This window comes from Lepidochelys kempii, chromosome 1 (assembly GCF_965140265.1).
Source record: "Lepidochelys kempii isolate rLepKem1 chromosome 1, rLepKem1.hap2, whole genome shotgun sequence".
In the NCBI taxonomy this organism is placed as follows: Eukaryota; Metazoa; Chordata; order Testudines; family Cheloniidae; genus Lepidochelys; species Lepidochelys kempii.
In genome coordinates, this window is record NC_133256.1 from 101,730,173 (window position 1) to 101,802,261 (window position 72,089).

Consider the following 72,089-nt stretch of genomic DNA (forward strand, 5'->3'; position numbering starts at 1 on the left):
CATTTACAATCTAAATAAGATAACTTTCAGAGACATGCATATGTGGCTCCACTGATATAATCGTGCCTTTTGGAAGAGATGGGAGGGGAAGATGACGATGGAAAAGATTCTGATATGTGGAGTCTTATAGATGCACTTAATGCCGTATCTTCTGTATTTGAAATTTATATACAAAGATGTACAATTATGTGCCTACATTTGCTTCTTGCAAATTGAACAGGTGAGTGTACAAATCTCTCAGGCGTTCAGTTTTTATAGTCAGTTGTAGTAATTGTGCATTCAAATTTAGACATGCAGTTGTACATGCATTTCACAAACAGACCTCTGCGTTAAATGTGACCCTGAATGTTTTGAAGAATACTTGGCTTTTGAATGATTTTTCCCCCCCTTTTAAATTTTTTTTTTTAATGACCTAGATAGTGACAGCCTTAGTAAATGCTTTCCTATTTTTATGAATTTGTCCAGATTACGCACTATTGGGTAAACCCCTTTGAAATCCCTCCTGGCCAGGGGAAAGCTCCTCTCACCTGTAAAGGGTTAAGAAGCTAAAGGTAACCTCGCTGGCACCTGACCAAAATGACCAATGAGGAGACGAGATACTTTCAAAAGCTGGGAGGAGGGAGAGAAACAAGGGGTCTGTGTGTCTGTCTATATTCTGTCTTTGCCGGGGATAGACCAGGAATGGAGTCTTAAACTTTTAGTAAGTAATCTAGCTAGGTACGTGTTAGATTATGATTTCTTTAAATGGCTGAGAAAAGAACTGTGCTGAATAGAATAACTATTTCTGTCTGTGTATCTTTTTTGTAACTTAAGGTTTTGCCTAGAGGGGTTCTCTGTTTTTGAATCTAATTACCCTGTAAGGTATCTACCATCCTGATTTTACAGGGGGAATTTCTTTATTTCTATTAACTTCTATTTTTATTAAAAGTCTTCTTGTAAGAAAACTGAATGCTTTTTCATTGTTCTCAGATCCAAGAGTTTGGGTCTGTGGTCACCTATGCAAATTGGTGAGGCTTTTTATCCAACATTTCCCAGGAAAGGGGGGGTGCAAGTGTTGGGAGGATTGTTCATTGTTCTTAAGATCCAAGGGTCTGGGTCTGTAGTCACCTAGGCAAATTGGTGAGGCTTTTTACCAAACCTTGTCCAGGAAGTGGGGTGCAAGGTTTTGGGAAGTATTTGGGGGGGAAAGACGCGTCCAAACAGCTCTTCCCCAGTAACCAGTATTAGTTTGGTGGTGGTTGCGGCCAATCCAAGGACAAAGGGTGGAATATTTTGTACCTTGGGGAAGTTTTGACCTAAGCTGGTAAAGATAAGCTTAGGAGGTTTTTCATGCAGGTCCCCACATCTGTACCCTAGAGTTCAGAGTGGGGGAGGAACCTTGACAAGACCTCTTGCAGTTATGAAATCTCCTCCTCCCTTATGTAAGAGTACCAAGTTCTCTGGGAAGCACTGCACTATATATGACCTCTTCCTGTTCAAGCTGCAGCTGTCAGGATTTATTAATGTCTTCTGGTGGGGGATTGTTGGCAGTATGTAACACACACTTTAGTGCATTTCTATCTGGGACTATTTGAGCTAATTGCAGGGGAAATCCAGTGGATAAATCTCTTTATATCTCCATCTTTATTGGAAGGCCAAGAAAAAGACTCAGGTATGTTGATAGATACAAGAAAATACAGGTTTTAGATGCCGGACAACATAGAAATTCTTACTGCCTCAATTTTCAGAATACATTCTAATTAATCTGAATTACTTTCACTGCTTATATTAAATAGTGCAGATTAGTCATTGAACTGATTAGTGCTGAAGTGCTTTTAGTTAATCATAGCAAGAGAGTATAAAATCTATTAAACATGCTATGAATTAACATTCAAAGTCTAGCAGGATGTTGTCTAGTTCAGTGCACATAATGGTGTATTACGGAGATGACCTTCAGAAGAAAATGTGTGGATGCTCTGAAGGGGAATGTTTTCGCAGTTTAGAACGGTTGTGTAGTGAAACAATATTGTCTGTCATGCAGAGTGCTAAAAGTCTGTTTAACAATATTCATTTCTCTGACAATCTGAAGAAAATGTATACATTCTACACTGTGGAAGTAGAGGACAAACTGATCAGTATAACATTTACTAACCTGTCCATTAGCTAATTGATTATTTTATGTTGTCCCTGTATGGGTTAACAATGATAGAGTACTATGGTGGTAGGGCAAATCTGTAGCTGTTGTGTGGATAAAATCATAGAATTTGAAGGCTGAACACACCACCAGCTCCCTAACAATGCAGAAATGTTTTTTATTTTACAATTTCTAGTCTAATTTTAAATACCCAAGCAAAAGGGTATTCACATCTCCCTGGAGGAAATTCTTCTACAGTCCAATAGATTTTACTGTCGGGAAGTTGTCCCTAATATTCAGCGTATATTTTCACTTTCATAACTTTATTCCTTTACTGCTGTTTATAGATCCTCTCACTTAATCCTCTCCCTGTTTGGTATTAAAATATTTATATAGTATTATCATATGCTGCCCACAATCATTCCTTAGCCACTCCAGCCATTTGTAGTTCTCCTAATCTATTATTCATAAATCTTGCTGCCCTGGATCATTTTTGTATTACTCTTCTCTGAACTCTCAATTTATCCATATTCATCTGATAATGAAGTGTCAAGGACTGAACACAATACTCAGATCAGTTGAACTAAATCCATACACAGAGGGACTATTAACCTCATTCTTTGCATGGATGCTTCTGTATATGCAGTCCAAAATTGCATTGCCTTTATTGCAAACTTTTGTGTAATATTTTTGTTGAGTATATGTGTTTTGAGTTCTTTGTGTGTGTGTGTGTGTTGCATTTTTTCAGGTAAGTGTTTTCTTGAATATTTGCAAGTTGAATCTCATTTTGTTGTTTTCCTCCTATGTTTCTAATCTTTCTAGATCTCTTTGTATTATTTCTGTGTTCCGAATGGCATTTGCAACTCCTGCTTCCTGCTTATCATGTATGAATTTAATTAATATGCTTTTTACACCTCCTTCCAGATAATTAACAAAGTTAAGCAAGGCCAGTTCTTATGGCAGTCTTTTTGATACTATGCTAGACAGTTTTCTCCTCCGCCATACATTTCTCATGAACTTTTTATGGTCTTTCAGCCGTATTCCTATCCAAGACAATTTGAATTAATTTTCAAGTAAGATTTAATAAAATAGTATTAAATCCTTCAGTAAAACCCCAAATTTCTATCATCTGCATTCCCTTAATCTATTTTTCTTTGAGAATAAAAAAATCAGATTTGCTTGAGAAGATTTATTCTTTGTTCCATGCTCCTTTAGATATTTAGTGATTTTTTTTTCTTGACATTCCATTATTTTACTAGTGATAGAAGTTATTTATAGGATTATAATTGCCAGGATCACTCTCTTCTTTACTTTTTTGAAAATCAGTACAATATTTGCGTGTCTACATCCTGCCAGTATCTCCCCAGTTCTTTAAGATTTTTCAGAAATAATTTCCATAGTTCAATAAATTCATTAGCTAATTTTCTTAATTGCCTAGGTAGCCATGTCATCTAGGTAAGCAAGTTTGTATATATCCAGGTTTTCCAAGTATTCCTTTATTTGTTTAATAATAATTTTTACAAGTGCTTCCTTTCTTTCTAATTGTTCATCCCTAGTTTTTATTTTATTTTATGTTGTTAATTGATTTATTTATTTATTTTGTTTAAAACATTTGAAACAAGTTCAGTATGTGATTCATTTGTGTCATTAATTGAATCACCGCAGTCGTTTGTGTCATTTCATTACTGGTCCCTACTTTGTCTCATACTGCCAGCCCGATGATATTTTTAAAACCCCATCTTAACCTTTGTAGGTAATAGCAACTCATTTTTTAAAACCACCTTTATATTTTCCCTGCAAATCTTAACTGTGTATTCCTCATTGTTTGCCTCAGCCATTTTTCCTAAGCAGAATTTTGGTTTCCAGCACCTTTTTACGCACAAAATTCTTTCTCTCACACATAATGTATATATTTAAATAAATAATATTCCATTTGATATTTTAATAAGTATATTTTCTGTCCAGTATTGTATCACATGAAATGGACATACCATCACAATGTAATCATCTGATATCGGCTGAATTAACAAGGAAACCAGAATACAAGGAAGGTAATTTATTTTTCTTATCTGCTTCATTTTCCTGTTATGCTTGAGAAGGTTGTTAAGTAGGAGGGAAAAGCGTTTTATCCAGGAGGTATTTTCATGTTCATTTCACTTAACGAACTGTGTTAACATTTACATAAAGATGCAATAGTGTTATTGCAGTGTTGTAGTGGAAATTTGTAATGTTATGCCATGGCAGCTCTCGCAAACCCTGGCAACTTCCCACCAGAGTTTAGAGCAGTGCCTCTGGTTGGTTCCAGTGAATGAAGTTGTTGCTATAGTTCAGGATATTAATGTCGAGTTTCTATGTGGGATGTCAATGAGCCCAAAATGAATTACTTACAAGCTCAATTTCAGTCTGGACTGCCTCCAACTTAATCCTGAGAGATCTTCACATAAAACTAGTAGCAGGATCAGGCTTTGCTCCCACAAAGCTTGTGGCTGCAGGCCCTGTGACTTTTTTTTTAAAGACCCTCAAACAGCGAAGTTAATCTCAGATTTTAGGTTTAAACAGATCAAAACTTTTGAGTACTGGCTGTGAAGGAAGTTTTCAGAATGTTAATTTATAGCGAAGACGGAAAGTTAGTCATGGTGAATGGATGGTGTGCACTTAATGAGCAGCTATTCAGTATTTGCTTTCTCCTCACTGTTCAGTGTGTGGTCTCATGCCTTTTTTTTATTGCACAAAATTCAAACCCTGCTTTAAAAACAATTATTAATGTCCTCATGTGTCTTTTCAGTTGTATTAATCACTACAGTATCTGCATGCTTCACAAACACTAACAAATTTATTTTCACGATACACACCTCCACACTGCCCCGTGAGATCAAGGAGTGGTATTATTCCCATTTTACTCAAGGGAAATTGAGGCACAGGGAGATTGAGGTCAAAAGTATCCACTAATTTTGGGTGCCCAATCTGAGATACTTAAATACTGTGAAAAATCAGGTCCTACCATTAAATAGCACTTTGAACATATAAAGCTCAGTGCCCATAGACATTTGTTGCTGCTATGAGTTTTCAGCACTTCTGTAAATCAGACCCCAGGGTACCTCAACTTAGGTAACCAGAAAAAGAGGAACACACAATTGTTAGAGGGTTTTCCCTTCACCCCCTCCCCTGGTTCTTGTCACACAGGAGACGAGAAGTCTGAAGTTCAGGCAATGCAATGTTTATTGGGGTTAGTTTCAAGCAAGCATATCCATAGCTCTCTACATGCTGGCAGAGTCTGTTTCCCAGTGTTCCGTTCCCAGCTCTGACGTTGCAGAGTCTTTACCCCATGTCTCCCTTCCCAGCAGTGACGCTGCAGAGCTTTTGCCTGTGTCACTGTTCCCCATTCCCACCTCTTCCTCCTTAGCAGGCCCAAATATGCCTAGTCCCACCCCTTACAACTTATGGTCATGTTCCATTTAGAAGGGTTGTGAGTCTGGGGTCTTCATCCCACCTCTTTTTGTATCCCATGAGAGGGGTAAGGAGCGAGGTTGTGCCCTGGACATGACCAGGCCTTTCTTTGGCTTTTAGTGTGTCTTATGCCTCCACTCCTAACTGGTTGCTTGATCCTCACTTGAGAGAGGAGCCAGGCAGCCTTCCAGTATATGCTCATATATTACACTTCCACCATACCCTGTAACACTTTTGACTCCATCTCTTCTCTTTTCACCCCATCTGCTTGTGGGCAGATGTAACAGTGTCTTTGTTCTTTGTTTTCACGCATTAGTAAGGATATCAGAGTTTCAAAAGTCAAACCCCAAATTCTATCCCAGGCTAACAAACAGGCCTATATACTAACAACAATTAGTAACCATCCATGAAAAATTTGATTTAAATGACTTGCCCAGCACGACATTGGAACTCTGTGGCAGAGGCAGAGAGAGAATCCAGTTCTCCAGGGTGGCATTCAATTGCCTTAACCATGAGACCATTCCCTCTCTTCCTGTAATCCCCTGCCTCATACACTACACACTTTCCAACTTCTGCAACAAGTGAAGCATGGGTCATACAGACAACATCGTTTTTCACATCACAGGCTAGCCCTTCTCCACCTGTAGAGCAGAGTGGAAAAAATAGCATGTAACCGTGTAATTAAAAAGACTGCATTGTAGTGCATACAATGAATTAAGATTATACAGGCAACCTTAATACTGGGGTTTTCTAATATTTGAGTGCCTGACCTTGCAACCTTAATGATCCTTTAACATCATTTTTTTTGGTGTGTGTAATTTCCTAGATTTTTTTAAACAAGCCAACTGAAAAAAGAACTTCTATCATGTGGCATCATATTTCATAGAATCATGGAATATCAGGGTTGGAAGGGACCTCAGGAGGTCATCTAGTCCAACCCCCTGCTCAAAGCAGGACCAATCCCTCGGCCCCCGCTGCTTCCCGCAGTCCCCATTGGCCTGGAACGACGAACCGTGGCCAGTGGGAGCTGCGATCAGCTGAACCTGCAGACACTGCAGGTAAACAAACCGTCCTGGACCGCCAGCAGATTTCCTTGATGGGCTGCGTGCCAAAGGTTGCCGATCCCTGCATTAGAAGCCGATGAGTTGTACTAACTCATGTAGTAGCCTATGACCCTGTCTGGCTAGCCAATTGAAGTTAAAAGGACCACCATGCTCCAGTGAAGTGTGGATGGGACTCAAGTTAGGAGCAAGACTCAAGTTAACTCTGCAGAAAAGAGAAACCCATATATGTTATATTTCCTTCCTCCCAACCCTGAGTTTGTGTCAGTTTAGATTGTAAGCTCTTTGGGGGCAGGGATTGTCTCTTGCTCTGTTTGTACAGTGCCTAACACAGTGGCATCTCAATCTTGGCTGGGCTCCATAGATGTTTGTGGTACAAATAATACATTGGGGGCGACAACTTACAAAAAGTTCAGCGTAACAAAAGAAAAGAGTAAGTGCTCTGCAGAACTCAGTGTAATAGTAATTAATTCAGAAAAGTAAGCAGGTGTCGGTCATTTCCTAACAAATTTCTTCAGACGTAATCAGTACTGATTGCGTCAAAGTACATTCATTCACTTGGGTAAAATACACTGTGTTTTGTTACAGAGTTGACTCATTAAATGATTAAGATTTTTGTTCTTTTCTAAATTTGGATGTTCATTTATATGAAGTGAGGGGGAAAAAAGGAGGAATGCAGCATTGGGGTGCTGGTTTTTGCATGTACAAAAGCATAGAATTGCAAAGTTCTGATATCCTACAACATCTGTCTCAGTCCTTCTGTGTTTAATAAAAACTACTTTTCTATAATCTACCTGTTAATAACTTAACTTGCTATGTATGGACTGTATTGTGCAAAGGGTGCAGGTCTGTGCCAGACCAGCTCCTGGAGGCAATTTGACTGATATGCCTCAGGAAGCCCACAGAAGTAGGATATGGATCGTTGCATCCTTTCAAAAGGTGTGTGCTCCTCCTGTGGCTGGCTCAACTCCTCTGACAAATGCATAGGAAGGGGCAAGGCTGTGGCTCCTTCTGAACTGGGTTTCTGCTCAGAGAGACCAGGGAGATAGACACACAGGGTCAGAGTCTAGAGGAGTAGGAGACTGAGATGGACTACAGGAGGTCTACATTTCCGTGGTCAGTTGCTCCTGCCACTATAAACAAAGACTGAAGCTTGACTTTTCCATGCTAATCTAAGACTGTATGCCAGCAGACTAATAAATGCTGGCTTGTTTTGAAAATGATGCCCTTCATTGCTGCAAATACTTACTGGTTACATTGCTCCCTAAATGAATACAGCTTTTACCAGGAGTCTTAACTCATTTGGACTCGCTGTAGAGACACATGGCAAGTACACAGATACCATACTCTGCAAGTTGAGTCTCAGAGTTGTGAGACTGCATGGTTTGCCCTTGCAAAAAGTTGTACCTGAGGCCTAGAAAATAATAGAAGTACACCCATAGAGACTATATAAAGGCTGGGGTATTAAACCACCCTGTACATCTATGACAAAAGACAGATTAGATGAGGAACTTGGAGAAACAGACTAGGACTGGGAGCCAGTGGGGACAGGGAAAATGGAGTGTCTGGATTGACTGAAGACTGTGGACAGAGAGACAGACAGATTGGGGACTTGGGCAAGGAACTGGGGCAGGAAACAGACAGACAGATCTAGTCTCCTGTCCCAGTTCCTGTCCCAGTTCTGTTTTGCCTACCTACACTTCCTTTGGAGTGTCCATCTGCTGTGGAGGTGTTCATCCTCTTCCTATGCTGTTGTCATTTGTTCCTCCCTAGAGATGGCTTTGTTTCAATGGTGAGCGAGGTGTCTTTTGCCTTACTGCATTAAGGTGGCGTGAGTAGTTTCATATCAGATATAAATGAATTAAAACACCTGGAAAACCTTTGCTTAAAATGTGCTTTGAAAATGCAAAGTATAATTAACTACCAGTTGGGGAAAATTGGTGGGGAGCAGATTACTGAGCTTTTTCTTATGCTGCTGGGGGTGCTAGCTCTGGTCCATCAGCAGCAGGGCAGGAGGGATCGAAATTCTGTCTGATTTCTGTACCAGGATACAAGGGGAGAGGATTACTCCCCTACTCTGGGCACCAGATCAGGGCTAGGCACAGTCTAGCTCACTAGATGCCATCTGTGCAAGGGTTATAGCTGCTATGGGAGTCATGCCTTTAAATGTCTACATCCGTGTGTATAAAGTTTCAAGCATTCTATTACATTGACATAGGGTCTCGAGTTGATTTTCATGGCGAATAAAGAAGTCCCACACCTAGAAATAAATACAGTGCAATTACTGTATTTCAGTGTCTTGTCTTCAAAATTAACACAGATGCATTTGATTATATATTTCCAGACATACCCTCCCTCTCCCCCTTTGCAGGTATTAATAGCAATAATACTGGTTTACCGGCAAGCCCTATAAAGGATAAAGCCAAAGAACTCGAGTCAAATAGTCTCTAGGTAAATTTATTCTATGGAAAAATATTTTGTTTCATATTCTTGGAAAGTAGCACATTACTCTTAACATGTGTTAAGTGGAGTGGAAGGATTTAGTGTTCTACACACTCTGATAATCACTGCTAGGTTGTCTAACAATTGCTATATTTAAGTAGTCTGCAAGGCTCTTCCTGAGGGCTCTTTCAAATCTGTCAAGGTCATGGTTAATGTTCTGTTTTATCTAGATTCTTATACTACATTCATCCCAGTAATATCATCTGAGCACCTTTCAGAAGTCCATTAAGCAGCGTAACTATCATCTGTCACATTATTTCTCTCATCTTCCCTCTGGGGGAGAGGGGTATTTGCAGTAGAGTGTTTGTTTTGGAATTTTTTAAAATTATAGGTGGGGCTGGTGGATGGGGAGTCTGGAAGGATGAGACTAGGAATGACTGGGATCAGAAACCTGAGGAGTGTAGTCTGAGACCGACTAGGTGAGGAGAATGGGATGGGATAAGGAGCCAGTGTTGAAGTAGAGAGAGGACTGGTGTACAGAGACAGAAGGGGTCAAGCTTGAGGGAAATGGGCAAAAGACTCTGGCCCTAAAGTACACTCCCCCTCAAGCCTGGAATGGAACCAAAAATCCCAGAGTCTAACCATTCCCCTGCTGCTTCCTTATCCCCCTTCTAGTGCTGGTCCACATGGGGGATAACAACTTGCTACTGGTATCAGTTACTTCTGTTAGCTCAAGTGGCAGAGGTCTATGAAGTTGGATCTAAAGGTTCCAACGTTGCCGATGATCTATTTGGGTGTCATTATGATGCTGTGTGATATTTTGTTTGTTTGTTTGCTTTTTTAAAAACCTGGGCAATTACACACAAAAATATGTTAAAAACATTGTTAAGGTTTCAAGTCAAGTATGCAAAAGTCATGAAATGCCACAATGAAGGTTGCCTGTGCAACCCTGATTTGGGCCCCTTGTGCACATGCATTATGATAGTCTTTAATTACATGAACATTTACTGGGGTTTTTTTGTGTGTACGTACACACACACACACACACACACACACACGTGCTTGTTAGAGAAGGTAGGTCAAAGAAATGTGCCTTGCACTTAGAGCAAGTGATGAGGTTTGTGATGGTCCTGGGCTCCTGGGGGAATATGTTCCACAGGCTTGGACCAGTCCTTCCTGAAGTTCTGTCTCCAGCATGGATGAACTTTCCATTTATGGTAGAGAGTTCTGTTGTACCTGAGGGGTGAAGTTGTAGAGTATGGTCCTCATCCTGGAGTGTTAGGCATTTTTAGATACCTTGGCCCCAGGCTGTGGAGCACCTTGAAGATAGGGACTGAGAACTTGAACTTGATTCAGTGTTCTACTGGAAGTGTAAAGAGCAGAGGACAGGTTTGAAGAGTTCATGGTAGCCTGTGTTTCTGAAGAGATGAGCTGTGGCATTCTGGATCAGTTGGAGTTTCCTAAGTACTGAAGGCTTCATGCCTAGGTGTATTGCATTGCTGCAGTCCAGCTGAGAGGTGACAAGGGTATGAATAATTGAGGATTCCCTCCCTTGTTTCTCAAAGACCCATAGGACTAGGTAAAGACAAGAAGATAAAGTGAAACAGGCACAAAGACTGTGGGACTCTGGGTCTCAGTCTTGCAGCCTTTGCATGTGTAAGGAGTTCCTTAGTGGTCATTGGCTTCAGTGGGACTTTTCACAAGAGTAAGGGGGTTGCAAGATCACGCCCCTTATCCTGAAAGGTGCTCATAGCTCAATGGGACTCCACTACTCTCAGGATTGGGCCCTAATCTGGATGGAAATAGAGACCTGCTGATAGTTTGAATCTCTTTGGTCTATAAATAATATCTGAAAAATGTGTTGTCATAAATATAAAGGGAAGGCTAACCACCTTTAGATCCCTCCTGGCCAGAGGAAAAACCCTTTCATCTGTAAAGGGTTAAGAAGCTAAGATAACCTCGCTGGCACCTGACCAAAATAACCAATGAGGAGACAAGATACTTTCAAAGCTGGGCGGGGGGGGGGGAACAAAGGGTCCTCTCTGTCTGTGTGATGCTTTTCCCGGGACCAGAGCTGGAATGCAGGTCAGAACTCCTGTAAAGAGATAGTAAGCAATCTAATTAGATATGCGTTAGATTCTGTTTTGTTTAAATGGCTGATAAAATAAGTTGTGCTGAATGGACTGTATATTCCTGTTTTTGTGCCTTTTTGTAACTTAAGGTTTTGCCTAGAGGGATTCTCTATGTGTTGAATCTGACTACTCTGTAAGGTATTTACCATCCTGATTTTACAGAGGTGATTCTTTTACTTTTTTCTTTAATTAAAATTCTCTTTTAAGAATCTGATTGCTTTTCATTGTTCTTAAGATCCAAGGGTTTGGGTCTGTGTTCACCTATGCAAATTGGTGAGGATTTTTATCAAGCCTTCCCCAGAAAAGGGGGTGTAGTACTTGTGGGGATATTTTGGGGGGGCGGGGGGGGGGAGGATTTCCAAGTGGGCACTTCCCCTGTTGTTTTTGTTGGACACTTTGGTGGTGGCAGCATAAAGGTTCAAGGACAAAAGATAAAAGTTTTAACCTAAGCTGGTAAGAATAAGCTTAGGGGGTCTTTCATGCAGGTCCCCACATATGTACCCTAGAGTTCAGAGTGGGGAAGGAACCTTGACATGTGTATTCAAAATGAATAATAGCTTTTGAGGATTACCCCTGACTGTTACTAAATGCTCCCTTGTGCTCTCCCCCCACCCTTTAGAATTGGGAGAGTTACTATTATTGGAAGTGAAAATAAAGAATAAATTACATAATTGCTTTAAGATGAAAGCACTATTGTCAGAAAACAATACTTTGCTAATGCAGTCCGCTAATTTCAAACCTCCAAAATGTTATTTCAAACCCAAATTCTTCAGACAAGCCAAAACAAAAAAACCATTCCCCACACTTATATGCAAAGTTGGAAATTTTTAAGGAAACCTGCTTTTGAGTTATCCAAACCCAAATTTCTTGACTGCTGAAAAATACTCTTTCCCACTGTGATAATTCAAAAATGGACATAAGAATTTATAGGAAACTTTCCACATGTGCACGTTGCTGCTTGGCTGCATCTCAACATGATAAATTTCAGCCCCCAAAATAAATTTATGAAAAGAAAATACTAACTTGGATTGCAAATTCCATCTCCGCCTAAACTCTTTAAATTGTTGCTACAGCACTGGTACAGCATATATTGGTAGCATTCATCCTTCAGTAGTTTGAGGGCAACATTGCCATCAAATTGAGTCCGAGAAAACCACAAAAGACATTAATACGCTTAAAATATAAAATGGAGCAAGTTTATTATGAAGTAATACTTAAATACAGCTAAATAATGGTGTTATCTTCACCTAAATTATGACTTTCAGAGCTCCGTTTTTAGGACAATTTGAGATACTTGAAAGGGAAGGGGCCTGGTTTTCAGAGGATGGATTCTCAGCACATTCTGAACATCAGGCCCATTTTAAATAGCTCAGATGGGGCACCCAAATTTGCTAGTTGCTTTTGAAATTTTAGGCCCATCTATCATAGAGCTTTTGTGGTATTGTTTAGGGCTCAACATGGGCTCTGATATTCAAAGTTTAGTCTGTGTGTTGAATTGGCTCATCATAAATATAACCATTAGAAACTGTGGTTCTACTGAGAGCCTCAAGTGTCTATATACTTGTATATTTTCATTTGAAATAGCACTTGCCCCAGAGAAAATGGCCATGTCACCAGTTTGTCTAGGTATTCGTGTCATGCTCTACAAACCTAAGATTGTAATGCTTGAAGGAACTGCTTGCAGTTCCAGAGCTGCACGCACTGATACATGATACTTAGAAGTACAGGGCTTGAATTAACTCTGTGGGTGAGAGAATACGTAGCTTCTGTAGCAGGTTGAATATGTTGTTGCAGAGCTGAACCTTGTCAGGTCACATCCTACATTGCAAATTGGAAGTCTTGGGTTTCTGTATTCATGTCAGCTGGAAAAGGTCTATCCAGCTGAGAGAGTTAAGGTCACAGCACAAGATGATATCACTTTAGGGTAAATAAGATTGCTGTCTGCCACATCAGACATCAAAAGTTAAGTAAGGTTAGGTTAGATCAACACTTAGAAGGGGTTATGGACTTTTTCCTGAGGAAGTGATGTTGGAGAGTCAGTGGGTGGTGCTCTTGCATCTGAATCAGTGCTGTACTAGTCTACCAGCAAAGTATACAGAGAATGCTTGGCTGCTGTATATGTGTCCCATGGATGAGACATAAAACTGCTATCTGTCTGCTGATAATCATTACAGATTCTGTATAGGCGGGGCATTTAATCCCATTGTGTTGGTCACATTCCAACTTGGAGACGGAACTTTTGCTTATTAACATTCCTCCTACAGTTTCAATTTAATTGTCCTCACTTCTTTTCCTCCACTTTATGTGCTGTTGAATGATGCCATGTTCCTTCCCCAAAATTGCTGCTTTTCAATAGTAGGTGAAGTGTCTGTGTCCTAACTCACAAAAGGATATGAATTTAATTAATGTTCATAAAGCATTTTATGATCTTCTGGATAAAGGTAGTCTATAAGTGCAAAATATTAACTACTACTTATTGGGGAGAATTCATTGATTGCAAGCAAAACTGGAGTGGGCACCTGATTACTGCACCAATGCCTTCACTACTCCAATACAACAGAGACATCTTGATCAGGCCTTGCAGCAAATTATCTGGTAATGAGGGGACGCTTTCTTAGCTAAGAATTTATTGAGGAAAGAAATTGCATGAATTCATCTTATCTCTTATAGCAGGGGTGGGCGAACTTTTTGGCCTCAGGGCCACATTGTGGTATGGAAATTGTATGGCGGGCCATGAATGCTCATGAAATTGGGAGTAGGGGTGCGGGATGGGGTGAGGGCTCCAGCTGGGGGTGCGTGCTCTGGGGTGGTGCCAGAAATGAGGCATTAAGGATGCAGGAGGGGGCTGCGAGCTGGGGCAGAGGGTTGGAGTGCGGGGAGTGGTGAGGGCTCTGGCTGGGGGTGTGGGGTTTGGGGTACAGGAGGGGGATCCAGGCTGGGACTGAGGGGTTTGGAGGGCAGGAGGGGGATCAGGGCTGGGGCACAGTAGGGTGAGGGCTCTGGCTGGGGGTGTGGGCTCTGGTTGGGCCGGGGCCGGGGGGTTTGAGGTACAAGAGGGGGCTCTGGGCTGGGATTAAGGGGTTTGAAGGGTGGGAGGGGGATCAGGGCTGTGGCAGGGGATTGGGGCATGGGGGAGGGGGCTCAGGGGTGCAGGCTCTGGGCAGCGCTTACCGCAAGCAGCTCTCAGAAGCATGTCCTTCCTCCGGCTCCTATGCAGAGGCACGGCCAGGCAGCTCTGCACGCTGCCCTGTCCACGGGTGCTGCCCCTGCAGCTCCCATTGGCAGGGAACTGTGGCCAATGGGAGCTGTGGGGGTGGTGCCTGTGGAAGGGGCAGGGCGCAGAGCTGCCTGGCCATGCCTCTGCATAGTGCGAAGGAGCCAGAGGGGGGTCATGCTGGCTGATTTCTGGGAGCCATGGAGAGCCGGGCAAGCCCCCGACCCCGCACTCTGGTGGGAACTGAGGGCCAGATCAAAAGGTCTGATGGACTGGATGTGGCCCGTGGGCTGTAGTTTGCCCACCCCTGTCTTACAGTATATCTAAAGTGTGCTAATAATTGAGGGATGGTACTCTACTCAATTTTAAGACTACTGCTTCCTGATTTAAACAATCTACTATTATTATTTAAAGTGTGTGGGTGCAAATTGGACAGTTCACAGAGTGTACCTACTTTTAAACAGAAGTGATAGGAATACTAAGTATGCACACTCCACATAGGTCTAATTTGCCCCATTCCAGGGATTTCCTTTATCGTTAACTTAAACAAAAAACAAACAATAAACTTTAGCACAACTTCTGAACTCAACTGTTTTTCGATGTTTTTTTCCTGCAGGACTCCTCTGTCTCTGCCCCTGGCTCCTTCTTCAGAGGGAAACTCGACCCCTTTTTTACTCCAGGTTTTGAGCTAATAAAAGTCACCGAATTTGACATTAGAATGATTGAAAAGAGCTCTGCCTCCCTGTGCAAGGTTTAATAATCGGTTACACTGTTCTATAACTAGCCCTCCACTAATTAACCAAGAAGCTCCAATGTTCCAGATGATTTACCATAAGAGCCCATTTTGAAATCTGTGTCCATAGTTCAGTGTAGAAAATGTTGCTAACTCCTGTGCCTTGTATGGTGGTTATATTTACATCAATTTTGCATGACAGTATGATTATAATGCAAGTCATGTGACAGTGTGTATCTAAATAAAATGTGTATATATAAATAGAATTAAAACATGCTATTGCATCATAATGCCACTGCAGCAGAGTGTGTGATGATGACCTAACTGAGGTTAGTTTTCTGCTCTACTAAACAAAAATTGACAGTGTAGTCTGCGATTGGGTTAGCTGTCCTAAATGTTCTTCACACAGCAGCAAGGAAGATATTTGGGTGATCTAGCCAACTGGAAAGAATCTATGTACAAAGGTATGGTGGGCTGCAGGGATATGCTTATCTGCCAGCAGCAGTGCTTTCTTCTCCTAGCTGTCATAATGTGTATTGCTAAGGTTTCTGTTTCACATGTTCGGTGACCGATTCAAGTTGGTATTTTAACTCCTTTTGTACATTGTCAAAGAGAATAGCACTCTTAGAAGCCATAAAAGGGCATAGGAAATAATAAATGAAAAATACACAAACAAAACTACATGAGAGTAAAGAGCATAGCAGCAGCAATTGAAAATACTTCCTATTGTGTTCTTTAAATTAAGAACAAGGTATTGTCACTTTTTTCTAACTTTATATTTTCTGTACCCAGCTGCATCAGCAACAAGGAGAAGAAATGCATTATGTGAGCTGTATAAATAGTTTTTAATTATATTCCAGGAGACTCCTCCTATGTTGTAGTTGTTAATAGTAGTATTACCATAGAGAGTAGGACCATATCATACCAAACAATTTATTGTAAAATGCATTTCCACTATCAGGTGTAAGCCAAATTGCAAGCTAGAGAGCTGCCTGTCTCTATAAACCAGTATCTTTGTGAGCAATCAATTCTGCTTCTATGTCACAGTTTTGTTACAACACTGTATAAGCTATATGATCTTTATTATTTTACTTCCAGGTAAAAATGAAGATGAACAGACCGCTGCAGAAATCATGAGAAGGCGTTTTTCTCCTGCTGTTCTAACTAACATATCCTGGGAAGGTTTTCACTTTGCTGACCATGAGATAAAAATTACAGAAGCCACTGAATGTTATGGGGCAGTAGTCTGGCCATCGGTACAATATTTATGCAATATTATTGGTTTTTATTCCCCTAAAAACTCTAGCCCTTTACGTTGTTTTCCATATATGTTGCTTAGTCCTGTAAAACCAAGGGAAATGTTCTGCATTTTCTCTGCCTCTTCTTTGCAACCCACAAATCTTTTATGTTAGCAGTGTGCAAGTGGGAGCTGGCCACACATCCACAGAATTAATCATGAACTTGCTGATGCACAGGGCTCCCTTGTCCCTCAGTTGAAGGACTAAATAAAGAGAAATATATATCATTTTTCAGTTTTTGTGCTTTCAGCAACTTTTGGGTCAATGCCCCTCATTTCATTCTGAACCTGTTACAAATGAAACAAGGGAAAGAACTATTTTGTTCTATTCTGGACCACTAAAAAGTGGCCTTCCTAAAAGTCATTACTCTTGCAAGGAGACCAGAAGAGCTGGTAACCATTATATCTATTTTTCGTGGGGACCTGGGAATTTTCTACCCAAAGTTGTCATCTGACTTTTACCTGAACTTGGAAATAGTTTTTAACTTCTGCCCAAACCTGTCTTCAGATGAGGAATGGAAGTAGTGCTTTCTGCTTCAGTAGTGAGTTGAAATATCATGTAGAATACACCAGATCTATGAGAAAAGGAGTACTTGTGGCACCTTAGAGACTAACCAATTTATTTGAGCATAAGCTTTCGTGAGCTACAGCTTCCGATGAAGTGAGCTGTAGCTCACGAAAGCTTATGCTCAAATAAATTGGTTAGTCTCTAAGGTGCCACAAGTCCTCCTTTTCTTTTTGCGAATATAGACTAACACGGCTGCTACTCTGAAACAGATCTATGAGGTTTACTGACAGCCATTTTGTGCGTATAAGTTAGGGGAGTAAGGAGGGATATAGAAAGTTAAGAGGCTACTTGATCAGTCTGTAAGTGCTTACATGGAGAGAAGACCATGAAGAGTTCTTTAACCTAGCAGACAAAGCCATAACAAGAGCTAGTATCTGGAAGCTGAAGCTAGACAACTTGAAAGTAGAAGCGAGGAGACAGATTTTTAACAGTTATTAATGATTAAAGCTGTTCACCGAGGGATGTGGTGGATTCTGTCACTTGAAGTCTTTAAATCAAAATGAGATGCCTTTCAAAAATGTATGCTTTAAGTCAGCTAGAAGTTATTGGATTTCAGTCAGGAATTACTGGTGACATTCTATGGTTTGTGTTCTGCCGGAAGCCACACTAGATGACCACAGGCGTTCCTTCTGGCCTTCAAATCTGTGACTCTATATCCAGGGTTATTTTGGCATATTTCTGCAGCTTATATAGCTCAAAGACGATTGCGAGCCTTGGTCCCTTCAGGAGGGGGATTGTCTTTAGGGATATGTCTTGTACAGTGCCAAAGCATGTTGTAGGCTCTTAAATAATAATTAGTAATGGCTTCCTCCAACCTGCTTGGAGAGAGGGAAGCTTCTTTGGAATAGAATCATAGAATATCAGGGTTGGAAAGCACCTCAGGAGGTCATCTAGTCCAACCCCCTGCTCAAAGCAGGACCAATCCCCAATTAAATCATCCCAGCCAGGGCTTTGTCAAGCCTGACCTTAAAAACTTCTAAGGAAGGAGATTCTACCACCTCCCTAGGTAACGCATTCCAGTGTTTCACCACCCTCCTAGTGAAAAAGTTTTTCCTAATATCCAACCTAAATACATATAAATCAGAATACATATAAATCAGTTTTGTGTTAATCTATGCATGTTCAAGGCACTCTACAAATGTGATCTCTTTCTCTCCCCCCCGCCCCCAACTCCCATAGACTAGGAATCAACATAGTAAACAGCAACTAATGTAGATCTTGAGAGAAACTTTTCAGTAAGGATATAAATAAGAACAACTGAAATGTTGTCTTTTGAAAATTCCCAGTGACACACATGGGAATCATACCCCAAAACTGTTATGTTAAAGGATATTCAAGGTCCAACAGATAACTCACAGAAACATGGAGATTCAGAATCACTGATTCCCCTCCCTCTGCTGGGGGTGAAGTATATCTCAGTCTGCCAGCAATCATTCCTGGTCCTGACGAAACATCTGTTCATTCTATGCTCCCATTGTTCTTAGTTTCTATCAGAAAGTGATGGCCTTGCGTTTGAGGCACAGGCATAGGAGTCAGGAGACATGGGTTGTGTTCCCAGCCTTACCACAAGCTTGTGCTGTGAGCTTGGGCAAGTCACTTCAGCAATCTGTGCTTCAGGCTCATCATGCCCCCTCAAAACGGGGATGACTACTACTTTATCTCACACAGACAGGTGGGGAGATGTTGGACAAAAATGTATGATGTTTGTGAAGTGTTTTGAGAATCTGGAATGGAAGAAGCTATTTAAGTGCAAGGTGGTATTATTCAGATGGCTGTGATTGGAAAAATAGTGCTGTTCCACAAATTAGGCAGCAGAAGGCTCTGTTGGAGGCAAAAGATATAATCTCTGCATCAGGTAATGGATAAAGGGTGATCTTTTATTGCAAGAGAGAGCTGAGATAAAAATGTGCCTTATTACTGTGCAGTTGGACTTATTCAGCTTAGATAGATGTGAAATAAATAAATTACATAAAATCTTGACTTAAAAAAAAGCTATTTTTCTTGTAATTCATATTCAGAAAGGTCAGTGCTCATATAGCTATGTATTTTATGTATGCACAGAGTGGTATTTCTTTCTTTTTTTTTTGTTCAATATGTTCTTGTGTTTTCCCTGGCAGGCTCTTGTTCTATGTCACTTTTTGGAAACAAATGCTGAACAATACAACCTGGTTGATAAAAGTGTAATTGAAATTGGAGCTGGAACAGGGCTGGTCTCCATAGTAGCCACTTTACTTGGTAAGTGCTGGCTGTTGCTTTGCTGGGTTTGGAAACTTCATTAAGATGACTATTGATTACTATTGGAGCGTATAGTAAGTTGTTCAGTTCCTCTAAAATGTTGAAAACCGAGGAAGAAACACTGAATTCTTTGGGGTTTTCAGCCAACTTGGAAGCCAGTTCTGCTTTTACCTCCATAAAATTACTTGTCCTCACTTTAGAATGCCTTGTAGGAGGCTACAGTAGATGTGACTGCCATCCAGTATTAAACAGAGGACAGAAATTAGGTGCTGTGAGAACTAGGGTTCCTACCAGACCAGGAGGTCAGAGGCATATAGAAGAGGCTGGATTCAGACACAACCTCTGACAAGAGCAGTTTATCTTCTGACTATTAAATAACCCCTTCCCGGTATCCCAAGTCACTTTTGTTTTCAGATTTGTAACCTGTTCTTTAAGAAACGTATCCTTGAGCTTGCTGTCCTGGCATTGTCCATTCTATCTTCTTTCCTGACAGCCCGTTCTTTGCTAACAGTAACTCGAATCACTAACCACTTGCAACGTAGCCAAGGACACAATTTAGTCTGCAGTATCTTTTATTACTGTATGAGAAGGAAAGAATCCAGGAGATTCTCAGATCCTGGCTGACTTTGCAGGGTTGATAGAAACCCCTCCCCCCATCTTTTGACTTGTATACCAAGCAGATTTGATATAAAGACCCCATAAAGGTGGATCCCCAGGATATCATTTTTGACTTTGCAGAGCAAGATCATATTTTAATGTATTTTTTTGATGTGGAAACCTAATTTACATGTCTAGTGTAATGAAATGCCCAGGAGGCTTTTTACAGGTATATTGTACCTATATATGGGAGAGACCTGGGAATGCAATTGTTTGTGCAGTAGGTTTTGTGTACAGATTTCTTCTTCATTCTTGAAGTATAATCAAGGGTTAATCTGTGGTGGTTGTTTTTTGTCACAGGTGCACGTGTAACTGCCACGGACCTGCCTGAAGTACTAGGAAACCTTCAGTACAATATTCTCAAAAATACCAAAATGAAGTGTAAGCATCAGCCCCAGGTTAAAGAACTGTCCTGGGGAGTTGATTTAGAGAAAAACTTTCCCAAGTCTTTGTGTCAGTTTGACTACATCATGGCTGCTGATGTTGTGTACTACCATCCCTTCCTGAAGGAGCTGCTTCTTACCTTCCATCACTTGTGTCAGGACAACACTGTTATTCTCTGGGCCATGAGATTCAGGCTGGACAAAGAGAACCAATTTATGGGCAGATTTCAGGAATTGTTTGACCTGGAGGTAATTTCCAATTTTCCCAGTTTAAACATAACATTGTATAAGGCAATGAGAAAAGGCAAGAAGATGATGTGATGTTCCAACTTGAGTATTAGAAAGTGTGTGTGTGTGTGTGGAGTTTGAGTTTTTTCACAGGTTCCATGTTAATGCTTGATGACATCTGTAGATTATGCAAGCAGCATGCCTTTTGCGATGTCAGGGCAGCAGATGGATGCCTCTGTCCCCTTCAGAAGAGAGTCACTTCCCACCACCGTTTTGCGTTCTCTTACACAGGGTGATTATGAGCCTCACAGCCTTGGGGCAAGTGGCTCCTCTTCCTCATGTTATAAACATTAACAAATGGTCTTGCGTAAGAATAGTGCAGCATACTACCAATTCCCTTTTAAAAAAATTCTCAAATCCTTGGAGCTTTGCCTTTCTCAAAATAGACCACTGTGGACCTCTAGCTCTGAGAGCACAACAATACTAACAATTGCCCTCAAGAAAATGTTTTGCATCACTGCCTCATTGTGATAGCTTGAGACCAAAAAGACTTACTTTGCATGCTTAATTATGGGCAGATCATAGAAAAAAGTTGCTTAGCGTCTTTGGAAAGGCCCACTGTGACTGTCTGTATCCCTGTGTTCACCTTTTTACAAAACTGTAATGCATTTTGTATGAAGTATGCCTTGTGAGGTATCGTTTGAAAATTCATAATTTACTGATCATTATTGTCCTGGTAAACTGTGTGTGACAACATTGTATGTGACGTTATAAGGCTCTACTGTATGAGATTTATTGAGACATATTCCAAGTCTGCAAAAGAAGGCACAAACCAATCCCTCAGAGACAAAAGGCAAATCGACGCCTCAGCCAGGTGTCAACAAAATCACATGAACTATCACCTGGATAAGCTGCCATTCTTTGATAGGAAAAAGGGTGTGAGTAAGAAATGTACATCTTGCCAAATAAAAAGCTGCAGGTTCCCATCTCCTAAGACCTTCTGTCTTCTGAACCTCAGCTGGAGATAATTTTCAAAATAAAAGAGAACCATAAGAAAGGGGAACAGATGCCTCAAAATACTCCTCTCTTTCTCTCTACCCATGAAATCAACAACACCTGAAAGACAAGGAAAGTAACACTGAACTGGGGAGGGGAAAGAATCCTGGCCAACTGAAATCCAGACCGTAAGACTGCTCAAACATGTGGTGAGAGAGACCTCTGCTTTGAATTAATTTAGCTTGTTAAGTTAGATGTTAATTGCGTTTTACCTTTTATTTTCTTGTAACCAGTTCTGACTCTTATGCTTCATTACTTGTAATCACTTAAAATCTATCTTTCTGTAGTTAATAAACTTATTTTATCTAAACCAGTGTGCTTGGATTGAAGTGTTTGGAAAACTTCATTTGCAATGGCAAGATTTGTGCGCATCACTTTCTATTAATGAAATGATAGACTTTATATGAGCTTGTATTGTCCAGAAGGGTGCCAGGCAGTAATAAGACACACATTTCTGGGGCAAAGTCTGGGACTGGGAGTTTTCTGGTGTTACCCTGCAGTGTAATTCATGGGTGGCTGGCTATAGCATTTATACAATATAGCTGGGAGTGATTTATGTTCTGCATGTGAGCAGACCAGGAGTTGTTGCTCTCACAGCAAAGCAGTGTAAAAAGCACCCTAGGTTGTAGAATTGAGGGGACACAGATGTCTGTCAGTCAAGAATATACCCTGGGTAATTTCACTCCCACAAATAAATTGTTGACCTGTTCTTTAATTGTAATAGATTTCTGTATGTGATGACCACACAACTTTGCTCGGAATTGACCAGAGGATTTTGTTTTAGGGAGGTTTATATGGATTTTTTAGATCTTACCAAATTTCCTGAATCACTTAGTAAGTATGTATGAGATCTTCAGGGCAATTCCAGCCTAACTGTACAGAAAGGCAAACCCCAGCTGCTTGTGCTGGGGTCCACGCATAGAGTTATCATCATTTAGAAAAGTTTTGTCAAGGACAGTTGTTCAACTAACCTGGGGTCTTGGGGGTTGATAGGCCCTCACCTAACACAGCCTTTCTGTGTGCATTTGTGTGAACTGTAGTACTTGTTTGTTCTGATTTACAAAATGCCTTAATCAACAGAACTCCTGGGTCAAACTGGATGAAATGAAGCACCTTGTCTAAGACCACCGAGTGACAAAACCTGTATTAGAATGTAAGGATCCCTTGTTCTCAGTCCTGCACTTGGTCCACTCAGCTATGTTGCTTCTCAGACAACTGAGCTTTTATTCTCCCAGTGGTTAGAGAGCACACTGGCTCTTGACGGATGGGCCAGCTCAGCTGCAGGAGGCAGCAAGGAGGGACGTTGTGGTGATCCTAGAGTCCTCTGTGGCTCCCAGCACAGTCCAAATGGGAAGGAAAATGTAGAGAGAATGGCCCATGATGTCTTCTCCCCCTTTTTTAAAATCTGGTGGCAGATATGGTAAAAACCAGCACTGGATGTTTGGTGGGGATGAAAATTAATAATTGAGAATTTTTCGGAAAAAATCAATGACAAACTTTCCACCCTACTGGATCAGTTTGTTTCCAAAACTCTCTGCACAAGGAAAAAAGGGATACAATTTTTTTTTAAAGAAAGCAGAGTCCCTCTGCTATTTCTAGATTCCCTGAATCATAGGGGCTTGCGGCTGTGAACCTGGCACCCCAAAGATCATTTGTATATAGGAACATGTAATAGATATATGAATAGTGCTGGCTCTTAACATGTAATTAACAACAAGGCCCTGCACAAACCGAAAACTGGAACATTCTTTAAAAGGGGAAATGAACTCCAAAATATTTCAGGAAAATATGGCTGGTTGTTTGAAAGAAGAAAACTGAAACCTTCTGTGTTACAAAGAAGCAATAAAATGCAGCTGCTTTTCAGTGGCTGTTATACTGATTAGTTCTTCAGCTAAGGCCCAATTCTTCAGGCTGTCCACATGCTGGACTCCCTTTGAAGTCAACAGGATTGGGTCCATATGGGGAACTGTTTATTAACATTACTCTGTTTTCTCACACCTCTGTTTTTGCAAAGTTATATGAAACTTCCTGGGAGTGGTTTAGTGACTATCTGTTCTATTGTGCCTGTGACCTTTGGGCCTCTGTTATGACTAGCAGTGAATTAGCCATGATCAATGAGAGGTTGGAGCTCATATACTGCATTTGCATAGAGAAATTATTTCTTTTCTTCAGTAATAGTGCTCCCACAATAATGCCAAGTATGGTTATAGCTCCCAAGGCAAGTTCCCCACAAACTATATATTTTAAAATTACTTACACAGAGTTTCTTTTTTGTTCCTCTTTAAAAAAGATAATCTAATGCCCATGCTAGTTGTTGGCTTGCTAAAGTACTGGTGTATTTGCATTGCACAGAACTCTACACTCTAGTCTAAAGATCTTTGATGTTAGCTACAACTGGTAGTTGTTTTGAAGGGGGAGAAAGCAATGAAGTCCAGCAAATTTTTTTAAATGAAAGTCCTAACTATGAGGAATTGCTACAGAGGTTGTAATGAGATTATATTGGCTGTGAGGAGAAGGCTATCCAAATTGGGAGGTACTGTATAGAACAGTCAGCTGGTTTTCCACATAATTTTACTTTGTTCTTTATGTGCTAATCTAACAATTATTTCACAAACAGCAATATCTGTAAAGTAATGTGACAACATTTGTTAGAATTTCCTTGCCTCAAATGTCTTGAATCTAAAGCTTTAATGTGTTTCATCCGTTTAATTTTTGAATCTAGTATTTATACAAACATTACAGCAATGTTCTACCATTCATTGAGTATCATAGTGTCTAGAGAGTTCTATTTACATATTGAATATTTTTCTCTCTTATTGTCACACAGTGAGGTTTTCCATGTTCATGCAACTAGATCAGGCTTTTTTCTCTAACAGGTGCAAGAGGAAATGCTGGTGCTGAGCATTTCAAAGAGTGCAACTGGGGTGCTGTTCTTTTGGCTGCATTTGCATTTGGCATCACCAATACAGTGAAGAGGTGTGGCCTAAAGAATGCAACTGTCAAGAAATTTTCAACTAATTGCACGTCCGTGCACGTGGTAGTTAGGTAGCAAATAGCTCATACCAGATTTTGCACCTCTATTAGTCAGTATAAGGTTAACAGCAACTCACTCAAGTTGCATTGCATGGCCTCATCAACCTCTCTTTGTATTGTGGAGCAGCTGGAGACATACCGACTGTCACTAGGCTGAAGAATGTAAGTAAGTTGGAGGGGTCCTGATGTTTAGAAACATTTGGGTTAACCTGAGGTACAGAAGAGTGAGGGGTCTTTAGCAGGAGGTGGCTTTTTACAGGTGCCATGGATAACACACGAGTCAGACGTAGACTTTCCTATCCTCAAATTTTTGTCCTGAGATGCAGGCTTTTGGGAGATTTCTCAGCCCCTCAGGAATTCCTCCAAAGTTATGGGAATCTTGGGCCGGTCATAGCCATCAGTGCTACAGTGGTAGCAACCATGGAGTGACCTCAGATAGTTTAGAAAAGATAGAGATGTGTCCAGGCAAGACATCACTGTTGCATTTTAATACTTTAAAGTCATAATGGATTTATCTTCACAATACCTCTGTGAGGTAGGGAAGCATTATTATCCCAATTTTACATATGAGCAGGTTGTAAGGCACAGATTAAGTGATTGCCCAAAGTCACACAGGAAGTCTGTGGCAGAGCGAGGAACTGAACCCAGATCTCCTGAGTGAGAATGTAGTATCTCAAATCACAAAAATGACAACTCTTGATTCCTTGTGCCCTACTATTGTTGGAGTTCACATACAGTAATGCAGGAGTTACATTACTGTTATGATTTAAGTTATTTTTCAAGTCTGGGGTGGTTGTTTTTTTTAAAATGGGAGAGAAACAGGATAGATGTGTGAAGATCTAGGGAGGTCAGGAGGAAAGCCTCATGCATTTCAACTTCCCATTTTATACAAGTGTGCCCAGACTACAGCCTGAAAATAGGATCTATAGGCCACAGTGAAGTTTTATGACTTTATCTCAGAAGTCTTCTGAAGCTTACAAGTTTGACTACCTCCATTCTGCACCTCTGTGAGGAATTAAAAGGGGATATGGAGAGGCACATATGAGAAGTGTGTTCTACTTTTGATGGTCAAAGTCAACACCACTCTGGGGTTGCTGGCAGTGTGAACGTTTCAGAGACTTAAAGGAGTCACCTCCAGTGATAAGCTAGACCTCTCCAGTTGCATCGAGCAATTGTGTATTATTCTCAGGCAGGTTAATAATTACACTGATTTTTTCCAGAGGCAGCAAATCAGTATAGAAGTCTTTGATATTACAGACTTCCAATCTGTTCTTTGTGCTCCTGACTATACTCATGTTCCTCCTAGGCCTCTGGGGAGCAAAAAGGGGTTCCATTAACTCAAGCTGCAGCTCACCTGTTAGGCAAATTGAATAGCCACAGGTGTCGCTCAGGAACATACCATGGCTGTCACATTTTCAGATGCTGTGGTGTGGCAGTGAAATAAGAGACCAGAGAGATTGCGTGAGGCTGGCTTCTGGATAAAGACAGAAAATCAGCTCATGGTAACATTAGCGCTCTTGTTATGGTTAGCTGCTCTGGGCTGGTGAACAGATTTCTTGCTCAGAGGGAATACTCTCTATGCTTTGAAAACATGGCTCATGACTCCTTTTACTGATCTCAGCAGTACCTCAAAAGGAAAATTATAATTCTCTTCACCAAGCCACCAGCTCTACCATTGATAGAGCTTTCAGAACTCTGACAATGAGATTCTGAGAGGATCTGCTGTCACCCTGGCATATAAGTTAGTAAAGGTTTATGTGCTCATTCTGGCTTATTGTATGCTGTACAATGATGCCTTGAGATATAGAGAGAACACACCCAAGGAGCTGAATATAGGTAGATGTAGAGGATCCTCATTTTCTAGCCAGTCCCTGTGAGACAGGCAGGGCAGAGAGGGGCTGATGGTTGGAAACCTCTGAGATAAATACTATACAGATAATTGCACTTTCCAATAGGTTCATGCTTCATCAGAAAAAAAGAGAGAACAGACAGAGGAAAAACAAGGAAATAATTGCAGACAGGTTAATTGTAAGCTGTTTATATTTTTTTAAAATGCATGAGTCCATGCAAAACTCATTAGGAGAACACAACAGATAAAATCTTTTCGATGTGGAAGGCTTCAGCAGCAATAATAAGGAAATTAAAGCTGAGTGGTTTAAAACAGCGCCATTTTATTTAGTAGCATGGTTGCATAAACAAATCTGCTAAACCCAGGTAGGCCAAACTGTGGCCACAAGCAACTGAATAACAGGGGCAGGAAAAAGCTTAAATAAGGAAAACTAAAACTCAGTTTAATGTCTCTTTCCCTTCCTTTTTTATATTCTAGCATCAAGGCCTCTTGTGACTGTATTCTCTGAAGCAAGCAACTGCATGGGATTATTTTAAATCAAAGCTGCAGAAGCTATCGTAAACCTGCATCCCAAGTAAGGGAAAAAAATTCATGGGCAGGAATTGTAGACCAAGCTGGATGAGCAAGCATCTCAGAGAGGTGATTAAGAAAAAGCAGAAAGTATATAGGGAGTGGAAGAAGGGAGGGATCAGCAAGGAAAGCTACCTTATTGAGGTCAGAACATGTAGGAATAAAGTGAGACAGGCTAAAAGTCAAGTAGAGTTGGACCTTGCAAAGGGAATTAAAACCAATAGTAAAAGGTTCTATAGTCATATAAATAAGAAGAAAACAAAGAAAGAAGAAGTGGGACCGCTAAACACTGAGGATGGAGTGGAGGTCAAGGATAATCTAGGCATGGCCCAATATCTAAACAAATACTTTGCCTCAGTCTTTAATAAGACTAAAGAAGATCTTAGGGATAATGGTAGCATGACAAATGGGAATGAGGATATGGAGGTAGACATTACCATATTTGAGGTAGAAGTGAAACTCAAACAACTTAATGGGACTAAATTGGGGGGCCCAGATAATCTTCATCCAAGAATATTAATGGAATTGGCACAGGAAATTGCAAGACCATTAGCAAGAATTTTTAATGAATCTGTAAACTCAGGGGTTGTACTGTATGATTGGAGAATTGCTAACATAGTTCCTATTTTTAAGAAAGGGAAAAAAAGTGATCCGGGTAATTATAGGCCTGTTAGTTTGACATCTGTAGTATGCAAGGTCTTGGAAAAAATTTTGAAGGAGAAGGTTAAGGACATTGAAGTCAATGGTAAATGGGACAAAATACAACATGATTTTACAAAAGGAAGATCATGCCAAACCAACCTGATCTCCTTTTTTGAGAAGGTAACAGATTTTTTAGACAAAGGAAATGCAGTGGATCTAATTTACCTAGATTTTAGTAAGGCATTTGATACCGTGTCACATGGGGAATTATTAGTTAAATTGGATAAGATGGGGATCAATAGGAAAATTGAAAGGTGGATAAGGAATTGGTTAAAGGGGATACTACAACGGGTCCTACTGAAAGGTGAACTGTCAGGCTGGAGGGAGGTTACCAGTGGAGTTCCTCAAGGATCGGTTTTGGGACCAATCTTATTTAATCTTTTTATTACTGACCTTGGCACAAAAAGTGGGAGTGTGCTAATAAAGTTTGCGGATGATACAAAGCTGGGAGGTATTGCGAATTTAGAGAAGGATAGGGATACCCTACAGGAGGATCTGGATGACCTTGTAAACTGGAGTAATAGTAATAGGATGAAATTTAATAGTGAGAAGTGTAAGGTCACGCATTTAGGGATTAATAACAAGAATTTTAGTTATAAGCTAGGGACGCATCAATTAGAAGTAATGGAGGAGGAAAAGGACCTTGGAGTATTGGTTGATCATAGGATGACTATGAGCTGCCAATGTGATATGGCTGTGAAAAAAGCTAATGCGGTCTTGGGATGCATCAGGAGAGGTATTTCCAGTAGGGATAAGGAGGTTTTAGTACTGTTATACGAGGCACTGGTGAGACCTCACCTGGAATACTCTGTGCAGTTCTGGTCTCCCATGTTTAAGAAGGATGAATTCAAACTGGAACAGGTACAGAGAAGGGCTACTAGGATGATCCGAGGAATGGAAAACTTGTCTTATGAAAGGAGACTCAGGGAGCTTGGCTTGTTTAGCCTAACTAAAAGAAGGTTGAGGGGAGATATGATTGCTCTCTATAAATATATCAGAGGGATAAATACCGGAGAGGGAGAAGAATTATTTAAGCTCAGTACCAATGTGGACACAAGAACAAATGGATATAAACTGGCCACTAGGAAGTTTAGACTAGAAATTAGACAAAGGTTTTTAACCATCAGAGGAGTGAAGTTTTGGAATAGCCTTCCAAGGGAAGCAGTGGGGGCAAAAGATCTATCTGGCTTTAAGATTAAACTCAATAAGTTTATGGAGGAGATAGTATGATGGGATAACATGGTTTTGGTAATTAAATATTCATGGTAAATAGGCCCAATGGCCTGTGATGGGCTATTAGATGGGGTGAGCTCCGAGTTACCAAGGAAATAATTTTCTGTAGTATCTGGCTGATGAATCTTGCCCATATGCTCAGGGTTTAGCTGATTGCCATATTTGGGGTTGGGAAGGAATTTTCCTCCAGGGCAGATTGGAAGAGGCTCTGGAGGTTTTTCGCCTTCCTCTGTAGCATGGGGCACAGGTCACTTGCTGGAGGATTCTCTGCTCCTTGAAGTCTTTAAACTACGATTTGAGGACTTCAATAGCACAGATATAGGTGTGAGGTTTTTTTTGTAGGAGTGGTGGGTGAAATTCTGTGGCCTGCATTGTGCAGGAGGTCAGACTAGATGATCATAATGGTCGCTTCTGACCTAAATATCTATGAATCTATGTAAGATCAGTGGCCTCTCATGGTTTTGAGGAGACATCTGAACATTCGGCTTCTGGTAAGTACAGAAGATACAGCAACTGTAACCTCACCTCTGTCCCTTAGGAGTTGATATTAATTCATGAGGGGTAGTTGCAATGTACTCGGTCTAGTCCAGAGTAAAGAATTTTCTCTTCGGAGCGTCTAACTATTGTCCTCACACCTGCACCAAACATGGTAACTGGCTGACACTACCCTGCTGTCAAAAACAGAGACCAGCCTAAACATGTAAACTGCCAGCCTGCAAACTAAATTCCAGTGGGTCCAAATCTTCAGTGTTACAACATCACTCTGAGCTCCTTCAACATTTGTTTCAGCTTCCTGTGCCTCGTTTCCACCTCCCCCACCAAACCCAGCATCCTCCCCATTGAATCTCTGTCCTGCGCCAGAGAATCAGAGAAAGGAGAGAGAGAAGCCCAATCAGGACTGTGGGGAGTTAATTTGACCCATCTAGGCTATCAATTTGGTGTACCTGTTCTGTGGCCTTGAGTCTAGCACTGTCAGGCTGTCATCATTCCCTTAGCATTTTATTCATGCTGGGGCAGCTTTGGTCTTGGGGTGACGGTGACGTTGGGAGGCAAGAGAGCTTGGATTTCCCCCCAGCTATGCTGCTGACTCACTGTATGGCCTTAGGCCAGTCACTTAACCTCACTGTATCTCAGTTTCCCAAATGTACAACAGGGCACCTTGGTAAAGCATTTTGACAGGAATCCCTTACACATCCTCACGTGGGGTGAGTTCTTTCCAGCTTGACTGAATGTTGGTTAGATGAGGGGAAAACATTTTTGGGGCTCTTCACAGTTGGACAAGTTTGTCCCAGAAGTGAGAGCAGTTTTATGGCTCCAGTCTGTACACTGCCTTGTACTGATAAAGGTTTGGTGATCAGTGTGTAGTGTATGTTTGTGGTAACCTGTCAGAAAGGGAAGAGTGAAAATGGGTCTTTTGAGGAGAACAACAATTTGAATGAAATAAGCCTATCCAGCACCTCAGGACCTTCCCTTCCCTTCCCCATCACAAGATTACTTGCTCTTCAGTTTAAGCCCAAACCTAGCACCTCAACGGTAACATTACTGAGTCTGTCAGTCCTCTCATCTACCTTGCAACCTTGAATATGAGTAACTAAAGTATCTGCAGTGCTCAGAAACCACACTGATGAATGCCTGTACAAAACCTGATAACATAAGAAAGTAACTCCATTGTAAAGCCAATTTGGGGTGATAGTGGGCGTGGGTGAGGGGTTAGGTAAGGGTTAATGGAATGGAGGACTGCTATTGCGGGCTAATCGGTGTGTGTATGTAAAGAATAGAAAATTTCATTCTCCCCAGGAGGATCTGCAACTTTCAGACATTGAAGGGTTACCACCTGGAACATATCTGATCTACCGGCCCCAAAGATATTTTGTGGTTATTATATTCTGGACTCCTTGAAGTCCAGAATACTGTTTGTTTGTTCTAGGGAAACAATTTCTGCTTTTTTCCTCAGCCATGTATTAACTCTTTCCACTCGTAACCCTTTCCTTGAAATTGAAAATGGAAAAGCTGGTCTCCATGTAGATTTTTGCTTTCAGATTTTTTAACTTTTTTACCTTGCCAGGCTCTTTTTGTGATAAAGGGAAATGAAAATGGTGAGCTCTAAATTAAGAAATTCTGTTAGGGAGATTTATAGAAAGATTTGTTTTCAGTAGGGCTCTACCCAATTCACAGTCCATTTTCATCAATTTCACGGTCATAGGATTTTAAAAAAGCATAAATTTCATGATTTCAGCTATTTAAATCTGAAATTTCATGGTGTTGTGATTGTAGGGGTCCTGACCCAAAAGGAGATTGTTGGGGGGTCACAAGGTTGTTGTAGGGGGGAGTTGCGGTACTGCTACCCTTACTTTTGCACTGTTACTGGCTGCGTTGCCTTAAGAGCTGGGTGGCTGGAGAGAGCTGCTGCTGCTGGCTCAGAGCCCAGCTCTCAAGGCATTGCCATTGTCAACAGCAGCGCAGAAGTAAGGATGGCATGATATGGTATTGCCAGCCTTACTTCTGCACTGCTGCCTTCAGAGCGGGGCCCTTGGCCAGCAGCTGCCACTCTCTGGCCACCCAGCTCTGAAGGCAGCAGCGCAGAAGTAAAGCTGGCAATACCACAACCCCCCCTGCAACAACCTTGCAATCCCACCTGCAACCTCCTTTTGGGTCAGGACCCCCAGTTTGAGCAATGCTAGTCTCTCCCATGAAATCTGTATAGTATCGGGTAAAAGTAGAGAAAAGACCTGATTTCACAGGGGAGACCAGTTTACATAATCTGTGACATGTTTTTCATGGCTGTGAATTTGGTAGGGCCCTAGTTATCAGCTTTACTTAATTTAAGTATACCTAACTTGCTAAAGAAACGGCTGAAGAATGGATTCTGTAAACTCAGGTCTCCCTCCTTAGTTTGGAGATAATACAGCTAGCATTTCAGCTTTGATGTTGCTCCAAGGGCCCATGGATGGCTCGCCTGTCTCCCATTCTAGATCAGCATGTCACACTTAGATAATAATCAGGGATTTGATTACCCAAAATAGCATTATGAACCAAAGGGCTGTTCACTCTGACTGGCCACTGGAGGTCACCATAGCTCTACAAAAAATAAGCAACTCTTAATAATTCACAATAAAAACAGCTTAAAAATGGAGCTGCTCTGAGACTTTATAAGTAACTGGTGTGAAAACTGTGGGGTATAAACACAATAAACTACAATTACAAATATATGACATTCACAGGAATTATTTTAAGCAAAAAGTGTAGGAGTCCACTTCCTACAGCCCCCTTCTGTATAAAGTGAGCATCTACCATACTGTGAGTGGCTGAAGAGAGGAAAAGTTAGCCTCTGGTTTCTCATTTTTATGTAGTGGAGATGGAGTTGCTTCACACAACTGCTGTCTGAGGTTTCTTCTTGTGACTCTCCTCCTCTCCCAAAGCAGAATGTCTTTCAGCTGGCCACTGATTTAGGGAACTTGATCCGCAAGGGCCTAGGTTGAGGGTCTATGAGTGTCTGTCTCCTGAAAGCTTACCTCCTCATGAGCATGACACCTGTTATCCTGCAGGAGTATCATCTTTCCCTTCCCTGCAGCAAACCTCTACGTCAGTAAGATTCATTGGCCAAGAACTGGAAGCAGCTTGGGATATACTTGAAGCACAGTTGCGTGCTCGAATTAGCTAGTAGATAGCTGCCTCAATAGAGGCATACCAAATATCCATAATTTAAAAATAAGCAAAATGTGAAATGTAATAGAAAAATGTATGACCCTTCAGCAATCGTCTAACAAGTGGGTTTTTTTTTTGCCTTCCCGGCTAAGTACCTCTCAGAGCCTGTAAACACACATTCATTAGACTTCTAAAATTTTCCTCTTGTGTCAACTGAAATAAGGCCAAATCCTCCTGTTCTCTGAATTGTAGCTCTCTTGTATGTACCATGTACAGAATGAGCAAAGCCACACTACTCCTGGGAAAGGACTGTTTTGCCCACTAAGAGCTCTGATCCTGGGAGGTACTAAGCAAGCTGGCTCTGATCCAGCAAAGCACTTAAGCACATGAGCAGTGCCATTGACTTCAATTATTCAAACTAGACGGGGGTGAGAAGATGCTGAGCATGTTGAGACACAGCAGCCATGGGTGCTTATGAAGCTCCTTAAATTATTATTTGTTATCTGTGTTCTGGTAGCACCTATCCTGGGCGCTCTGCGGTCAAATAGGAAGGCACAGCCCTTGCTCCAATGAGCTTACAACCTAAGGCAAGCAACACAGGAAAAGGGAGTGAGCAAGACAACACGCAGGGCCAAAGTCTCTGGTCTGCTGCAGCTCCTTTGCACCACTCACATAGCACAAAGGGGTGGTATTTTGGCTGGAGGTGGCTGGTGGAGAATTCCCCTTGTGCAGGGGGGGTGGGGGGCATGCTTTCTCTTCTGGCATAAAGCTGTGGGAGGTGGCATAAAGGCCTCCTGCTCCAACCACCCATCCTCCCCCACCTGTGATGCAGGGAACTGAGGAAGGGAAGGGGAGGAAGTGTGCAGGGAGGGTATGTGGTGGAATGGAGCTTATACTCGGCAGTGTCTCAGCCGCTCTAATTTGCGCTGGGACCTGCTCCCTGAGACCCCTCCACACTGTGCCAGATGGAGTTCCGATACAGGGGACAATTTGAGCCACAATCAGTATTAGTTACATTTAAATATTGGCTGTTCCCCTCTGTCCTGCTACTTATTCATTTGAAGTGGGACTCAAGGAGGGATTTGAAGAAGGTGAGGGAAATGGCTTTACAGTTCCATTCAGGGAAGGTGTCCCAGGCACAAGTAATAGCATGTCTTTAGGAAAAAGCAGACAAATGGGACATGGTCAGGACTGGTGTTATTACTGGAAGGCCTGTGGGTGACTACAACGAAGTGCGTAGACATTCTCGCATGTAAAGAGTTACTGAGGTTCGACCTGTCCTGTGGCAGATCCTAGACTAGGTTATAAAAGGAAAGAAAACTGGTACGAAGGAGGCTATGAAAGGGGAAGGTTGTCCCCTTGCTCCTCTCAGCTTGCTGCAGCTGGAAAGGCCTAAGGTGGTTAGTATCCAGTAGTCCAAGTTGTTTAGTTCTGGTTTTGAGTTTGGTTTTTGAAAACTGAGCCAGCCCCAAAGAAAGGGATGTGAAGAGGCCTTAGCTGAAACCTTACTTTTTTCCTTCTCTTGCAGTTGAATCCGCACTTCAGATTGGCAATGTGGTAATAAGCAAGAGTGGGTAAAGAGCAGGGAGAGGAGCACTGTGAAGGCGAGTAGTCTGGACTTGATGAACTGGAGGAGAGCTTCAAAGAGAGAAGTGACATGATCAGAGAAGCAGGCAAGGCAGATGATCTCAGCAGCTGTGATTGACATAGACTGGAGGCGGGCAACATAGGTTTCAGGGAGGCCAGAAAGAAGTTGCAATAGTTACTGAGTTTTCAGAAACCTCCCACTCTCCTCATAGTTGAAATAATATCACATGCTCTTAGCATCTTCTAACCCAATCTTCAAAATAAAAAACAGGAAGTGTTTTTTTGTTTTGGGTTGATGATCTCTAGTGCGCAGTGAGCACCACCATATAGTTTGGAAAACCAATGCCCTAGTTGCTGATTAGAATGCGTGGATGTTAACTCTCCAGAAACCAGCAGTGCTTTAAAAATGAGCTCTGATATCTGAAAGACATAATCCAACAACCTGTTTTCAGCACCACACATCACATCCCCTAATAGAAGCAGCCTAGTCTGCAGGAGCGAACACAGAGCTGGGAGTTGAGAGCTCTAGGAGTGCAGTCCTGGATGTATCGCTGACTCAGTGGGAGGTCTTGCTCAAGGGACTTCACCCCGCCTTAGTTTCCCTATCTCTAAAATGTTTGCTTACTGCAGAGTTGTACTACATCTGCCACCTTGGTACTTCTCCACCTTTCCGGCATTGCTGGTTTGTTCACCAGTCCCTCCCTCTGTTCCACCCATATGTTTAGTAGTTATATGCAGGGACTGGCAACCTTTGGCACGCGGCCCATCAGGGAAAGCCGCTGACAGGCCGGGATGGTTTGTTTACCTGCAGCGTCCGCAGGTTCGGCTGATTGCAGCTCCCACTGGCCGTGGTTCGCCGTCCCAGGTCAATGGGGGCTGCAGGAAGCGGCGGCCAGCACATCCCTTGGCCCATGTTGCTTCCCACAGCCCCCATTGGCCTGGAATGGCAAACTGCAGCCAGTGGGAGCTGCGATCGGCCGAACCTGCAGATGCTGCAGGTAAACAAACCATCCTGGCCCAGCAGCTTTCTCTGACGGGCCATCAGCCAAAGGTTCCCGATCCCTGAGCTATAGTCTCATTGTTTTGTCTGGGCTGTATGAATAGTAACCCCAAAGGAGGAATGCGCAGAGAGAGAGACAGTTATTCACATAAGAAACTTAAAATGCTGTGAGATTCATTTAGCGTAAATAACTCTTCCTATGGACCCTCTTTCATGATTCTGCATTTCTGGTTATAAATAATTTTTAACAATAAAAGTGACGGGTTGCACATCGATCTGTATGGGGGGTGTGCATGGAGAATTTGCATTTAACTAGGAAATAATTATCAAAATATCACATAATGCAGCAGAAAGCCTGCTGTAAGCTTCAGACAGCAGTGTCTGTTCTGTCCTCCTGCAGTCTAGAGCCCCACTTTTCTAAATGGAGGATGACCTTTTCTCTCTGCAGCCATGTCTCACATCCGTACACCACAGAAGCAGCTGCTGTACACAGACTGTAGGAAACTTCACAAATAAAATGAGTTACATTCCTCAAAATGAAGAAGGGCTATGCTGCCAGAGAAGCCAGTTCCTTTCAGAACAGGAGAGAACTTGACCCTAACCACCCCACTAACCCAAAGCACAATATGTCAAAGAAAAGGAATGTTGCCAACTCTTGCAAATAGATTGAGAGCCTTGTGATGTTTGTTGTTAAGATCCCAGCTCCTGGGATCAAGTTGTTTTGTGAGAATCTCAGCTTTGTTTTTGTTTTGTTTTTTAAAGTAAAGGTCTGACACTCCTGGTTGCAGACAAAGGCTTGAACACTTGATCCAGTGCAACCTTGGAAACTAGAAGGCAAATAAAAAGAATCCAAATGTGTAATTTAAAAAAAAATCTCATAATTTTGGGAGCCTGACTCATTATTTTTGAACACTTGGGGTTGGCAGGACTGGAAAAAAAATAGTATTAGGTTGTGTTGAAACTATTTTTAATGTTTGAACTGTAAATAGAAATTCATAATGAAGATATGACACTTTATTGTACAGTTCCTTTAGTCTCCTTATAAGTCAGTATTAACTCAGACAGATGGATACCGAACAGCCCATGCCTTACAATATACAAAAGTACTTACATATTCCAGCACATCTCTTTGCTTGTAGTTTCTAACTATAGTACTTTCTACCTGAAATCCCTTTACTTTATTGCCTAAGAGCCACAGCCATTTTCTCCTGAGACATTCTCTTTGGAGGAGGATCGATAAAGATTAATGAATTGTTTTCCAAATTAAAAAAAGAAAAGAAAAGAGCAGTCTCAACTCATATTATAGTTTAAGCTAATTGCTCAAATCAATAGGAGATTTAATGATAATATTTAACATATTTGCTGCTTAGAAAGCCCCAACGCTTCAGCTTTCCATATAGCCATGCTAAAAATAGTCTTGCATCTTATTCAGCTATGAGCATGTGTTAAATAGAAATAGAGACGCAAAATGACTGCCTGATGCCAATTCAAAGAATTAAAAAAACTAGTAAAGAAAGAACCGAACACTGATTTTAGAGTGGTTGCGTGGTTTGCACGCTGCACGGGAAGCCTGATTTCCACTGATGACACTGACTTCTATGGCCTTGGGCAAGTTGCTTAATTTCTCTGCCTTGGTTTTCCCGTCTGTGAAATGGGAGTAATGATACTTATCTAGTTCATAGAATAGTTGTAAGGATTAGTTAAAGTGCTCTGAGCATGGAAACCACTGTATGCATGGTTGGTGTTATCAGGGCGTAATGCACATAAAGCATTCCTGTTCACGTGTTGTTTCTGATTGTTTCAATGAATACATTGTACACATGCTGTCCGTGGCCATGCCTCTTCCTCTATCAGCTTTTGGAGATGGCCAGTCTTTCTCTTGTACTGCAGGAATAATGATGTATGCCTTATAATTAATTTGGACATATGGACTGTATCTAAAATGAGATGGTTATTAGGGCAGCAGCATTTGCAACTTAGGGCTTGTCTAAACTACCACTTAAGTTGATGTAACTTACATCACTCAGGGGTGTGAAATAACCACCGCCCTGAGCCACGTAAATTACATCACCTTAAAGTGGTGTTTCCACCATGCTAAGTCAGCGGGAGATGCTCTCCCACCGACATATCTTCTGTCTCTTGTGGAGATGGAGTAATTGTGTTGATGGGAGAGCTCTCTCCCATTGACCATGTGCATCTTAGCATGGTAGTGAAGACAAGTCCAAAGAGATTTAGTAGAGCCTTTTCATGTTGTCTATCAGCCAGTGTGAACATCATGTGTAGGCACAGATGATATAAGCACTCTAGCTTCAATTCACCAGTCTATCTCTATTCAGCAAAGCACTTACATACGTGGTTAACTTTAGGTAGGTGCTTAAACGTTTCCTAATGGTGATGGACTTGAGGAAGTGCTGAAACATTTTGCTGAATTGGCAGCTATACACCTAACAAGCTTTCCCTGGTGAAGGAGGTCAAAGGAGAGGTGACAGAAGTGATGGGCTGACTAAGGAGGGGAGAGAAAAGCCGAGAATGAGGAAAGATGTGATGCAAGCGTTAATGTCCACACTGAAGGTGAAATGTGGAGGGGAGGTTGTTAAGCAGAGCTGTTCAAAAATGGAAACCAAAAATCCACAAAAATTCTTTATTGAAAAAAAGTCTTGTTTTTATTGAACGCTCCTTTTCATTCAGAAATGTGACCATCTCTATAGTTAAGAGGATACAAAATGAGGGACTGCATAGGGCGAGGCAATGCTCAAATTGGGTGAGCATTTTGAGGCATGCCATACCTACTATAATCATTACTGACAATCGAAAAGGCCCAAGGAATTTGCCATCATTTTTTCCTCCCATATGAGTTCTGAGACTTGCAAAATATGGCAAAAATTAACCAAGCACTTACAGTGTGTGTTATATTTGAGATGGTAAAAAAATCATCTAGCAAAAGAGGGGTTTGAACAAAATAGAGAGTCCCAAATGAAAAACAAAAGGGTCCAACTAGGTAGCGATTCAGACAGGCCAATATATTGAGAAGCTGGGCTGTTTTCTGATCGTCTGACAAGTTGACCATGCCTGGCAATCTGGGGGAGAGAGAGATTGAATTTAGTGGGTGATGGTGGGGGCTGGAGAAAGAAAGAACAGTGAGACTAATGAATGCTTGGTCTTGCTTCTTTCTACCTCTCCTCCATGCAGAGTGCTCCCAGCTGCCGTAAAGGAATGGAACTATCACTTACCTAGTCCAGCACTTACTGTGTCTGCTGTGTAATATGTTTACTGGTAGCTGTCTCTGTGTGCTATATATATGTAAGCAGAGTCAGGATGAGCTCTACCCTGACATCTGGTGACGAGTTGTCGAAAAGAACTTTGGGGCGGATCTCATTTGCATAGGCACACCCACCCCCCCAGATGGTCACTTTGGCTGCTGTAGGAGCCCCAGTTTCTCTGTTATTTGGGCAGGAAGAATAAACTGCTATTAATCTGATTATGTGACTCAAGGACAGTGGAACTGTACTTGGCCTTTTGTTATGATGGAGGGACTCGCCATCAACCTAGCAGCACTTGCTAGGCAAGGGTCATGGGTTTCAAAACCCAGTGACTGGAGAGAGGCTGGGGACAGGTATTAATACTTGGTGGTATGGTCTCCTGGTGAGGGCTCTAAATACCAATTGCACCTTCTTCTTTCTCTACTATGGAATATCAGAGCTAGTTTTGATTCCATTAGGAGCCTAGTTACAAGCTGCTGAGCTGAATTAACTTTGGGTCAATGGTGCACCAGCACTGAGGCTTCCCTACTACAAGCTGGAATCGCTAAAGAGCTAAAATTACTAAAAGCTGAAATCACTGGGTGCTGTGTTAAGTGTGTGGGGGGGTGCCTGAAGATATATTGCAGAGTGGGCTCACGGGATGGCTGGCAGAGCGGAGCAGTTGGCGGGACGGCTGGTAGAACAGCTGGCGGAGTGGGGCAGCTGGAGTGGCTCATGGGATGGCTGGTGGAGTGGAGCGGCTGGCGGAGCAGGGCAGAGCGATTTGTGGGACGGCTGGTGGAGTGGAGCGGAGCCCCACGGAGAGGCGAGGCAGTCGGCTTTGGACCATGTAAGGTCCTTAACCTTCCCCATTTCCACCCAAGCTGGGAGGTAAAACTCTGCAGATAAACTTTCGAACTCTGGGGCTGCCCTGACCAGGGATAGAGACTTTTGGGTTGTTGGACTTTTGGGACTTAGGTGACTTTTGTGTTGCTGGACTCAAGAACCCAAGGGAAAGGACACGGCCCAATTTGCTTGGGGTGGGTTTTTGCTCATAGGTTGTGTTATGAATCCTGTTGGTGGTGTTTCCCCAATAATATGCCATGTTGTTTCTCTCTGTTATTAAAAGGCTTTTGCTACACTGAGGCTGTGTGCTTGCGAGAGGGGAAGTATTGCCTCTTAGAGGCGCCCGGGGGGTGGGGTGGTATATATTTGTCCCAGGCCACTGGGTGGGGTCTCGAGCCGGTTTTGCATTGTGTTATTGGAATGGAACCCCTAGATACTGAACCAGGCCCTTGTTGCTGCCAACTCTGATGGGCAGAAGGGTTACATTTAGGCAGAGTGTGGTCCCTGGTAAGCAACTGAGATGAGGCTTAGCCTCAAACTGTGTGAAGCCAGTTTCTTTGTGTTTATAGTTTAATTGTTTGTTTTCTTTACTAAATGCTTCTTGTTTAAGGTGAAACAAGGTGGGCTAGGTAATATTTTTTATTGAACCAGCTTCTGGGTGTTAGAAAGACAAGCTTTCAAGCTACATCCAGCTCTTTAGGTTTGGGAAAGGTACTCCCAGTGTCACAGCTAAATACAAGGTGGATCAGATTGCTTAGCATAAGTAGTTAACACAAATTCTAAGGGACCATTCAAGGTCTATTAGAATTCTTTGTGGGGGCAACAAACATGTGCACAAGGATGATCCAGTAGATATAGTGTACTTGGACTTTCAGAAAGCCTTTGACAAGATACCTCACCAAAGGCTCATAAGCAAAGTAAGCAGTCATGGGATAAGAGGGAAGGTCCTCTCATGGATCAATAACTGGTTACAAGATGGGGCAAAAGGGTAGGAATAAATGGTTAGTTTTCACAATGGAGAGACATAAATAGAAACAAGTGGGGTCCCCCAGGCATTTGTACTGGGACCAGTTCTGTCCCACATATTGATAAATGATCTAGAAAAAGGGGTAAACAGTGAGGTGGCAAAATTTGCAGAGGATACAAAATTATTTAAGATTGCAGTCTGATCTGGACATTACTAAGAGTTACAAAAGGATTTCCCAAAACTGGGTGACTGGGCAACAAAATGGCGGATGAAATTGAGCACTGATAACTGCAAAGTAATGCACATTGGAAAACATAATCCCAATAATACATACAATATGATAGCATTTAAATTAGCTGGTACCTCTCAAGAAAGAGATCTTGGAGTCATTGTCGATCGTTCTCTGAAAACATCTGCTCAGTATGGCAATCAAAAAAAGCTAACAGTGTTAGGAACCATTAGGAAGGGGATATATACGAAGACAGTAAACATCATAATACCACTTTGTAAATCTGTGGCATACCCACACCTTGAATACTGTGTGCAGTTCTGGTTACCCATGTCTGAAAAAAGATACATTTGAAATTGAAAAAGTACAGAGAAGGATTACAAAAAATTATTAAGAATTTGGAACAACTTCCATCTGAGGTCTAAAGACTAGGACTGTTCCTCTTAGAAAAGAGATGACTAAGGGATATGATAGAGGTCTATAAAATTATGAATGGTTTCAGAGTAACAGCTGTGTTAGTCTGTATTTGCAAAAAGAAAAGGAGTACTTGTGGCACCGTAGAGACTAACCAATTTATTTGAGCATGAGCTTTCGTGAGCTACAGCTCACTTCATCGGATGCATACCGTGGAAATTGCAGCAGACTTTATATACACACAGAGATCATGAAACAATACCTCCTCCCACCCCACTGTCCTGCTGGTAATAGCTTATCTAAAGTGATCATCAAGTTGGGCCATTTCCAGCACAAATCCAGGTTTTCTCACCCTCCACCCCCCCCCACACACAAACTCACTCTCCTGCTGGTAATAGCCCATCCAAAGTGACAACTCTCTACACAATGTGCATGAATGATGTGGAGAAAGTGAATAAGGAAGTGTTATTTATCCCTTCACCTAACACAAGAACCTCGGGTCATCCAGTGAAATTAGCAGCAAGTTTAAAACAAATTAAAGGAAGTACTTCTTCACACAAGGTGCAGTCAACCTGTGAAACTCATTGCCAGGGGATGTTGTGAAGGCCAAAACTATAACTGGGTTCAAAAAATAATTAGATAAGTTCATGGAGGATAGGTCCATCAATGGCTATTAGCCAAGATGGTTAGGGATGCAACCCCATGCTCTGTGTGTTCCTAAGCCTCTGACTGCCAGATACTGTCGACATGGGATGGATCATGCAATATTTTCCCTTTTCTGCTCATTCCATCTGGGGCACTGGGCATTGGCTGCTACTGGAAGATGGGATACTGGGCTAGATGGACCATTGGTCTGACCCAGTATGGCTGTTCTTCTGTTCTTAAGGTGAAGTGGCCCATTAACACCTCTGCAGCCATAGGAAAAACCAGATGTGGGAGGAGTTAGTGGGTTACAGATTGTTGTAATAAACCACAAATGCAGTGTCTTTATTAAGACCGGGATTTTCAGTATCTAGCAAAGTTATGAATTTAAGCTCCCAGGCTTCTCTTTTGAAAACTTTGTCCAGGTTTCCAATGAGGACTGAGAGGTCAGATATGGAGTGATCATTTTGTGAAAAGTGTTTGCCCACAGGTGATATGGTGTTTTTCTCTTTCATCATTTTTCTGTGTGAGTTCATTTGTGACCGTAGCGATTGGTTTCACCCACATAGTTGTTGTTGGGGCATTTAGTGCACTGGATGAGGTACACTGCATGTGGTGGTAGGCTGTGTGTGTGTGTGTGTGTCATTATGGAGCATACCTTTTTTATTATTGTAATGAACTTTCATAGCTGAAGAAGGGGTCAGATTATTTCCTCCGGGACATTTTATCCTTTGTTTATTCATAGGACAGGCATGGTGTGGGAAGTGAGAGTGCAAGTTCCCCATGTTCCCCCTGCAATGTTCCTCATCCCTCACTTGGAGGAATTACATCTAAGGGGTGAACGAGTAGTTTTTCCTTCAATTATTGGCTCCTCTGCTGCTGAGAATGCCAACAAAAGCCAACTAGGATGATGGTTTTTGTGATGATGCCATTTGCTCATGGGAAACTTGGCTGAAGTGCTAATTATTTCCCAGATTGGTGCATATTCATGTCTAGTTGCTCTAGAAAAAGAGGATAATAGGACTGGGTGGGGGGAAAAACCCAAAATTTGTCTCAGTTAGTATCAAAGGACTTATTCATTTCAATCAGTCATGTTTGATTGAAAATCCAATAAAAATAACCATTAATTTTTCCTTAACGAAGTTAAGATCACATCCTACGTCTAATCAATAGCTTGCTTTGACATCTGGGCCATCAAATGATCATGATAGTCTTTTCTGGTCTTAGTCTATGAGTCTATAAGAATCAGGAAACTCATGATATATATGCCACATAATTATATCTGGGACACAAATTCACTGCCTCAGCTGTGTCTTGCAAACATCAGGGAAGCTTTAAACCTAACTATGCATGAAATTTCAAACAGACTTAATATATATGAGAAAATTTGCCACATAGCATTTAAAATGGTAAATTCTTCTTTTAATTGTGTTCTAGTTTGGTGGACAACAAGGTACTACATCAGTTTCAAAAGGGCTTGGATTCTTAGATATCTCATTATTACAATTAACAGTATCACTGCAAGAGAAAATCAGTTTGAAGGTTGCTGGTCCCTAAGTTGTCATGAAAGCTAGTAAAAAGAATTGCTTTTTACTAGAAAAAAGCAAGCTGTGAGATTTCAGGATAAGTTATTACACTTGTGAAAATCTACTTGGCAGTTCATTTCATTTGTCAGGGTTGCCATTCTTTGCTTTTTGAACAATTTCTTGCAGATCTAAATATAGCCTTCACTTTTAAAGAGAGCTCTTTGAGGCAGGGACCGTCTTTTCGTTGTGTGTGTAGGGCCTAGCACATTAGGGCAGAGGCCTCTTCTGTATTTTACCACAATCATAGAATCAATCATAGGACTGGAAGGCACCTGGAGAGGTCATCTAGTCCAGTCCCCTGCATCCAAGGCAGGACTAAGTATTATCTAGACCATTCCTGACTGGTGTTTTACTAACCTGCTATTAAAAATCTCCAATGATGGAGATTCCACAACCTCCATAGACAATTTATTCCAGTGCTTAACCACCCTAACAGTTAGGAAGTTTTTCCTAATGTCCAACCTAAACCTCCCTTGCTGCAATTTAAGCCCATTGCTTCTTGTCCTATCCTCAGAGGTTAAGAAAAAAAAATTCTCCCTCCTCCTTGTAACAACCTTTTATTCACTTGAAAACTGTTATCGTGTCCCCTCTGTCTTCTCTTTTCCAGACTAAACAAACCCATTTTTTTCAGTCTTTCCTCATGGGTCATGTTTTCTAGACCTTTAATAATTTTTTTGCTCTCCTCTGGACTTTCTCCAATTTGTCCACGTCTTTCCTGAAATGTGGCGTCTAGAACTGGATGCAATACTCCAGTTGAGGCCTAATCAGCGTGGAGTAGAGCAAAAGAATTACTTCTCATGTCTTGCTTACAAAACTCCTGCTAATACATCCTAGAATGATGTTCGCTTTTTTTGCAACAGTGTTACACTGTTGACTCATCTTTAGCTTATAGTCCCCTATGACCCCCAGATCCCTTTCTGCAATGCTCCCTCCTAGGCAGTCATTTCCAATTCTGTATGTGTGCAACTGATTGTTCCTTCCTAAATGGAGTACTTTGCATTTGTCCTTATTGAATTTCATCCTATTTACTTTAGACCATTTCTCCAGTTTGTCCAGATAATTTGGAATTATAATCCTATAATCCTATCCTCCAATGCACTTGCAACCCCTCCCAGCTTGGTATCATCCACAAACTTTATAAGTGTCCTCTCTATACCATTATCTAAAGCATTGATGAAGATATTGAACAGAACCGGACCCAGAACTGATCCCTGCAGAACCCCACTCATTATGCCTTTCCAGCATGACTGTGAATCACTGATAACTAGTCTCTGGGAACGGTTTTCCAACCAGTTTTGCACCCACCTTATAGTAACTCCATCTAGGTTGCATTTCCCTAGGTCATGCGAGACAGTATCCAAAGCTTTACTAAAGTCAACATATACCACGTCTACCACTTCCCCCCTATCCACAAGGCTTGTTACCCTGTCAAAGAAAGCTATCAGGTTGGTTTGACATGATTTGTTCTTGACAAATCCTGACAAATCCATGCTGACTGTCACTTACCATCTTATTATTGTCTAGATGTTTGCAAATAGATCATTTAATTATTTACTCCATTATCTTTCTGGGTACAGAAGTTAAGCTGACCGGTCTGTAATTCCCTGGGTTGCCCTTATTTCCCTTTTTGTAGATTGGCACTATATTTGCCCCTTTCCAGTCGTTTGGAATTTCTTCCCATCTTCCCATACATATAAATAATAATTAATGGTTCTTCGGCTAACACGGGAAACATCAAGATTCTTTCTCAACTTTAGAGCAACACCTACTGTGTGGATGACAGAGTCATTCCTTTTCAAAACGAGGATTGTATTGATTGCATATGGTGAAGCTAATTATAAAAATCTCTTGGGTTTATAGATTCATAGATGAGCCAGAGGAGTCCAGGTCCTGTTTTGCACAGTATAGGAGGCTGTGCTGTCACAGGAGCCCCAGAAGAAATTCCAGCTGACTTTGTCTCCTGGTAAAAATATTGTCCTATTGTGATATATGTACCGTGATGTCTTGGAGCTGTGTCATACCATTGTGATAAAGGATCAGGGCATAATGCTGAGACTTTGTCTCAAGAGATATTTTTGGATGCCTTTAGGCCCTGACCCAGCAAAACACTTAAGTAGAGCCCTGCGTGAGACTCTTTTTTTTTTTTAATCCCACTCCCATCCCAGCCCACAATATACACTTCTACACCCACCTGTGCCCGCATTGTCTTTTGTATTTTTATCTTGCTCCCACCTGCAAAAACCTTAGATCCTACAAATCCTGCAAGGGAGACCGATTCCCCCCTGCTACTAAGAACAAAACAAACTCCACCCCCACAATACACATACATTTATATATATATAAATGGAATTCAGACACAATTTTACCACTAAAGAATAAAACAAATCTTGCTTAAGCACATAAAAATACTTTAACTCCAGTTATAAAGGCCCTAAATCTCTTTCTATCCCTCACTTAAATTTAAGTATTAAAACCTTTATTTAATAAAAAAAGAAAAACTTGCTTTACATTGCTGAAATTCTATTTATGACAAACTGATCAGAGATTGTATTTTCTTGCAAATTATCACAGTCTGTTTCCCCCCGCCCCCACCCACCCAATCCTGCTGGCAACAAAGTACATTTTACCTGCTATTCTGGCAGCAAGTCCTGCAGGACCTGTCATAAATATAAAGGGAAGGGTAAACCCCTTTGAAATCCCTCCTGGCCAGGGGAAAGCTCCTCTCACCTGTAAAGGGTTAAGAAGCTAAAGGTAACCTCGCTGGCACCTGACCAAAATGACCAATGAGGAGACAAGATACTTTCAAAAGCTGGGAGAGAAACAAAGGGTCTGTGTCTGTCTGTAGTCGTCTTGGCCGGGGACAGAACAGGAATGGAGTCTTAGAACTTTTAGTAAGTAATCTAGCTAGGTATGTGTTAGATTATGATTTCTTTAAATGGCTGAGAAAAGAATTGTGCTGAATAGAATAACTATTTCTGTCTATGTATCTTTTTTGTAACTTAAGGTTTTGCCTAGAGGGGTTCTCTATGTTTTTCAATCTAATTACCCTGTAAGATATCTACCATCCTGATTTTACAGGGGGGATTTCTTTATTTCTATTTACTTCTATTTTTTATTAAAAGTCTTCTTGTAAAACACTGAATGCTTTTTCATTGTTCTTAAGATCCAAGGGTCTGGGTCTGTAGTCACCTAGGCAAATTGGTGAGGCTTTTTACCAAACCTTGTCCAGGAAGTGGGGTGCAAGGTTTTGGGAAGTATTTTGGGGGGAAGGACGCGTCCAAACAGCTCTTCCCCAGTAACCAGTATTAGTTTGGTGGTGGTAGCGGCCAGTCCAAGGATAACGGATGTAATATTTTGTACCTTGGGGAAGTTTTGACCTAAGCTGGTAAAGATAAGCTTAGGAGGTTTTTCATGCAGGTCCCCACATCTGTACCCTAGAGTTCAGAGTGGGGGAGGAACCTTGACAGGACCCATGGGATCCCAGCCAGAGGTGAAAGTAAGCCGGTGCGCCCCGTACCCGGGTAAATCGGCTTCCCCAGGCGCAATTTAAAGGGCCTGCGGCTCCCAGAAGCGGCTGGAGCCCCCGGCCATTTAAATTGCTGCCAAAGCCCCGCTGCCAGAGCCCTGGGATAGCGGCAGCGGGGCTGGGGCTGAGATTTAAAGGGCCTGGGGTGGTAGCAGCGGCCGAGGCCTGTGCCCTTTAAATCGTCCCTGGAGCCCCACCGCCACTTCCCCAGGGCTCTGGCAGGCTCCAGGGACAATTTAAAAGGGCCTGGGGCAGTAGTGGCGGCTGGAGCCCCGTCCCCGGAGCCCTGCTGCTGGAGCCCTGGGGAAGCGGCGACAGGGCTCCGGGGACGATTTAAAGCCCTTTAAACCATTGCCAGAGCCCCCGGCTGCCGCTGTTACCCTGGGAAGGGGGAAGGAGGCACTTGCCGGTACAGGGTGGGCTGGGGCTGGCTCTGACCTTCTCCAGCCCTGCCCCTTCTGCCCGAGGACCTGCCCCTTCCGGGCGCCAGAGCCGGCCACAGCCAAACCCCGCACCGGTAAGTCCCTAGACTTACTTTCACCTCTGATCCCAGCCCCTCTGCAGGGCTCTACACTTAAGCACATACTTAACTTTATTATTCCACTGACCAAGACCACTCCATTGACCATTATAGTCTGAGAATCCAACAGCCCTCAGCTCCCGTTCCAAACAGTACAAGTAAGAAACTTCATGACTTGAAATTCAGAGTTGCCTGGCTTCCTGCAAGAGTTTTTAACCACACTGGGCAGCAGGTAACACGAAACCTGGTGGGATTATGGGTCAAGGATGAATATAAAATAATATGTTCACAAGGGGAAATTGAAAAACAGTATCTTTCCCTGCAGGCTTAGAGATACTAAAACATTGTACAGATATTTGATTTAAAATCAACTAAACTAATCAAGACATTCTTTAATGAACTCTACCACTCCCAGCTGCAGTACAGGATTTAAGACACAAGATGACCCAGTTTGCTTTTATAAAGAAAGCCATGTCAATCTACCTACAACAAGAACACTGAAAATCCTTTGAGTAGACTTTGAAGCTGGATGATAGGGACTAGCTTTTTGATCTGCGTTTATAAGCACCTAGCACAATGTGGTCCCTGGTTCATCGCTAGAGCTCAGAGGTGCTACAGTAATGAAAAAAATAGTAGTGTGCTTTACTAGTGAAGTACAGACACACAGTAATACGTTCTAATGCAATAATTTATCAGCAATTTAATGCTAGTATTGAAATGGAAATTCAGGATTTAAAAATCTTCTAGTTAATCTTTCAATGAACCTCTTTCCCCTCCCCCAGGGGGAAAAAAAAGAGTTTTATAGCTTAGGTATTTTAAATACTTCAGGGCTAAATCTCAGGGCTAAATTTGGCACCCTATTTTTACCCTGCACAATCCCACTGATGTACAGGATGCAAGTCAGCACAGATGGCTTTATCTGGTTAAGGAGTATTTTCGATACAGATGGTTCAAATACAGAATTAAGTTCAGGCTTTGGTTGCCAGAAGCACACTATGGTATGGCAAGGAGGAGCAGAGCTGAAGCATCTGAGAGGCTGTTCATGGATGGAGGCATTCTGCCCGCATAAAACAGATGCAAGCAGAATTGCTCAGGGTCGCTTGGGGGGCAGTGCAGTCCTCTACATTCCACACAGCTGCTTTCTAGAAAAGCAATGTCAAATTTTATCCTCACTTCCACCACCAGTGCCTACTGTTGGATGCCAGCACACATGCAGTGGAGTGGCAGCTGGCAGCAGGATGAACCTGTCTTGCCATAATCCCAGGAGAAGATGGAGTCATGACGATCCAGGGTGGATAGCATATTGGGGAAGGCTTGATTGACAGTTTTGACTGTGTTTAGAGGTCAAGTAAAATGAAAAGGTCTGACAATCAGGCTCCTGACACCCCAAGGGGAGAACAGGGTCTCGTCCCCAAAGAATAAGCAACTGAATCAACTGGCTGTATACAATGCTATTGTGAATAAAAATATGGCAAGTAAGGTCTTTTATGAAAGCGTGTAATGTTCTGAACTTGATGGTCACGATGAGATATGTAAACAGATCATGGCTATGAATCTGTATATTTATGTATATAGAATAGTATGCTAATGACTACTACTACAATTTCAAGTAGACCTCACAGCAGGGTGGGGCTCCTGTCAAGCCAGTTATTTACACAAAACTAACTTCAAGTACCCATCTGTTGGCCAGCTGGGAAAAGACCATGTTGGACCATTAGAGTTGATGGGGAAAACCTTGAACCAACTTGAAGCTGAAAAGAAATCCCTGGCCTTGGAAAACTAAGGGAGCAAGGATTTTCCCCACCATGAATCACCACAGTCGGAAATTAAAACAAACTGCAAACCCTTAAAAAAGAAGGGGTTTGAAATGAAAGCCATCAGACGCTGTGGGAAGCCTCTAAGCGGGAAGCTGAATCCCATCTGTGTTGAGGGCATACTGGGAAACTGTTCAGAGGCAATCGGTAACTTGCATTAGAGAAAGAAATTTAGCTAATATAGAAGTGTAAAACTTGAAGATATGTCTTCATGGTTATTTTCTGGGTAACTTGTATGTGTTTGCTTTTCCTTATTATTGCATCTTTGAATCTGATTTTTCTATTAAATAAGCTTTTTTGTTTATTTTTATCCCAAGCAGGTCTCTGTTAGGCCAACTGTTTGCCAAAGTGAACTAATAAAGGGGGAGGGGCAGGTTTCCCCCCTTTAGGAGTGACGAACCAGAGGGGAAAGGTCCCTGGTAGTTAAAATTTGGGGACGGATTTGCGGAGACTTGGGCCAGAAGGGTTATTGAGGTCACCCTGCCAGGAATCACTAGGTTTGTGGAAGCCCGAGTGAGGCCTTTATGCTTATAGGCTGGCTACTAGTGTCACGGCTCTGAGCTGTAGCAGCAAAGCAATAAGGTACCCAAGGTTACAGGGCAGGCAATGACAGAACCCCTTCGTGGTTTGACAGGTTTCAGAGTTGCAGCCGTGTTAGTCTGTATCCATAAAAAGAAAAGGAGGACTTGTGGCACCTTAGAGACTAACAAATTTATTAGAACATAAGCTTTCATGAGCTACAGCATCCGATGATGTTAGCTGTAGCTCATGAAAGCTTATGCTCTAATAAATTTGTCAGTCTCTAAGGTGCCACAACTACTCCTTTTCTTTTTTAGTGGTTTGAGTAATCCCCTAAACATCACAAAAGGTATGCTTGTAGTCTCTTGGCTCAAAAAGAAGCAAGAGTCAGCAGTGCTGCATTGCTGGAAAGAGCTGATTCAGTCACAGAGGAACATAGTGTAAAAATCATATTAGTAAAAGTCCCTGGGAATTAAATTATCTTGGGAACTTACCTAAATAGCCTGTCAAAGGCTCTCTGTGCATCAACAAGAATTGCCATAGATATGATGTTTAATCTATTTGCTTGGTGTATTCAATTAGATATTTTACGCATATTACCAGCAATAAATTGGCCTTGCAGGAAACTAACCTGATCTCTATGAATTAGTTTATCTGTGACCCGTTCTAAAGTACCTGATAGGATTTTTTGAAACACACTCATTAATTAAATAGGACAAAAGTTATCACCTAGTATAAGGTTCCCACCTATGATCTATAGGGATTACAGTTGTGAGTATGCAGCTCATTGGGGCAGCCTTTACTCCATTATATAGTCCTCATATAGAACCCACTAATTCTTTCTGAAAAACTATAATATATTCTGTTCGGTACCCAACCCATCAACTCAGTAGCACGTTTCTATCTTGCTGCCCTCATTTCCTCTGTGGTAATTGAGGCAATCGGTTTCCCTTTATCCAACTGATCCAGCTTCGGCATTTTAATACTAGAAATTTCATAATGTCCAGTTTATCAGCTGCTAATTTTAATGTAAACCCAGTTTATAAAATATTTTCTAAACAATCTCCCTATTAATTTTGATACAGTCGGTATGTTATCATCAAGAGACACCCTAATTCTACAAATAAAATTAATGTCTTGAACTTTGAATTACTTTTATAATTAACTTTTTTTAAGTACATAGAACTAACATGAAATGTGACAAACATTTACATATAAAATAATGGACAGTAAAAGCAAAGTTGTTTTTCACTTTCTACCATAAACATCTGACTGTTGCTATATTTAAATGTCTCTAGTTAGATGACACACAAAGGTAACATTAATCATAATTGTCAATGGAAGCATAACATAGTGCTTTAATTTTATTTATTTATTGAGCACCTAAAAATGGACTAGGCACCTTTCAGATAGAAAGGCAAGTTGCACTCATCTCACAATATAATTTTAGACCTGGATTGACAAGTGGGAGTAACCAGATTGCGTGGGGGAAAATATAGGATGGGGGAGGATGCAGATTACAGCAATATCATATGGTATTCTCAGTTTCCCAAATGTAGGCTTTTCTTGTCGAGCTGGGGAGATTATTTTGCCTCTTTCTTAGACTTAGTTCAGAAAACTTAGTGTGAAATCTTGGTCCCATTGAAATCAACGGCAAAACTCCTGTTGATCTCAAAGGGGCCAGGATTTTACCTTCACAGTGTCCTGATTTTTTTCAAAGTTAGGCCCTGATTAAGCACAGTGCTTAAGCGTGTGCCTAAATGTAAGCATGTGAATAGTCCCATTCACCTACAGCCACCATTATCTTCAACTTTGAGGTCAATGGAATTACTCATGTGCTTAAATTTGGGCATGTGCTTCAGTGCCTTGGTGAAGCCGGGTCCCAAGTACTAAACATAAAGCTGTGACTCGGAACCATCTGGTAGCCTTTTCTGATGAGTGCCCTTTCAGAATGCAGAATACCCACTGTCCAATGCCCGTCTGCTCATGTGAGCCAAAGATTTTCTTAAAGGGCAGATATTCAGATGGTGTAAATTGTCAACGCCACTCTGAAGTAATTTGAGCTATGACAAATTATAGCAGCTGAGAATCTGCTTTTTTTCCTGCCCTTGACTGCTGAACTGCAAATGTTTCTTAAGTTTGACTGACCTCTAATAAGTCATCTTTACTTCTCTGAATGTTAAGTTACTTCCTTTGAATTTAATACGCTGATTGATTCTGCTGCTGGTATAGGTCCAAATCATGATTCCAGTTTACATTGCAGCAAGTGGAGCATGAAAACTAGTAGGCTGTATAAACCAGCTGGGAACGAGTCAGGCCAGTATATTCTGGGAAATATGTTCAGAGGCAATAGGTAACAGTTTTGACAGTGTTTAGAGGTCCAGTTAAATGAAAAGGTCTGACAATCAGGCTCCTGACACCCCAAGGGTCTGGTGCATTAAAGAGGGAAAGGGAACTATAAAGCTGCTTAGAGCAGTGAACTCATGTAAATGAGCTCCTTGATTCTCCCCCTTCCCCTTCTGCTGGTACCTCAAATGCAACAGTAACCCTATCAAGGGGGAGAGAAAGGGATTGCACTGTGAACCGAGTCCACAGACTCTTTGCTTCAACAGAAAAGCCCATTCCACGTGGGGGTGTGGAAAGGGAGATGCGAGGCAAGATGGGAAAGATTGCTGACAGGGTCTCTCTTCTCTCCCCACCCTGTCCCCTGCGTGTGTGTGTAACTTCATCCCAACAAGCCTTATTCTCATCTCCTTGGCTAAGTACTATTTCAAAGCTGTCAACCAGCCTTTACAGGGAATGTCCCCATTTTAGTTTCTTTCCAATGAAGGAGTCCTTCTTCTTCTCCTGAAATATCGGGGAGGCACTGCTCATGTTTAGTGCCATTCTCCTAAGACTGGGTTTCTCAGATGTCAGTCAGACTCTTCCCCTGAGAAGGATGAGGCTTATTTGGCCCCTTTAGGGGGACCTTCATTCCTGCAAGATATATATTAGCCTCTAGAGCTGCAAAGCTCCAGTCGGCTCCATGGTGCAGACCCTTTTATACTGTGGGCTGAGAACACAGTGTTGCCAGCTATCATGGTGGTTGGTATTTTTTTATTCAAACCCCAGCTGCTGGAATCAAGAGCTTGCATAAGAAGCTCAATGTCATTAAAATAATAATAAAAAAACTTTCAAGAGCCCCTGGTTGAGAAAATCTTGAAAATGTGAAGCGAGCTGCATGCTGAAGGCTCAAAGGCCAGAAGGCATATAAAAAGAACAAAAAAAATATTATTTTAGAAGATCTCATGATTTTTAAGCCAATCTCATAACTTTTGGGGCCTGACTCATGAGTTTTGAATGCTTTGCATTGTCAGTCCTGGGACCATAATTTGCAAAGTCTCTTACTCATATGTGGTTCTGTACAAAATGTATCAATTAAAGGTTACTTCCACAGTAGTTTTTCCCTATCTACTAAAGAACAAAACAAATTAAGAGTTAAATTAGGCTTCATAGGTTGTGTATTAATATACCAATTCCTGTATAATATCTAATTAGTATCGGTGGCACAGTGGCAGCATTTAGATTGTGAAAATATTAGCAAATAAGGCAATGCGTGCTAGACCTAGCAATACAACATTGTAATTAAAAGTGACCTAACAGCAATTTAGAGGAAACTTGAATGCGCTAAAGAGGTAAATATATATTTAACCACTTGGTATGAACAATAATCTCAGCATTGAGCTCGCTGTCTATTTGAATTTTTCAGGAATTGCTAGGAGAGAACTAGTTTTAGGGACTTCTAAACGTGGCTTTCAGTGAACAAGTGCAGTGCTTCCTTGTGTTTCAGTGCTCATGCTGTCCTTGGAGAGCATTTTAAGGGCACTGATCCTGCAAAATGCTCCACATGGGCAGACCATGGAGCCCGCATGGGACTTCTGTTGGTGTGGCAGTTCAGGCCAGTTACTCTGGATCCTTTCCAGTTTCTCTATATCTTTTCTATGCAGCAGTGACCAAAATCGGACACAGTACTCCAGCTGAGGCTTAACCAGTGCCAAGTAGAGAGGGACTGTTACCTCCCATGATTTGCATGCAATGCCTCTGTTAATGCAATGCAAAATTGCATTTGCTTTTTTTGCAACAGCATCACATTGTTGACTCATGTTGAGGTTGTGATCCACCACAACTCCCAGATCCTTCTCAGCAGTGTTGCTGCCAAGCCATTCTGTATTTGTGCACTTGGTTTTTCTTCCCTAAGTGTAGCACCTTACATTTGTCTTTGTTGAATTTCATTTTGTTGTCTATAGCCCAGTTCTCAAATTTCTCAAGATCCCTTCAAGCAATCCTTTAGATATCCTGGGACCACCAGCCCACTGAGCACCTTTAAGATAAGGACCAAGAACTTGAACCTGAGTTGATATTTTATTGGAAGCTAGTGTAAAGAGCTGAGGACAGGTTTGATATTCCTATAAATCATGCCCCTAGTTTTAATTTGCCTGAGGGTCAGGAAGGGTCTAAACATCTCCACCTCTTGTTACATCCCATGATCTTTCTAGAAAGCCTTTGGTAACCCCTATCCTTCTGCATGAGACCCTAGTACAGGAGCTCCCTTCCTGTGATTCTCTTGCCTTTTAGCCTCTGTGATGAGCCTTAGGTAGCTTCACATGCGGCAAACTCTTGCTTTCCTTCCATCTCTATCATCTCTCTTCTTTCCTTATTTCTGTCAATGTTTTCTCTTCTTTGTATTTATTTTCTCCTCTCTTTCTCATTTCTCACTTTTAAAAATGATGCACTTTTCCCTCTTTTTTCCACCAGACTGTAGAAATGTCTTTTCCCTTGTATTTTAATTTTTATGGGTGAATTAACTCTTCATGAAAGAGGGCAGATGGACAGCTGAAAGGGTGGAGTTCATCCATGTGTAAGCAGGGCCTGAATGAACTCTCCCCTGACAGCAAGTTGGGAGGTGGAGAGACTTCAGGAGCAAGTTGTATTTACATGAACACACCTACTCTGCTTAGATATCCATCAGATAGAGCAGTGTTGCTCAAAGTGATCAACTTTTGCTGGCGTTGGGTTACAAATCACTTTAGTACTGAATGCAGGGGTAGTGAATTGCTGTTATCAATGTTGTTGTCTTTACTGTATGAATAAAGGGGAGCAGAACTGTGCATAACCTGTTCCAAATGAGGGACTCACCCTCAGATGAAAGGATCTAGTTAAGCCAAGGATTTGAATGCCAGACCCTTGTGAAAGGAAGAGGGGTGGAGAATCTCCCTAATGCTCCCCGATCTGGTTTAACCTGTTCCTCCCCACTGTCCAAAGATAGAGCTAAATAGGCTTAATTAGGAGCCTTTTGTTATGTTAAGTACTAGGGCTGCTGATTAATCACAGTTAACTCACACAATTAATTCAAAAAAATCGCGATTAATCACAGTTTTAATTGCACTGTTAAACAATAGAATTTCAATTGGAATTTATTAAATATTCTGGATGTTTTTCTACATTTTCATATATATTCTGTGCTGTAATTTAAATCAGAGAATCTGGTTTTGATTATAAATATTTGTACTGTAAAAATCATAAACAAAAGAGATAGTATTTTTCAATTCACCTTATACAAGTACTACAGTGGAATCTCTGTTGTGAAAGTACAACTTACAAATGTAGACTTTTTTTGTTACATAACTGCACTCTAAAACAAAACAGTGTACAACTTTAGAGCCTACAAGTCCACTCAATCCTACTTCTTGTTCAGCCAATCACTAAGACAAACAAGTTTGTTTACATTTACAGAAGATAATGCTGCCCTTTTATTTCCAATGTCACCAGAAATTGAGGACAGGTATTTGCATGGCACTTTTGTAGACGACATTGGAAGATATTTACATGCCAGATATGCTAAACATTTGTATGCCCCTTCATGCTTCGGCCATTATTCCAGAGGACATGTGTCTATATTGATGACTCTTGTTAAAAAATGTGTTAATTATTTAGTGACTGAACTCCTTGGGGGAGAATTGTATGTCCCCTGGTCTGTTTTACCCATATTCTGCCATACATTTCATGTTATAGCAGTCTCAGATGATTGCCCAGCACATGTTTTTCATTTTAAGAACACTTTAACTGCAGATTTGACAAAACACAAAGAAGGTACCAAGGTGAGATTTCTAAAGATGTTGGATCATATTAAAGTAGTTCTGTATTAAAATCGCAAATTGGTTTGATTCCCCATAGTTTAAATTCTCGGGTATTACTAACTAAGAGGTTTCTTGGTTTTTGGTCCTGTTTCTCTCCCTCTATGTGTGAAACTTGCAAGCTGCTAATTGTGTTAGTACATTCTAAGACAGAGTCCGTTCTCAATTAATTCTTTGTAACACCAACTACTCACAGAGAGAGAGACTCAAAGCAATACTCTGTAACAATAGAAACAGCACCCAGAGACTCTCTGCCCTTTTGTTGTATTCATCTCGCTTTGTTAACAATTGTGATTAAAATAGAGATAGAGGATGTATGTGGATGGATGCTTGGTGTGGATAATAACTGAATGATCAGGGAGGTGCCAGCCTAAGAATCCAGTGTCCATCGGCTGAAGAAGGCGTCAAGTGGAAATAACCAGAGGACCCACGGAGGGCAGACTGGAATCCACCCAACAGCCTCAAGAATGGGAGAACCAAAGAACAAGATAACATCTGACAGCACGGAGCCCTCAGGAATGTGCCATCTGCTGATTGATTCAGCAACAGCATGATGAAGCAATTCCCATAGACTGGCATAGGAAGAAATTCCGATAAAAATGGACTCTAGAAAGTAGAACTTTGGGGTCTGATTCTTCAAACCAACTTCCAGGAGCATCAGATGAGCATCTGACAAGGACTTGCTTCCTCCTCATGTCCAGGCCACCTGGCCAGTGGCTTGGCATGAGCAACTCTAAGGCTGGTAACTATGATAACAACTTTGCAGAATGTGTGTGTGTGTGTGTATGAATGTGTGAATAAATATGAAATTGAATGGAATGTTATAGCCATAACTAACTGTTTACTATGATTCTTTCTGTATTCACGTGGCATTTTGCCTTTTCCCCTTTAATAAGATCCTGCTGGTTTTTATTTTATTCGTATAACAAAGATAGTTACAGCACTTGACCCAAGGTTTAAGAATCTGAAGTGCCTTCCAAAATTTGAGGGGGACGAGGTGTGGAGCATGCTTTCAGAAGTCTGAAAAGAGAAACACTCCGATGCAGAAACTGCAGAATCTGAACCACCAAAAAAGAAAATCAACCTTCTGCTGGTGGCATTAGACTCAGATAATGAAAATGAGCATGCATCGGTCTGTACTGCATTGGATTGTTATTGAGCAGAACCTGTGATCAACATGAACGCATATCCTCTGGAATGGTGGATGATGCATGAAGGGACATATGAATCTTTAGTGCATCTGGCACGTAAATATCTTGCGACTCCAGCTAAAACAGTGCCATGAGAACACCTGTTCTCACTTTCTGGTGACACTGTAAACAAGAAGCGAGCAGAATTATCTCCTGCAAATATAAACAAAGTTGTTTTTCTGAGCAATTGGCTGCACAAGAAGTAGGACTGAGTGGACTTGCAGGCTCTAAAATTTTACATTGTTTTATTTTTGAATGCAGTTTTTTTGTACATAATTCTACATATGTAAGTTCTACTTTCATGATAAAGAGATTGAACTACAGTACTTGTATTACGTGAATTGCAAAATACTATTTATTTTGTTTTTTACAGCGCAAATGCTTGTAATAAAAATAAATATAAAGTGAGCACTGTACACTTTGTATTCTGTGTTGTAATTGAAATCAATATATTTGAAAATTTAGAAAACATCCCAAAATATTTAAATAAATGGTATTCTATTATTATTAAACAGTGCGATTAATCGTGATTAATTTTTTTAATTGCTTGACAGCCCTATTAAGTACTCAATGAGAGCTAAAATCACTTGTGGTGGGGCAGTGTTTCTGCCCAGCCTGCTGAGAGCTGACAATCACTAAGAGACTGACCTACAGAGGTCACAGCAGCGAGGCAGATGGCAGCACGAGGTGACTGATGGGTGGATGGCGAAAATGGTGAGAAGCAGCTGGCAGGGTGGCCAGGCCAACCAGAGCAAGTGCTCAGATGGCAATGCAGGCCAGATGTCTTTTTCCTCAGGTGGGAGGTGAACTCACACAGATGGACTTCTGAACCCTGGGTTCTCACTGACCAAGGGCAACCACTATGAGTGGGGTACGGTGAGGGAGCAGAGAGGAGAAAAGGAACTTTAGGTTGTAGAACTCAAGAACATGAGGCAGAAGACTCTGCCCCCTGCACTCTGGGGTGGGTGTCCTGCTCACTGTTTTATGATTGTGAATCCTGCTTGCGGCATTTTCCCTAATTAATGTTGGGTGACTTCCCTCCTTTCATTAAAAGTTTCTTTTCTACACTCCGACTCTGTGCTTGCGGGTGGAGAAGTATTACTCTCAGAGGTGCCCAGGAGTGTGCAGGGGTGGTGAGTTATATGGGCCTGTGGTGGCTGGGCTCCAGCAAAGTCAGTGCCCAGGGGGCTTGGCTCCACCAATGTTCGAGGCTGGGTCTCTCCCTCAGCCCTGCCTTCTTCCCCTGGAGCATCCCCCAGCCCTGCCTGCCACCCCCCGACACCTCCCCTGAGCATCCCTTCCTGCCCTGGGCAGTGGGCTGCTACCCTCCTGCCCCAGCCCTGGGACAGCCTGCCTGCCGCAACCCAATCTCCTCACCCCCAGCCCCTGCACCCTAATCCTCTGTCCTAGCCCAGAGCCCAAACCCAGCACCCAACCCCCCTTCCATACCCTCTCCTGCACCCTAATCCCCTGCCCCAGCCCGGAGCCTGCATCCAGCAACCAAACTCCATCCCAGAGCCCACACCCAAACTTTCTCCCAGAGCCTGCACCCCAAACCGCGTCCTGCACCCAAACTCCCTCCCAAAGCCTTAGGTAGGGGTGTGTGTGTGTGTGTGTTTGTGTTTGTATGGCCGTGGAGGCTGGACTTGGGCCCATTCTGGGAACCACCAAAAATTATACAAACCTGCTGCCCCTGGGGGTGTTGTGTAATTTTCCCAGGTTACTGATGGTGTCAGATGCCACCAGTATGGTGCTCTGCTTTATCCAATGTTGATAACGGTCGGCTGCGTGCATGTGTTCCCTCTGTGTGCTGCCCTGGCTCTGTGCAGATAGCTGACACAGCAGACCCCGAGAGAACCCCCAATGACCACAGACTCTGATAAGGTACGAAGGCACCTGTCCAGGTTTATTGCCAAACGAAACACAGTCTCTAGATCCCCAGATCAGATGTCTACAGTTTTGCTAGTAGATATGTACTCCCTGACAATGGACACAGCTCAGTTAGTGGTGGGACACTCCACTGCCCCCTAGGCTGGACAAAGACATCCACTCAGGGATGCATTCTTATACACAGGTACAAACAAGTTACACATCGCTCCTGACGTATTGAGGTACAACCCCTCTACGTAGTAAGCTGCTGCCTCTCACCTTGCACATGTTGGTTTGAACAAAACAACTCTATCCATCATATTACCCCTTTGTCCCTGTCTTTAGGATGGGTCTGCCTGTTCTTTGTTATCTGTGTGTAATGTACAAGTATTGGACTGTTCTGGTATCACCCTGGAATATGTTTATATCTCTAGTGTCCAGTACCTTTTAGGTATGTGTATTTTTGCAACATCAGCCCTTTCCTTGCCAGCTTCTGTGAACAGGGTCTGCCTCTGGCTCACAGCTTAACTTTGCTTTATGTTAGCAAAGTCTTGGCCATTACTTTAGTTCAGGCCTAGGCCTTATACTGGGCCTCTGATAATGGTTTATGTTTCAGGGCCTTATCCTACTACAATCAGTGCTGGTGAATATAACTTGGAGACTGATAAGTTATATAACACTGATGCTGATAAGTTTTGTGACTTGAAATTATTCCCTGATGGGTGAAATGGCAAAGTTATTTTACACGTGACAAAAATTGATTATAACGTATTATCTCACCACCAACGCTATAAAAATTCAACTGAATTGCTGTCTATGACTTCTGGTTTGCTCCCCTTTCATTACAAAGCAGCTTATTTATTCTAATCATGTCTTTCTTTTTAGAAGAAATGCAGACTCAATATGTATTGTTCCCCCCATTACTGTATTTCATTATGACTGCTATAACACTATATCTCACCTGACCTGAGAGACCCAATTGTCTCAATTAGATACAGCCTTCCATACATTTAAAGGTGTAATCCCAGGAACCTAACGTCATAAAACAGCAGCTAATTTAGCATTTGTGCATCTGATTAACCTTGTTTCTAATAACAATTGGTGTCCAGCTAATTTCTTTTATTTTTCCAGCAGTACATCAAATATAATAAGATGCACTGAACACTTACAATGTTATAGACAATTGATCTGCTTCTGCTCTCACAGCAGGCCAGTTTTACACCACTGTAATCTCACTGACCTCAGCGGCGTTACTTTTGAATCAGACTCCTAATCCTTGTTTAGAGCAGTTTATTATGCCCTGTCTTTTCTCTTCCCTCTCTGATCTAGGTAGACCTAGGTAGATCTAGCAAAGTACTAGTAGTTAAGATAGTCATTCCTGTATAGGGTGACCAGATGTCCTGATTTTATAGGGACAGTACCGATTTTTGGGTCTTTTTCTTATGTAGGGTCCTGTTATCACCCACCCCCGTCCCGATGTTTTCACATTTGCTGTCTGGTCACCCTTTTCCTGTAGCAAGCTCAAGATGTAACTGTGAGCATCCTAGAAAGACCAACAAATTAAAGATTGTTGTGAGATCCCTGGTTTACCTCTTTGGTCAATGGTTGTCTCAGGCAGGATGTTTGTTGGCTAATGACTCCTGTGTCCATTGCAGTAACTCTATTGAAAGTCAATGCCAGGGCCTGTCTAACTTAGGAGTCCTGTTACTTGTCTGCCTTGGTTAACGGTAGGGACTCTAGGCTAATCTCACAGAATTTATTGAGTGAATTTCTCAATTTAAAATAAACCTTGTTCTCCCTTTCAGAGTTTCACCAGAGGGTACCTCTAGCTCTGTCCACTACAATTTAGGAGCTACAGCTAACTTTCTTGCTCTGTTTCCTTTCTTTAGGGTCCAGATCTAGTTCAGGTAAAAATGCAGATACCAACACTGATCAAATTACAGTTTTGATGCTGGTGACTAAATATCTAACCATCCTAAGTAGCTTTTCAACCAGACTGTCTTCCAGGGTGTCTATTCCAGCCATTTCAGCCAGGCTGGAGAGATACTTAATGTGTTACTCTTTGGGGTCTCATGTGTAGATACAAATGAATAATTGATTTTTCTGTTCCAGGACCAAACAAACTTTTCATTTTGAAAATGTCTTTTCAAACTGACATTTCTGCATCGTTTGTTTTGATTTTTTTTTCAAAATAAACCATTTAAACGCTTTTGGCTAAAACTATTATCTGAATTTGATCCAGATTCATGAATCATGTTGTCCGGAAGAATGTAATTGTTTTTGACAAATTAACTATTTGTGGAAAAGACTTTGTCCAGCACTCTCCACATGTGCCAATTGTGACGTTTCTTACTCCTGTCTAATGTCAGGGCTAAAAAGGGGAGGACATAGCCAATTGCCTCATTTACATGCTGAGGATTACACTTGAGCTTCAGGTCTCTTCTGACACATGCCTAGTCTCCCCCATACCTGACACGTCTTTACACTGCATTGTGAGGTGTAAGGGAGAAGATGTATAAGGGGTTTGAGACTGACTGCTGCTTAGTGTGAAGGCTCATGCCTCGCTCTTCACTTTATTTGTGTGTGTGAGATGCTGCTGGAGTGCAACAGCTTTGAGCTCCCTGCTGCACATTACTGCAGAAGGACTTGCAGAATCAGTGCCAAAGTGGGTAGGCTGAGTACGACGGAACTAGAGGTTTCCTGGCTGCCAAGGCCAGCCATTTTCCAAAGTGGTTCCTACAGATAAAGCACTGACCTGTTCAAATAATAGCGTGTCATGGTGAAATGCTGAAATGGCTCAAGACGTTGTTAACCACATAATTGACATAGTTTTATAATGTTCTGCCTTGTAACAAGAGGAAATGAGAGATTTCTAGAGGCTCAATTTTACCTTTTTAGATTATTTCATGAGCACATTCTTTTTGCATATCGATACCTACTAAGAGTATCAGGGAAGGCATTTCTAAGTTAGTTATAGCACAGGCAGAAATATTTTTGATTGAACAATTTTCCATTGGAAAAGGCAGCTTTGTCAAAATTGAAACATTTTGTGGAAACGTGTCAGTTTAGATGAAATTTTTGACAGTCAAAACAAATTGTTTCACTTTCCTAGCTAACTTAATTGAAATAATGTTGAAACATTTCATTTTACTAATAATACTACCGATCTTTTACATAGCACTTTTCATGTTGAAATGATTCATTTCAGTACGATAAATATGTTTTGTTTTGACTTGATCATTTTGATTAATTTCATGTTGGCTTTAATATTAAATAATAAGCATATAATTTAATATAATATACAAGTCAATGTGAAATGAATTGAAGCAATACATTCAAAATAAAATGTTTCCATGTGTCTGAATCAAAATTTTTTGGAATTTCAGTCCCATAGGTATGTTAACTTTTTTTGTTTCAAGTCAAAACAAAACAGATTTTGAAGTGTAGTAATTTTCTGGGGACTAGAACTTCTTTTTCCTGACCAACTCTAATTGTATTAAAATAGCACCTGAATTCCCCAGTCAAAGACAGTCCCTGTCCCAAAGAGTATACAGTCTGAGACAAGTCTCAATAAGGAGTGAAACAAACAGGGAGGTTGGGGATGGGAAGGTAAAATAATATGAATGTGATTTTACAAGACTGATTGAATTTTGCTTGAAAAATGTTTGTTATAGAAGTAGTTCATACAAGTTTGTAGTGAAGGTGCGCTTCCAATGAGTGGAAAAGCAGCTGGAATTACAGCATAAGAAGGGCGTCTCAAATGAGATTTGGTTTGTACACACTTTAAATGAAACAGTAAAGATGGTTACACTTATCATACACAGCCCTCTCATTTAACATTTCATTCATGTCGTGCAAGAAGTAGTGGAATCTGTCTTGAGCTTAAGCAGCTTCTTCACAACAAAGTTTGATAATTTTCACATGAAAATGTGTATAAAAACTCACTGAGCTGCACAAAGAAGTTTAGAGTTCACTTCTTGAGCAATACACAACACAAATATCATCCGGACGATAAAGACAGGGTGTGCAAGCTGTCATAATATGCTGACATTTCAGAAAGGTAAATGAATTAAATGTGTGTTTTCAAGGTTATGATGCTAACCTATTAACCAGAAGTGACAAAAAGTGTTGCTATTCATCAAAAAGCTTGATTTATACATTGCAAAAAATAGTGGAAGGGAACTTGGCATTTCTCCCACTGTTGAATGACTTTTTAAAGGAAAACCAGTTTGAGTCAGAGTATAGCTGGAATGCTGGGGAATAACCTCCTGGGAAGCTGCAATGGGAACTTCCATTTTACTTTCTGGAATTAAGTGTCCTAAGCACTCTGTGTTAATGTATAAGAAATCCAATGTATAAGAAATCCATGACAAAGCCGTTTTTGATGCTGAGTTTCCAGAATATTTGCAGTAAAAATTAATGGAATTCTCTTTTGGATTAATCACTATATGTTTATTTCAAAGGAAGAATTGAGACAAAATTTAGAATTGGAATATAGAAGTGACCAGACTGGATCAGACCCAAGGACTAACTAGTATCATGTCTTCTGTCAGACCAGATGCTTCAGAGGAAACCTGCAGTAGTTAAATGTGGGATAATCTACTCCCCACATTAGGTCTTGTTCTAATCTTAAAGGGTATATCTACAATGCAAATAAATAAAAACAGCCTACAATAGTGAGTCTCAGAGCCTGATTCTACAGGCTGGGCTTGCCCTTTGGAACTAATAATAGCCATGTACACATACCCGTGTGGACTGAAGATAGGGGTGGATTTTAGAGCCTAAGCTCCAGCCCAGGCAGGAACAATGGCTATTTTTAGCGCCAAAGTGTAAGTTCAGACCCAGGCTCTCAGATTCACTGTTGTGGGTATTTTTTTGAAGTGTAGACATAACCTTAGAGCAGGGGTAATGAATAAGCAGACAGCGGGCCAAATCTGGACCACCAGATGCTTTTGAATGAACCCTTAAATCTTCTTATTTACTTATCATTATTATTATATTTTTTAATGATTTTCTCTGGAGTCTGGACCTGGATTATACCTTGACCAAGAAATTAGGACCTTGACAAAAAATAATTGACTACCCCTACCTAGAGCTTGTGTCAAGGTGCCTTCCCCACTCTGAACTCTAGGGTACAGATGTGGGGACCTGCATGAAAACCTACAGGATGCTCAAAAAGAGCAAAAAGCCTGGTATGATAAACATGCCAGAGAGCGTTCCTTCAAAGTAGAGGACCAGGTCATGGCCTTAAAGGTGCTCCAGGCCCATAAAATGGAAGTGTCGTGGGAAGGGCCATTTACGGTCCAGGAGCACCTGGGAACTGTTAATTATCTCATAGCATTCCCCACCTCCAACCGAAAGCCTAAGGTGTACCATATTAATTCTCTAAAGCCCTTTTATTCCAGAGAATTAAAGGTTTGTCAGTTTACAGCCCAGGGAGGAGATGACGCTGAGTGGCCTGAAGGTGTCTACTACGAAGGAAAAAGTGCTGGTGGCGTGGAAGAGGTGAACCTCTCCATGACCCTTGGGCGTATGCTGCGACAGCAGATCAAGGGGCTGTGCACTAGGTATGTGCCAATGTTCTCAGCCACCCCCGGACTGACTGAACGGGCATACCACTCCATTGACACAGGTAATGCTCACCCAATTAGAGTCCAACCTTACCGGAGGTCTCCCCAAGCTAAAACTGCTATAGAAAGGGAGATCCAGGATATGCTACAGATGGGGGTAATCCGCCCCTCTGGCAGTGCATGGACATCTCCAGTGGTTCTAGTTCCCAAACCAGATGGGGAGATACGTTTTTGCGTGGACTACCGTAAGCTAAGGGCTGTAACTCGCCCAGACAACTATCCAATGCCATGCACAGATGAACTGTTAGAGAAACTGGGATGGGCCCAGTTCATCTCTACCTTGGACTTAACCAAGGGGTACTGGCAGGTACCACTACACGAATCCGCCAAGGAAAAGTCAGCCTTCAACACACGTCGGGCTGTATGAATTTAATGTACTCCCTTTCAGACTGCGGAATGCACTCGCCACCTTCCAAAGACTTGTAGATGGTCTCCTAGCGGGATTAGGAAAATATGTAGTTGCCTACATTGACTATGTGGCCATATTTTCAGATTCCTGGGCAGAACACCTGGAACATCTACAAAAAGTCTTCGAGCGCATAAGAGAGGCAGGACTAACTGTTAAGGCTAAGAAGTGTCAAATAGGCCTAAACAGAGTGACTTACCTTGGACACCAGGTGGAAGTTAGTATGAAAGTTAGTATGGACTGCCTTCCTCTGGGTGTCTTTTTCGGAAAAGGACCCAGAATATCAGGACCCAGCTACTCGCTGAAATGGAACTTCAATGATGGGGAGTGGCTGGAGAGGGGCTTTGACCTGGTCTTGGGGTTTTCCCACTCTTTGGCATACCTCACAAGACCAGACATAGGTAGAAACATCCTTGCCCATTCCTTCCCAGTGGAATGACCTCCCCAAACGGTCTTTGGTCCTGTCCACCCCAGCATGGCGACTAGGATGATCGTGGGCTAAGCTCAAGAGCTTGACCTGGTACTTAGTTGGAACTATCAACTGTCTCTGAGGATGCCAGTCTTCCTGGTGTCCACCAGAAAGAGTTTCCTTGTATAAAAGTCCTTTTTCTACAACAAACCTGGATCGATTAGAAGAACTGAGAGGCGGTGGGTTGCTCTGTGCCGCCGTCCAAGCTCTCTGGAGGCTTTCATCTGCTTTCTGTTTGGTCTGGAACTGTTCCCTTGATGCTGGAGACATCAGTTCCTCATTGGATTGTGGACCTAAGCTTTGTCCCTCTGGAAGCGATGTAGGGGATGGGGCTGTTTCCGTTGACTGTGACCCGCTCTCCGCTGGTGCACTATGTTGGGATTCAGGCTCTGGCTGAGCCTCTGGTGTTGCGTTATCGGCTGCTGCCAGTTCAGGTTTGGTGAGACCCTCTGGTGTGGTTGCAAGTACTGGATTCAGTGCTGGCAATGGGTCTGGTGCTGGTTGTTCTGCCAGTTCTGGTTCTGGGACTGGCTCTGTCTGGGTCTCTGGGACTGGATCCACTACTGCTGTTGCAGACATTGGCCTGGGGTCTGGGTCCATCAACTCTGACTGGGTCCTGGTAGAAGTTTCCGGAACAGAGCTAGGCATGACGGCTTGTGTAGCCTGGCTGCGGGTGACCATTCCCACCCTCTTGGCTAGCTTCACATGATTGGCCAAGCCTTCCCCCAACAGCATGGGGATGGGATAATCATCATAGACTGCAAAAGTCCACGTTCCTGACCAGCCCTTGTACTGGACAGGCAACTTGGCTATAGGCAAATTGAAAGAGTTGGCCTTGACGGGTTGAATTGTCACTTGGATCTCTGGGTTGATTAAATTTGGGTCCACTAAGGAAGCATGGATAGCCGACACTTGCGCTCCGGTGTCCCTCCACGTGGTGATCTTCTTCCGCCCACACTCACAGTTTCCCTCCACTCCAAGGGTATCTGGGGGGTATCTGGGCCTGAGGACCTCTGGTGTGATTCCGGTGCAATGAATTGTAATCTGTTGGGGTTCTTGGGGCAGTTGGCCTTCACATACCCTGGCTTGTTACATTTAAAACATCGTCCAGCTGACGGATCACTGGGGCGAGGTGGGTTGCTGGAGAACGGTGTGGTGGGACGATAAGGTGTCTGGAGGGTTCCTTGCGGGGTAGTTGGGGCCTTGGGCTGCCCCCGGTAGTAGGGTGTGGTCTGAGGGTGTCCCTTCTGGTATCTGCTCCAACTGCAACCAGTTTTTTTCTTTTCTGCCACCTCCACCCATTTGGCTCCAATCTCCCCCTCCTGGATTACAGTTTTGGGCTTCCCATCTAGGATGTATCTTTCTATTTCCTCAGGAACACCCTCTAAGAACTGCTCCATTTGCATTAGGCAGGGCAAATCTTCTGGAGATTTAACACTTGCTCCTGATATCCAGGCATCCCAATGTTTCACAATGTGGTAGGCATGTTGGTTAAATGACACGTCTGGTTTCCACCTTAGGGCTCTGAACCGCTGGCGGGGATGCTCAGGTGTTAGTTCCATTCTGACTCTCGCCTTGGTTTTAAACAGTTCACACTTGTTCATGTGTTCCTTAGGCATTTCAGCCGCCACCTCAGCTAAGGGTCCACTGAGTTGCGGCCTCAGCTCTACCATGTATTGGTCAGTAGAGATGTTGTACCCAAGGCAGGCCCTTTCAAAGTTTTCTAAGAAGGCCTCGGTATCATCGCCTGCCTTGTAGGTGGGGAACTTCCTGGGATGTGAAGCGGTACCTGGAGAAGGATTGCTATTCTGCCGAGCCTTTGCCTTCTCCGTCTCCAGGGTATGCTGCCTCTCTTTTTCCTTTTCCTCCATTTCTTTTTCTATTTAGCTAGATTACTTACTAAGTTCTAAAACTCCATTCCTGTTCTGTTCCCAGCAAAAGCATCACGCAGACAGAGAGAACCTTTGTTTCTCCCCCCCCTCCAGCTTTGAAAGTATCTTGTCTCCTCATTGGTCATTTTGGTCAGGTGCCAGCGAGGTTAACCTAGCTCCTCAACCCTTTACAGGTGAAAGGGTTTTTCCTCTGGCCAGGAGGGATTTTAAAGGTGTTTACCCTTCCCTTTATATTTATGACAGCTTGTCTAAAGGGAGAGGGTTTTTTTTCCTTATTAACCTATGGGTGTCTTTTTGAATTAAAATGCCTTGTGTCCACACAAGTGTTCTCTTTTTTCTACATTACCTGGCCTGAAAGTGGATTAAGTCCATTTTGTGATGAGTTAATTCAGAAAAAGGTGCCTGTGGATGCATCTGTACTTCAGAAGAACTTTTCTGCCTCTGGGCAGTCCTCCCACTGCTATCCCACCCTATATTGTGTCACATCTGGATCAACCTCCCTGTTTCCCTGTACATCCTCTACTCCCCTACTTAAATGTTGGTGCCCAACCAGGTTCACCCCATTTCCAATCACATATTCCCAGAGTTGCATACCGTTCTCAGCATCATTGATACTGTCTTGCATGACTTTCTCATAAACAAACTAGGGAAATACTACCTAGATCGGGATGGGCAAACTTTTTGGCCCAAGGGCCACATTGGGGTTGCAAAACTGTATGGAGGGCTGTGTAGGGAAGCCTGTGCCTCCCCAAACAGCCCAGCCCTGCCCCCTATCTTCCCCCTCCCACTTCCCACCCCCTGCTCCTTGTCCCCTGACTGCCCCCTCCCAGGACTCCCACTCCTATCCAACCCCCCTGCTCTCTGTCCCCTAACTGCCCCGACCCCTAGCCACACCCCTGCCACCTGACAGGCCCCCCAGGACTCCCATGCTTATCCAACCACCCCATTCCCCATCCCCTGACTGCCCCCAGAACCTCCGCCCCATCCAACCACCCCCTGACAGGCCCCTCGGGACTCCCACACCTATCCAACCGCCCCCTGTCCCTTGACTGCCCCTGGGGACCCCCCAGCCCCCTTACCATGCCTCTCAGAGCAGCATGTCTGGCAGCTGCGCTGCCGGGCCGGAGTCTGCCACGCTGCCCTGCAGGAGCGCGCAACCCCACCGCCCAGAACACTGCCCACGCAGCAGCGTGGCTGCGGGGGAGGGGTGAGGGGCTAGCCTCCCTAGCGGGGAGCTCAAGGGCCAGGCAGGATGGTCCCATGGGCCAGATGTAACCCATGGGCTGTAGTTTGCCCACCTCTGACCTAGATGGAGCTACTATAAGGTGGGTGCATAATTGGTTGAAAAACCATTCAAAGAGAGTACTTACCAGTGGTTCAATCAAGCTGGAAGGGCATAACGTGTGGGATCCCACAGGAATCAGTTCTGGGTCCATTTTTGTTCAATATCTTCATCAGTGACTTAGATAATGGCACAGAGAGTACACTTAAAGTTTGTGGATGATACCAAATGGGAGGGGGTTGCAAGTGCTTTGGAGGCTAGGATTAAAATTCAAAATGATCTGGACAAATTGGAGAAATGTTCTGAAGTAAATAGGATGAAATTCAATAAGGACAAATGCAAAGTATTCCATGTAGGAAGGAACAATCAATTGCACACATACAACATGGGAAATGACTGCCTAGGAAGGAGTACTGCGGAAAGGGATATGGGGATCATAGTGGATCACAAACTAAATATAAGTCAACAGTGTAACACTGTTGCAAAAAAATCAAACATCATTCTGCTGTGTATTAGCAGGAGTGGGGTAAGCAAGTGGTAATTCTTCCACTGTTCTCTGCACAGATAAGACCTCAGCTGGAATATTTTGTCCAATTCTGGGAACAACATTTCAGGAAAGATGTGGACAAACTGGAGAAAGTCCAGAGGAGAGCAACAAAAATAATTAAAGGTCTAGAAAACATGACCCATAACGAAAGATTGAAAAAAATGGGTTTGTTTAGTCTGGAGAAGAAAAGACTTAAGGGGGACATAACTGTTTTCAAGTACATAAAAGGTTGTTACAAGGAGGAGGGAGAAAAATTTCTTTTCTTAACCTCTGAGGATAGGGCAAGAAGCAATGGGCTTATATTGCAGCAAGGGAGATTTAGGTTGGACATTAAAAAAACTTTCCGTCACGGTAGTTAAACAATGGAATAAACTGCCTAGGGAGGGCGTGGAATTTTCCTCATTGGAGGCGTTTAAGAGCAGGTTAGACAAACACCTGTCAGGGATGGTCTAGATAATATTTAATCCTGCCTTGAGTGCCAGGGACTGGATTAGAAGACCTATTGAGGTCCTTTCCAGTCCTACGATTCTATGATTATAGCAGCGTAGATCTGTGCAGAGATCATGGATTTCCTTGTGATCTGGGGAGAGGAGACCGTCCAGTCCTTCTTCAGCAGCAGCCACCGTAATGCCAAAATATATGAGTGTATGTCAAAGAAAATGACAGAGTGGTGTCCCTCCTGGGACAAATTCCAACACTGTAACAAATGAAGGGAACTCTGGCAGAATTGCTAAAAAGAACAAGGACAGCAACAAGACAGGGCCCAGTACCTGCCTCTGCTATCATGAGCTTGACCAGATTTTTACCAAACCCTGGTGTTTTGTGGACAGCACCAAAGGCACCTATAAAAGTGTGGGTTCTGACCAGGATTTTGATGAGGAAATTTCACTGGAAATCCCCAGAATGTAGGATCTCTTTGCCGAACAGGAGCCCAAGGAGACATCAAGGAAGACAGCTCCTGAAGTTCAGGCAGACACCCAGCATAACTGTATTGGGGGGCGGGGGGCCTTCTTCCAGTTAGTACTATGTGCTATATTGTAACACAAATGTATAGGATATTTCAAACAACTTTAGTTGCAGGTGCTTGATGGATGCTGCCATTTGGGGCAGACATGAGCCTTTCTGAGCCTGCTCAGTTTTTATTGTGCTCCACAATTCCCATGCTTAAAATGGCATCCATCCTGAATAATTTAAGCTCTACAAACATAAAATTTTCCCACCTAGAAACTTTGGCCTATTTACAAACATCCTAAAATTGACCACTAAGAAGTACATCCCATGTGGTCACCACAAGGCTTTCACCCCTTGCTGGACAAAAGAATCCGAGTCCCTCCTGGGGGAATATTAAAGGAGCAGCAACCCAGATAAAGCCTCTGTGCTCCTTGAGTCCTTGAATTCAGAAAGCCTGGAAAGAGACTGTTGAAAACCTTGATTTCACCCATTTGAGCCGTAAGGCGTGGGCTCTTTTGTGGCAACTTCGAGGATCCCAGCCAGTAACGAGATGCCCAGCAAAGGTGACTGCAAATGCTGCAGTCTCTCCTCTCCTTTCTAACAGCAAGATGCTGACAGACAAGATTGAACACCAGGAGGTCCAGCGGGAACTCCACAGAAACCTCCAACAATGCCCTAGGAATCCCCACTCTCCTTTCCATATTCTCTCAAGAAGATCAATGTTGTGCTGTTGGAAACCAAAAGCCAGAAAGCTGCAGGGGATGTCAGCATTCCTCCAGAGTTTCTCAAGAACCTGGGGACATGGAGATGGCTGGCAGTGCTTTTTACTGCCATGCACAGAACCAGAGAAATGCCAACAAGCTGGCGACAGACAACAGTGGTTGCCATACTGAAGCCTGGAAAACCCCCAGAGGATGCAGCCAGCTACCACCCCATCTCGCTCATCTCAACCACCAGAAAGCTCATGGAATGGGTGCTGTTCCACTGTCTGTCTGATATTAGTGAAAACATTCTCCCTGCAGAGCAGGCAGGATTTTGACTGAAGAGGAACTGCTGTGACCAAGTAGCTTCACTTACTGGCCACACTAAGGCAGGATTCAAACGTAAGTTGAAGACAGGAATCGCCCTTGTCGATCTGTCCTCGGCATATGATACTGTCTGGAGACAAGGCCTCCTCCTCAAGGTCTCCCACATCATTCACTGCCGGTGAATGATCCGCTGCTTGGTGGCAATGACCGGGGACCGCTGCTTGAAGGTACACCTTAATGGCTAGATCAGTAGACCAAGAACTCTTAACTTGGGCATACCTCAGGGCTCTGTCCTGGCCCCAATACTTTTCAATCTATACACCATGGATATACCAGTGACGGAGTCGAGGAAATTCATGTATGTGGATGACATTGCCCTAGATGTTCAATATACAACCCTTCACATCATCAGCTGCACCCTAACCTGAGATCTTAGTGAAATGGCTAATTATTTCCAATGCTGGAAACTTAGGTCTAACCCAAAAAACCCATGGTGACCACTTTCCATCTGAACAATAAAATGGCTCATACCAAACTTGATGTGCAGTTCTGTGGAAAGAGTTTTAGCCAAAAGACTAATCCAAAGAATCTTGGCGTTACACTGGACCAGAGTTTGACCTTTCAACAGCACATCGAGAATACCTGTGATCAGTTCAGGTCTTGTGTCGCACTTATCAGAAAATTGGCTGGAACATCATGGGGCTCCAGTCCACAGACTTTACGAACCGCAACAATTGCCTTGGTATATTCTGCAGCTGAATATTGTACAGTAGTCACACCAAAGGCCTTGACACTCAACTCAATAACGCGATGCACATAGTGTCAGGAACGCTCAAATCAACTCCCATTGGCTAGCTCCTGGTCCTATCGCACATCCAGCCTCCACAGATTAGAAGAGCTGCTCAGACATCTTGCTTTCTTAACTATGTCAATGCAAACATGAGGATCCCGCTGCACGATGACCTGCAGAACCCGCCAAAGGCGACATTAAAATCCCACAACCCTTTATAGAACCACATGAAGACCCTTGCACTCAATTTCAACACTGAGGCTCAATGGGGAGCTGCATGGAACACTTTGACCGCTCAAAACAAACAGCTTGTCACTGACCCTGCCGAGGTACCACTGGGTTTTGATGTATGTTGGAAAGACTGGTGCAGATTGA

At 42.4% G+C, this 72,089-nt stretch overlaps 1 protein-coding gene across 7 annotated transcripts; it reads left to right on the forward strand.

The window, feature by feature from the left end:
* Nucleotides 1–269: 269 nt before the first annotated feature.
* LOC140913250 (protein-lysine methyltransferase METTL21E-like) lies at nucleotides 270–21,876 on the forward strand. Of its 7 annotated transcripts, none has more exons than XM_073349302.1 (5): nucleotides 270–700; nucleotides 4,079–4,164; nucleotides 16,241–16,398; nucleotides 19,125–19,242; nucleotides 20,200–21,876. In XM_073349302.1, exons 2-5 carry the CDS (start codon nucleotides 4,095–4,097, stop codon nucleotides 20,601–20,603), a joined length of 750 nt encoding a protein of 249 aa, XP_073205403.1. In that variant the 5' UTR covers nucleotides 270–700; nucleotides 4,079–4,094; the 3' UTR covers nucleotides 20,604–21,876. The 7 variants fall into 7 exon arrangements, with proteins under 7 accessions (XP_073205403.1, XP_073205447.1, XP_073205411.1 ...); XM_073349310.1 differs by lacking the exon at nucleotides 270–700 and adding an exon at nucleotides 1,405–1,651; XM_073349318.1 differs by lacking the exon at nucleotides 270–700 and adding an exon at nucleotides 2,976–2,997.
* The last annotated feature ends 50,213 nt before the right edge of the window (nucleotides 21,877–72,089 follow it).

What these genes read in the sequence shown, in the direction of transcription:
- LOC140913250 (XM_073349302.1), top strand. Translation starts at nt 4,095, where the DNA reads ATGGACATACCATCACAATGTAATCATCTGATATCGGCTGAATTAACA. An exon ending in GGGCAGTAGTCTGGCCATCG is followed by an intron (nt 16,399 to 19,124) that starts GTACAATATTTA and finishes TTTCCCTGGCAG; the next exon opens with GCTCTTGTTCTATGTCACTT. An exon ending in CATAGTAGCCACTTTACTTG is followed by an intron (nt 19,243 to 20,199) that starts GTAAGTGCTGGC and finishes TTTTTGTCACAG; the next exon opens with GTGCACGTGTAACTGCCACG.